The sequence below is a fragment of the Amblyomma mixtum genome, chromosome 3 (assembly GCF_055824585.1).
Source record: "Amblyomma mixtum isolate Tamu chromosome 3, ASM5582458v1, whole genome shotgun sequence".
Classification (NCBI taxonomy): domain Eukaryota; kingdom Metazoa; phylum Arthropoda; class Arachnida; order Ixodida; family Ixodidae; genus Amblyomma; species Amblyomma mixtum.
Genome location: NC_143014.1, coordinates 382618333 through 382690421, shown reverse-complemented (window position 1 = coordinate 382690421; position 72089 = coordinate 382618333). Strand labels below are relative to the sequence as shown.

Here is a 72089-nt window from a genome sequence, read left to right as displayed (position 1 = left end):
CTCAGTTCTTCCGCAAACAGGAGCAGGGACAACGGGCAAGCTTGTTTCAGGGAGCACCGTATGCGGACTGTTTGTGAAAGAGGGCGATTCTCAATAAAACACGAGGAACAGTTTTTGTGGCAAAGGCGCATCCCAGTCGGAAGACTTTAACCAGGATTGACGTGGTTTACAAGATAATAAAGAAACGGATAACACATGTAATCAAATGCCTTTTCCAGGTCGATTTGCGCCTGTGTAATTGTTCGTGAGCCCCACTGGAATACTTCAACACGGTACGCACTGCATGTAAATTAAGCCGCATGTTTGGAGAGGTTCATTCACAGTAGGCATTGAAAGCTGTAGCCAATTTGAGAGAGCTCAAGCAAAAATCTTATAAACAAGGTGAGAAAATTCAGGGGCCCATTGCCTCTCCAAAGTGCTGCAAGGCGAAAGCTTTTCCTGACGCACTGTTTGGCGTTGACTGCAAGACTATTTGCGGTGTACTAGTGCTTTATTTGACTACACACTTTGACTGCTTCTCTAGCACGACTCTCTCTCTGCTTCGATGAGTTCGGTTGTATCCATGGCTGTGTTCGCAGTAATGAGGTATGTAATGTCGTGAGCCACGGATGCCTTGCGCCCACGTCATTTCGACCAACCGAAAAGTATGCCACCTCTGCTGGCAACCTTCTGTTGCCAACGGTGAGGCATGAAAGGCTTGCGCTTTAAAACGTGAGAGTTTCGTAGCCATATGCCTATCGCACTTCTTCCTTTTCGCCAGTGTCCGGTGTTAAGAGAATATGACTTGTGTCAAATGTATGTAGCAAAAATCGAACATCAATGCTCGTCTAAAGAAATTCACACTTTATTCACAAATATCACATTTTATACTCTCACCTTCGCGTTTACTGTTGACTGTGATGAATTTTTGCGGCACAAGTTTATCTGCGGCTGAGGAGCGCCATGGCACAAAATTGCTTTGTCTATTCAAGTTGGTGTCCCGACACATTTCGCGAACATTTCACCCCAGCCGTCGGTGGAAGGCTCGTCGGGAGTGTATGTGACGTGCACGGTGCGCCGCAGCGCTCTCACATCCGTATAAATAAGCGGTCGAAAAACTTCAAATATTGGCCAGCATGTAGTCGATTGCCTTCAATACGATCTCCACCTGATACGATCAGTTACCGAAGTTTTGACGAATTCTATCGGCTCATGTTCAAGACAGATACCGGTCGGGTGCTTCCAGACTGAAATTAAAATGTATATCAGGATAAGTAAACCATAACTAGCAGGCTTTAAAATCAGTGAACATTTAAAGCAGCGTCAAAGTGAAGGCAGACATGCGGAAATAAATGACAACTAATGATTCTAAAGTAATCACAAAAGACGCAAGTTTTGTCCGGAGAAGATTCAAAATCGACGCCTACCGCCACATTCAGCATCTGAATCTGCCTACTGCTTTGAAAAGGATGACCACCAGGGGCTACGCGGCAACATAGACTTCATCGCCAGCTTCAAGCTGAAGTAACTTTGATGCGATTCCCTTGAAGAAGCCACCAGGCTGGAATGGAATCACTTTCAGAGAATAGTTCTTTGAGAAAATTTGTTCTTGGTAATCTTTGAAAAAAAGTTCCGCTTGAGAGTGGCATGAAATAAGCAAAACAGTAGCGACTTTCTTGCTTGCGCGAAAATCGAGCACTGAAGGAAGGCATTCATTGCGTATAAAAGAAGAGTTTATTGCGGTGTGAGTTAGTGGCGCCGAAGTTGCATTATCGCCGCACCCCGAAGCTGGTTACGGTGAAGGCACTCAATTTCATCATCATCATTTATTGACCCTTAAAGGCCCCTGGGTGGTGGGGCATTACATAGGGGGGAGGCGTTACATAACAAAAATACACCAGGTCACAATCAGTGCTATATAAATGTACTGGCAGGATATAAAGAAAAAAATGTACATGAACCCATCACAGAGAGTGGCCAAACATTTATGAAACGGTAATTGAACACAAAAAGAATAATCAACATCAGGTTTTTAAGTGCGTCAGCAGCAATATGCGGAACTTACACGGATCTCGTTCGATGACAATGCACTCGGGTAATTAATTCCATTCTTCGATGGCAACGGGTTGAAAAGACTTGTTAAATGCGTTAGTGGAGCCGTGCACGCGTAGAATGCTCATGGAGTTAAAGAGACGGCGCGAAGTTCTGAGGGGCGGAAGCAAAACGGAGTCCCGAAGTGATGGAAAACAATGGTAAAGTTTGTGGAACAATAACAAACGGGCAATTTTCCGCCTGCGCACCAGAGGCTCTATGTCGAGAGACAATTTTATATTTGTAACGCTAGAGTGGGTGTGATAGTCGGATGAAATAAACCGGGCTGCACGGTTTTGAATAGCTTCTAGGGTGTCGATTAAGTAAGCTTGGTGTGGGTTCCAAATAGGAGAGGCATATTCTAGTTTAGTGCGGACGAAAGTAATGTAGGCTAGTTTTCGGATAGAAGGTGGGGAAGAACCAAGGTGCCGTCTGATAAACCCGAGTGATTTCGAAGCATCAGCTGCCAGTTTCGTAATGTGCTCGGACCACGTGAGGTTGTTGGTGATACTAATTCCTAGATACCGGTATGAAACGACTTTGGAAAGGGTGGTTGAGTTCAATGAATATGCGTAGTTGCCAGTGGTGCGCTTGCGTGTTACCTGCATGTAGTTAAACTTGAAACGGTGAGCTGCATTAGCCATGTGGAACACCATTCATCAATTCTGCTTAAGTCATTTTGAAGGATTAGCTGGTCTTTTTTAGTGGTTATGCGACCGTACAAGACGCAGTCGTCTGCGAAAAGACGAATGGTCGATGAGATGCCTGCAGGAAGGTCATTTATGAAAGTTAAAAATAGAAGTGGACCGAGCACCGAGCCCTGGGGGACACAGGACAAAACCTCACTTGCAGGCGACTGATCATCATCGATAATGGTGTATTGACAACGAGCGGTTATAAAACAACGCAGCCATGTTAAAACCAGGGGATCGAGGCATAAGTACGAAAGTTTGGCTAGAAGGCGCTGATGGGGTACACGATCAAAAGCTTTCGAGAAGTCCAGGTATATGACATCGGTCTGAAATGACGAATCTAAATTTAGGCTGAGATCGGTAGTGAAATGAAAAAGTTGGGTTTCGCATGAATAACCGGATCTGAAACCATGCTGATGGGGGGAAAAGAACCTGTTGTAATCTAGATGAGAGGCCACGTGCGAATATATAATGTGCTCTAGTAACTTGCAGGCAATGCATGTTAGAGAAATCGGACGGTAGTTAGAAGAATCGAACCGCTTACCTGCTTTAAAAACCGGAACTATTCGACTCATCTTCCAGTCATCTGGAATTGAACCTGTAGCAATCGATTGCTCGAATACTATTTGCAAAAACTGGCTTGAGATATCCTTAGGGCATTTCAGTATCTTTGAAGGTATATTATCAGGTCCTGGGGCGCTTGAAACCTTAAGCTTATCTATGAGATTTTCAATACCGTTGGCAGTGATAGTAACAGGCGGCATCTGAGAAAATGGAAGCTTTTGTAAGGGGGCGGGGGATATTTAAAGAAGGTTCCTTGGTAAAAACAGAAGAAAAGTAAGAGTTCATAACCGCACTGCGTTGGTCTGATGGAACCTCAGATCCATCATTATCAACTAATGAGATATTGCGTGATGACCTGTCACCTGGAGTTAGAAGTTTCCAGAATTTTTGGGGGTTGGAGTGAATGATGCTTACCAGATCTTGATGATAAAATTTCTTTTTTGATTCTCGAAGAAGTTTAGTGTATTCGCGAAGACACGAGAAATACCTTTTCCACTGTTGTGGGCAGCCCGAGTGCTTTGCTACACGGAAGAGGCGTTTCTTTCTCCTTGAAAGTTTTCTGAGTGCATTAGAAAACCATGGTCTGCTTGCGTCACCACGAATGCATACAAGGGGAACGTGTATATCGATAAGTGATAATAACTTTCTTTTGAAGAGCAACCAATCGGCCTTTTTCATTTTCCTGTGCTGCCACCTCCCGTACAACGCTGGAAGCTCACTGGAAGGGTACTGCGCGCCCAACCCGGCCGGACTCAGTGCCGCTGCGGAGCACGTTTTGTTGGAATCTGTCGACGATGGCGTGTCCTGGGCAGCACCTGGTATCTGGAGAATTTCTACGGCTGACTGATTGATGGCTGAGTGCGAAGTGCGAGGCAGGCTGCTGTGCCCACCAAAGGGCAAATTCTTCAGTATCTCCGATCATCCAGCATGCGATGCGATAGCCAGCTAAGCAAGGGCCGCCGCTTCAAAGATGAAGGCTACATTCGGAACGTAATGTTCAATGAAATATCCCCGATCATTTCCCATTTATTGGTGGTAGTGCTGTTTAGCTTTACCAAAACGTGCCGCAGCTTAGTTGCATGGAGGCCGGTCTGCATACAGTCGCGATATTGAATGTGCAAACTCGTATGTGCTTGCTGGTGTGCGAATCCAGTTTGCAGTGTTTTAATATAGGAACAGATGAAATGGCCACATTTTTGCCTCGAGTGTCCTCTATTTTTTCTTCAGTTCCACCCTCCGCCCGTCCGTAGGGATCCGTACGGATGTGCGTGCTGCAAAACTTTTGGAGGTAACTTAAATATACCCGATTCACTTTTTACCCTACCGGGTTACAAACCTAAATCCATTTTTGGTGACAAACTGGAAGCGTGTGAGGCTACCGCCGCAGTGCACCTTTGCTGGTTTCTTGAAAAGCAGTTGCCTGCGATGAGCGCACGCCATGGCATTATACGTGGATTTGAACGTCTGAGACATGGGCTCTGTGGAATGCTTCAGTGCAGGGCTCCGTAATAATATATGCAACTTGGACTTATTTCACGTGCATTGACATACACAGCACACTAGTGCTTTTGTATTTCGCCTCCACTGAAATGCGGCTGTCGTGGTGTGCATCCAAACCGCGATCTTGAGATCAGCGACGGGAAGTCTGGATGCCGTGGTGCCGAGGCCTTCCTGCCCCCGAATAAAAGATTTCGTGATAGACTGCATGCGCATTTAACCGCGGTAACTAGTCCGTACCTGTCACAAAGTGATTCCCGCTCAGTTTTGACGTTCTTGACGGTGCCCAAGGGCGGCCACGATCGTCAAGCCGGCGAACTGCTTTTATCCACGCTTCGCGTCGAAGGCGGTCCCGGGAAGCGTTCGCAGAGCGAAAAAATTCGACTTTGCTTCCCTTTACATATTGGGCATTAAAACCGTATGCAACGCATGTCGTAGGCATCGCCAAATGCGTCGTGCTGAGCGCCCGAAGGCTGCAGCAAAGCACCCCGCCGCTTAGGAAGCCGGTTTGTTTACACTTCCAGTATGTTTCGCGACACCGCCGCCAGGGGATGGGCGCATGCGCAGTCGCGTCGTGAAAAAGGCGCATTATCATTAACTGTTCTTGCTGCGGAGCACATACGGAAATGATTGAGGAAGTTGCCTAACTCTGAGATAATGCTTGCAATGTTGGCCTTGTTATAGTCACGAATATACTTGAGTGATGGTTGACGAGTAGAGACCGGCACAGATAAGTTGAACAATAAGGTGCAATGATCACTGAAGCCAGCAATGCAAGATAATGACTGGATAGAATCGGGGTTAGAAGCAAGAACAAGGTCAAGAGTATTGTTGAGTCGTGTTGGTACGTCCACTTGTTGAGAAAGGTTGAAAGTAAGCACTATATCAAAAAACTGCTTCGATTGGGCGCTATGTGCAGATAAGTCCGGCCAGTTAATATCAGGGAAGTTGAAGTCGCCACAAATTAAGTGACTTGCATGGGAAAAACGGGCCTTGAGGTCCAGTAGTATTGAATACAGTTCGTCAAGAAATGAAGTGTCGCAGTCAGGAGGACGGTAGCATGCAATTAATATGATTGTACTAGAAGGAAGCGATAACTTAATAGCAACAATTTCATGATTGCTGGTTGATAAAAGAGAGAAAGATGGCACATTCGATTTCACTAAAACAAAAACACCCCCCCCCCCCTCCGGCCCACTCTGTCACGCCTGTAGACCGTAAATGATGATGCATCATGCAGAAGCTCGTCGTTCGAACCATCCGACGTTAGCCACGACTCAGTAAGTATAGCTATATCTGTACCGCTATCGTTTAGGAAGGCATCTACAGCGTCTTTCTTGGGCAGATAGCTGCGAATGTTGGCTAGTAGGACGGCTAATGTCTGACAAGTCGGTGCGAAGTGACGCACGCGTGGGGGCTGTGGCGGGGGGCGTGGAGGCGGCCTGGAAGCGGGCGGCAATGGCTATAATCGCACTTCCTCGACAGAATTCGTGTTTGCGTTGTGTCTAAAGTGCCTATCATTCATAACAAGCTTGTCGAATCTGATCTTGAAGTTGGAGCTTCTTCCTTGGGCGTAATTGTAAAGCATTTTCCTGGCTGCTCGCACACTTGCAGAATGTGAGGATCTGTGGGATTGCAGGTCTTATTTTACGCAAATACAAAAGTACAAACAATAAACGAGGCGGCTTTTATAGGAAAGGATACCAATTTCAATACGAGAGTGAAAAAAAGGAAAGGAACAAGAGAGCAAGGCAACAACGCACGGGAAAAACACACGGGGGAACAGAACAAAGTGCTTACGAAAAATACAGGAAAAAGAAAGTCAAAGAGGAAAGTCACACTACTTGTCTCTTATTCGAGCAACGAGCGGGGAGGACTGGCTGGGTGTCGGGCACTCAGGGAGTCTCTGGGTGTTCCAGTGTCGATGCAACGCTACCGCAGCGTCAGCGTCTGTGGGCTCCCAGCACGGTTCCCAGGTCTGGTATCCCGGAAAGGCCACGTAGGCACCAGAGGCGGCCTGTGTGGAGCAGCTGACGGATGGACGGAGAAGAGTGGCGCCTGGGCCTGGTGGTTGAGGCTCTCGACGGTGGATGTCCAGGTCTGGTGGCCCAAGCCCGGAACTCGGGGAGCCAGCAGAACTCGTCCACGTCCGTCGCCCACCGCGCTCTTCTCTTCTCTGCCCCGTAATCCTCTTCTACCTGTCCCAGCGTTCCCCTCCGCACGCGCTCCTCGTGCTTTTTCTTCTTCTCCTCACGAACGACGCTGGGTGGCGCTATCTCCTTACAGAAGGCCCCCTCTTCGTAAGTTTTTTCCAAGGGAAAGAACTCAACTGCAGGAGAGCGACCCCAGACGCGTTCGACGATCGCACCACAGAACACCACACCACAGCGCGCACACTACACGCCACACATAACACGATGGTCGTCAATGCTCGAAGCGTCCACAGACATTCGCACACACAGCACAGAGAGTATATGAAATGTCAACGTAAAGCGTCCATAGAGGGCGAAGAAACACGGAAGGCACCAAAAGTAGATAGCCGACACTCAAAAGCAAACATGAGCAAACAAAGACAATGCCAACAAGAACAGGTGTGGGCTACATTCTTCCGTATTTCATTCTTCACATCAAACCACTTCACCGTCCCGAGAACTCTTTCAGCTAGTACTTCCGTTTTCCTTTGTGAAGCCGGTTTCTCCAAACCGACCTCGGTCTCCACCATGATTTTAAATGCTCCCCTCCTACGATGTTATTCACTCTGTTCTCCCTTGCCTTCGACACAGTCCGCTGACACATATCACACGATCTGACATAACTCTTAATGTCAGCCTGTACACCGGGCCAGTAAAACTCACTGAGCACCCTAGCTATTGTTTGCCGTATTCCTTGATGGCCGGATAATGCACCCTTATGCGCCAACATAAGGACTTGCGTGCGTAAGCCCTTCGGTACCACCGCTTGCTCAACGACTTGGCCGGGACACACTTGGTATGTCCGGAAAAGAACACCGTCATCGGTATCAAAAGAGTGGGCGGTCTGTCCCTTGCCACGAAATATTTGCCCCAACTTCCTGCGACACACCTCTAAGGTCGGGTCTTCTTCCTGTTTGAGGCGAAACTCCGACCGTGACAAGTGGAGTGTGTTAAGAGCGGGGCTTTTGCTACTCTCTGAAACCTTTGCTGTCACCGTAAGGGAAGGAACATTGACCGAACTCGTCATGGCAAGGGAAACTGCCTGATCAGTTAGAACTGGCGGGTCGACCGAGAATGGAGGTTTAGCGCCAGGGACATTGCCGATTATGATGTCGTACAGGGGTGTAGACAAGCACCGCGCGATGGCCCTACCCGAGAAGTATGGTGAAGAAATCACCACCTCCGCTTCCGGAACTTCTACACTTGTCCCATTGGCCAAAAACAACGTAGCCTTTTTCCCGCTAAGTGCCGCTGCCGGTACAAGGGACTCACGCACAACAATGCTGTTGCTGCCTGTATCCCGTAATACCGAGCCAGGCTGGCCGAACACCTCGCCGTGCCCCACGGGCATAGCAGTTTCCACAGGGCTGGAAGGGCAGACCATCTCCCCCAACTGGCCCTCTATGCGCGTTACCTTCGCAGGGTTATCGGGACGTGAATACCGAGGTGTCATGCAACATGCGGACGCCTGACGGTCTTTTGGTCTCTTAGCTCTGCATGACTGGGCATCATGTCCTACCTTGGGACACCAGGTGCAATACAATTGCTTCGGCTTCGTCCGACAATCCGACGCCTTGTGCCCAGTCTTCTCGCAAAGAAAACACCGAAGGCGCGATTGTGAACCCGAAACCTCGTCCTTGACGTATGCTCCCCCTGCTCTTTAAAGAACAGCAAGTTATTTTGCCGCTGTGCTTCGAGAAAATGATCAGCAGCCTCCTCCAGCTTGCAAACTGTCTTGCCCTCCCGCTCACGTAAGAAAAGGGCTAAACGGGAATGACAGTTGTTAAGGAATTGTTCGCTAACGACCATCTCACGAACTACCTCAAAAGTGCGGCCTTCTCCCCGCATCTCGACCCAACGGTCAAAGAAACTAAACAACCTGGCAGCATATTGCGAGGCCGTTTCACCATCCTGGGGCTTGCTCTGGCGAAACTTCTCTCGGTACCCTTCCGCGGTGAACCTAAACCTCTGAAGCACGGCAAGCTTCGCTTTGTCATAGTCCACGGAATCCTCAGGCGAGAGCCGACCGAAGACCCTAAGTGCTTCGCCGCCAAGGCACAAGCTCAACGCCGTTGCCCACTTTTCTTTTGGCCAGCCCTGCCCCATGGCCACATGCTCAAACCTCTTTAAGTAGGCATCGAGGTCATCCCGTGCCTCATTAAACTGTGGTATGAGGCTGTGCGGGTTAATGGAGCTAGCCGGTGCGACGCTACGCTCTCCACGGTCACTCAGAGGATTTGCGCCACCCTCCATGAGCCTTATTTGTAGCTGCAAGTTCCGCGCCTCTAACTCCAATTTCTGTTTCTCCGTCTCTAAATTCCGTGCCTCTAATTCCAATTTCTGCTTCGCAGCTTCACGCTCCGTCTCTAAATTCCGTGCCTCTAACTCCAATTTCTGCTTCGCAGCTTCACGCTCCGCGGCTCTCTCTTCCCGTGCCTTACGAAGTTCGTCCTCCACCCACGCTCGGAACTCCGCGCCGCACAAGCCCATGCGCTCGCCTAAAGCAACCAAATCTGACGCGCTCATACTGTGCCTAAATTAACACACCAGGCAAAGAAATAAAGACCGACCTCGTCCTGTCGTAGTGGACGCCAAATTTGTGAGGATCTGTGGGATTGCAGGTCTTATTTTACGCAAATACAAAAGTACAAACAATAAACGAGGCGGCTTTTATAGGAAAGGATACCAATTTTAATACGAGAGTGAAAAAAAGGAAAGGAACAAGAGAGCAAGGCAACAACGCACGGGAAAAACACACGGGGGAACAGAACAAAGTGCTTACGAAAAATACAGGAAAAAGAAAGTCAAAGAGGAAAGTCACACTACTTGTCTCTTATTCGAGCAACGAGCGGGGAGGAATGGCTGGGTGTCGGGCAGTCAGGGAGTCTCTGGGTGTTCCAATGTCGATGCAACGCTACCGCAGCGTCAGCGTCTGTGGGCTCTCAGCCCGGTTCCCAGGTCTGGTATCCCGGAAAGGCCACGTAGGCACCAGAGGCGGCCTGTGTGGAGCAGCTGACGGATGGACGGAGAAGAGTGGCGCCTGGGCCTGGTGGTTGAGGCTCTCGACGATGGATGTCCAGGTCTGGTGGCCCGGACGTCTGCGGCTGAGGCCCAGGCCCGGAAGTCGGGGAGCCAGCAGAACTCGTCCACGTCCGTCGCCCACCGCGCTCTTCTCTTCTCTGCCCCGTAATCCTCCTCTACCTGTCCCAGCGTTCCCCTCCGCACGCGCTCCTCGTGCTTTTTCTTCTTCTCCTCACGAACGACGCAGGGTGGCGCTATCTCCTTACACAGAATAATCATCACGAAGAGCATAGGACGAATCTTTGAGCTTCGGTCCCGCAGACAGAATCCTTGATTTCTCCTTGAAACGCGTGAATTTTACAATTATTGGGCGATTCTTTCCTGGCTGGAAGCGCCCTAGTCTGTGTGCCCGTTCTATATCATCAGGATTCACGGTAAGGCAGCTGAGTTGCGTTGGGACGTTAAACCCCATAAACCAAACCAATTTCTTGTTAGAATGGGTGTTAACGCTCTGTTTCTCAGCAGAAGGACACACAGTCGAGCCCGCTGGTAACAAGCCTGATGGTTGCGCGAATTGCATTCACTGTATGCGAAGTTCTTAGTAAGTGGACTTCCCACATTGCTGTCAGAAATAAATGTAAAACTGGTGTTCCTTTTCTAAAATGTGTAATATGTGTGCGGCTTGTTCATGGCAAACCCTCGTTCACTTCAGCTTTGTAGTGCAACCAGAGTTGTTCATTGTAATGTGATGTGATTTAAAGGTGATGACATCAGGCTTTAATTATTGGGATTCCATTGCTGTAATGCAGTTTTTCACGAGGGTTGGAAGGAATACATAGCTGACCAAAGGGTTCCTCTATCGTGCACAGTTATTTTTGTTGCAAAATAAGCAACTGGTGTGTCTGGAAAATTTGTAGTCCTTTTTGGCCCAAACGATTGCAATGACGTGCACGTTGTGCGAGACTGTTCCTGAGACGCAATGCCATGGTTCAAGAACTTTTTCGTGGTAGTCCTGCCCTTTTATAATAAGCAAGTCATCATTATAATTGCAGCTGTTGTAAGAGGGTACGACTGTGTGTATCATCTTTGCCAAAGTAGTCAGGCAGACTGGTTTGCTTTTGAGTGCCCCCGTCAAACTCTGAATCTCTGTAATATAAGCACAAACCTTGTCCTCACCTTTTGAGTCTTTTTGATATTTAAGGGGGGACGAGTCTCTTAAAACTAACTTTTTTATTTATGGCTAGAATCTCATGAAATTTTGCACACAGATGCGTGTTTCTCTTCTGATTCCAAATATGTAATCATAATTGAGCTGGTGGTCTTAGATCTTACAAAGTCTAGAATGTAATTAGGTAATTTCTTACGCAGCTTTAGTGAACTCTCTCTCTGCATTTTGTTGCTTTTAGTTACATGAATTGATAGCCAGAGAGTTCCCATACCTGATGACATTCTTCGTTTTTCTCTAAAGGCAAGTCGTCCTGATATAATAGTCGAGAGTAAAAGGTCGCAGTATTTCACACAGCAACTCGTTAAGCTAGTTGTAAATTGCTAGCTATATGTGGCTTAAACAAAAAAAGTAAGAATATCATCGGGTATGGGAACCCTATGGCTATCAATTCATGTAACTAAAAGCAACAAAATGCAATGAGAAAGTTCATTAAAGCTGCGTAAGAAATTACCTAATTACACTCTAGAATTTAAGATAACTTTTGATCTAAGACCACAAGCTCAATTATGACTACATTTTTGAAATCAGACAATGCAATGAGAAAGTTCATTAAAGCTGCGTAAGAAATTACCTAATTACACTCTAAAATTTAAGATAACTTTTGATCTAAGACCACAAGCTCAATTATGACTACATTTTTGAAATCAGAAGAGAAACACACATCGGTGTGCAAAATTTCATCAGGTTCGAGCCACAAATAAAAAGGTCAGTTTTAAGACCTTCGTCCCCCCTTAAGGGTGGCATAAAGGCTCTGCTATACGAGCGAGAAGCAAACCATGCTGTTTGGTTACATTTGACAAAGACTGTACATCCCACCGGTGATGCGATGGGTTCAAGCTCTCCCCTGGCCTGGTGCTCGGCTTCTTTGGAGGGAAGTGTTTCGGAAATGGGTTTTTGAGCGTATGTTAAGTAGATGAAAAATGCTATGTGCCACGATGTTCCTTGTCCACAGACGATATATTGCATCTTAAAAAACATCATCATCTTTATCAACAGAGACTAAACATGTTCAAAACTCTCAAGGGCACGTCCAGCCTGCCTTGGTTGGACCTAACGGTGAAGAGCAGCTCGGTCTACCAAATTCTAAATGAGGTCCTGACCCATATCATTGTGCACTCTATTCACTCACAGGCTAGTGTGATCAAACAGCTGAGTAGCCTGTGAGTGAATGAGTGCACCATCAGTGAACGAGTGTCAGTGCATTGCAGTGGCAGTCGTCATGTGTAACGTCACCACTGCTAATAAATTCATAGAACAGCTAGTGCTGATCACTCGGACTCTGAGGGTAATTTGCACCTGATATTTTTGATGCTGTCATGCTGTGATTATGGTGTTCGGCTGTTCATCACAAGGTTATGGGTTTGGTCTCAGGTGCAGCAGCTGTGTTTTGGTGGATGCGCCATACAAAAGTTTCTGTCTGCTGTGTAATGTCAGCGCATGTTTGGCGTAAACTAATGTACAGCCCTCCACTGTGGTGCCCTTCTTAGCCTGAGTTGTTTCGAGAATGAAATATATTAGATAGGTGAATAAAAAATAGGAATGTTAATATTGTGAAGGCTGCTACTTGGCACTGCTCAATTTAGTTTATGCCAGCAATTAGCTGTAGTGTACTTATACCACAGTTAAGTCACTGTGCTTGAAAATCACATTAGTACATTTAGCACATTAACACATTTCACTCTAAGACTTGATAAGCAAATAAGCAAGTCATCTAATGAACACTGTTTTATTAACTGCAAGGATGCAATTTTGTTTTTGGATGTGGTGCAGATTGCCATTACGCTATAATCATAGCTGCATGAGCATCATTATTCTAGCCTACCCAATGACATTTACTCTTTTCCTATTACCTACACATGCCTTGACATTGTTCCCTGCAGCGGCGCTCTGCTACTACCTCAAGTCAAAGGGCTGCACGGGGGAGGAGGCGGCAAAGCGGCACAAAATGCTTGGCCGCTACCTTGCACAGAAGTGTGCTGACTTGCGTCGTTGAGGTGAGTTTTGGCCTGAAGCAACCGGTGTAATATATGAGTTAAAAGCTAAAGCAAAGTACTGTGCCACAAACTAAAGTTTTGAAAAAATGCATTGGTTACGACCGATATCAGTCGTAAATTAAACTGGCCGCTTAATTTCACATTAAGTCTGCTAAATCTGCTGGCAATCCCAAGCACAAGGGTAAAAAAATCATAACTCAAAGCTGCAAAAAGCACTGTGGAGTCTGCAGCTTTTAAATTTTCTAAAACCCTAACCTGCAGTGAAGTCAAAACAAAAATGTGCACAAAATGAAACGTAAGAAACAACAGTGGACAACTGCGCAATGTAATTCATTTAAAGAACAATGTTTTACTCTCGGAAATTAAGCCAATGCAGACTATTCCCAGCACTCATTGTAAAACGAGCTGTTTGTTGCACTGCAGTTTCAGCACAAAATCTTGAAAATGTTATGCTTTTGGGCTCGTCGCAGTAGCAGGTAATGAGATGCTTTACCAAGCCAGGATACCCACTCACTGAACAAATGTATATGGCAGCTGGGTGTACATGTTCGTCCGTCCCGATTAGTTCTGTGCAGCTAATGCAGTTAACGTAAGAAAAATACAGTAGAACCTCGTTAATTCGAAGTCCGTCGGACCGCGAAAAATCATCGAATTAACCAGGTTTTCGAATTACCAAAAATCGACGAAAAATGAGAAATAAACGTACGAAACATGGCTGCATCAACACTGCACCTTTATTTTGCCTGAAAAACGGTCACTTGAAGTAGTCATCGATGCACGACTGCTTGGCGCGGTAGTTACGTTCTCGGTGCGCGGGCGAGAGCCGGTTGTGGTCGGATACGTCAGATCGGCGACGCGACGCCAGGTGCTCCGATGCGACTACTACTTGTGGCTACGGGAGGGGAGGGGGGCGCTCGCTCTTCTGCCACCCTTTGATTAGGGGCACTGCTTGGAGCGGAGCTCCGACGCGAGCGCAGAACGTTCTTCGTTCGACACGCCGCCTGGGAGAGGAGGCGAGTGGCCTCACACCTCCAGACGGCTGAATGTCATCGTGTTTGAGTCGAAGCGAAGTACGCTTGGCCACCTGTTCGGGCCGCCCCACAGATACGCGCAGGAGCCGTACGCTACAACTGTAGGGAGGGAAATGGGAATCGGCCCGGCGTCGGGAAGTTGCGTCGGCACCACATCCCACCGCTGCGGTGCGGGGTCGAAGATGAACACGTGGACCAAGTTCCATGCCATCTGGCAACTGTCGAACGAGTAGACCTAGCCGTTGACGCGTACTGCCGTGCGGGTGACATGCTCTGGAACACCGTTTAGCCGCACCGTCCACATCCTGCAGACACACCTGCTTCTGTAAGAAACAAGGGCCGGTCATTCCAGCGATGGTGGCGGCGTCATACGGCTTTTTTCTGAGGCAGCGATATGGTGATCGGTATTCGCAGCGTGAGCGGACGTATTGCGTCGTTAGGGTGACTATTTCTGTTAGATTTTGAATATGTTTGTCATTTTATGACAATCACACGAATGAATGTTCGAATCAGGACATGTACTCTTGCAGCTACCAAGATTAAAAGCGCTAAAAGCCGTTATAAGGTGCACATAAGTGGTCAGGAGGGCTCTTCCGCCATTACGGGTTTGTTTCGGACCGAATTACTTTTTTGACGCCACGATATATGTGGTTAACGCTTTCCAATCGAGAATTTTGTTTAGTTGATCGTTCATGCCAGTCGCATTGATAGGGATTGAATATCTGGCGGTTTTAAAACGAAACGTGAAATATATATTGCTTAAATCCCGCGGTACTTTTTTCTTTCGTTTCGGCCACATTTTGTTGCTGCCTTATCGTCTAGCAGGTGCTTGGTATAGGTGTCATGCAGCTCTGGTCTATTCACATCGCGAGCAACAACCACTTTGTTCAACCTTGCCGCGATGGTGAAAATGTGGTGTGAATCGTTGGCATCTCACAGAGTGATTTCCTGCTCTGGCAAGAAATGCCTAAGGGGGCTGACTACCTGCGGCTGTTTCTGGTAAAATAGAAAGTTGTGATTTGGTCACTGTGCCTTCTATGTATACCTCTAAATACGTGGTTATGACGAAAGGAAGTTGTGTTATATCTTTCTCACATATCTCGGTGGAAGCCCCAAGTGCACCGTGAGGGAAGGGAGGAATTCGGGAGTGAAAGAAGAAAGAGAGAAGAAGGGGTCGTAGTGGAGGGCTCCCGATTAATTTTTACCACCCGAGGACCTTTAACGTGCATTTACATCGCACAGCATACGGGCTCCTTTTGTGTTTTCTCCTCAACGAAGCGCAGGCCGCCGCGGCTCGGTTCGAACCCGGTTACTCCTGCTGAGTGGCCGATCACGCTAACCTCTGAGCCACGGCGGCGGGTATCGACCGGTTGTGGGAAACGTGTTCCGAGCGGAGCGCCGCGGGTGGCAGTTGTTGAAGAGGCGATTTGCAACGCACAGCGCGAAAGTGTGTTGGAGTTTAACACGAGACGTAATCGGTGGCGGTGATAGCATCGCGCCCTCGTGCAGTGGCCAGCGAAGCTGACCTGTCTGCTCCGCCGCGGGTTTGAAACGCCCTCGTGGCAATATTAATCAATTGAAATCATGCGGAGTAATGGTGTCCGATCAATTACGTTGGTTTTACCCTTCCGGTACTGTGTGAATTGACAATGAAATAGACGCTTGATTTGCAAACACCGCTCGCCTCTCTTTTTTGAACTACTGGGCCTAATTTCTTTAGTTATTGAGCAGCAGACAGAAGAACGTTAACACTGTATCTGACTGCCTGCTATCGGCTTGATGGCGCTGTTTTAACGCGACAGCGTCAAAGGATCCGGTGTCCACGCCGGCGTTTTGATCGAGAAATCATGGGCATGGGTCTGGCAGGTGGTTCCCAGAGAGCAGCCTAGGAGGCGGATGGGCCGCCTTGGTCACGTGTCCTTGCCACGTCATCACAACCTTCCCACCGTATAGTGATCAAACTGCTCACTGTGGCATTTAAATAAATGATTGGTAGCTCGGGAAGCGCAACCTGGGTCCCACAAGGCCCATCGCTTAACCCCCGCACCACTGGGACAGGAGGGTTATGAGGACTCCCAGGGATCTATCAGTGTAAAATAGTGAATGCCCTTCTGCATATATGGGAATCAACCCGTCATGCTATCTCGTCGTACTCTTAAAGCTAAGCTTAAGTGTCCCCTCCAATTTTTTTTTTTTTGCGCAACAGCATGAAAGGTCCCGTTCGTCCAGCAACCCAGCGTCAGGATCGTTGACACTGGAAAATCCTGATTGGTCGAGAAGATAGTGGAGTAGGAAAGCAATCTTGCTGATGTTAAAAAGAAACTGTGGTCAGTCGAAATCGAAACCGCCACTGAGGAACGTGCGTTAAGTGGGAAATATAGAGGCCTTGTACGAGTACCACCAACCCCCCAGCAGGCAAATTACTTAGAGGACCACACAGGCAATGAGGGTCACTAAATATCGTCAATAAATAATGTGGAAGATGATGTGCAATAAAACAGTTTTGATTTCAACTATTGTGTCGATGTCTGTGAAACGGTGCGACAGGGGACACCCTAGCGACCGTACGGACCATTTAACGCTATCACGTCGTACTCTTACAGGGAACTGAAGCTTCCCACTTTTTTCTTGTCAAGTAAGAATCTTTAATCACGTCGAAATCGCCATCCTGCATTAAAACTAACGAAGCAGTTACCACCAGTAACGGGAATTGCAGCGTCAAATTGGCTTGCCCGCAAAGCTGAGGACTCGCGTCTACGTCATTCTGCACAGATGTTGGGGGCGCAAGCATTTCTGTACCTCGGGACGTGAGCGATCTTGTCGTGTAGCGCGTTTGATGTCACCTTTCCTCGCGCGTTGATCTCCGTTTCCAACGGCCGCATGCTCGCGGGCTTTGGCCTCCTGATGTCAAGCGTCCCAAGCCCTTACCTGCCTCCTGGCTGCATCTAAGGCGGTCTAATAGGGATCTTCGCATTGCTTTGTGATATCAGCTGCACGTCTATATAGGTCTTCGCAGACTTTGAGGTCGCCTTCGCAATCTTACGAACACCGTAAATCTTGTGTGTATGCAGGGCCTAAAGTTGCGTGGCTTATGAAGCAATTCCACAAGGTGTTTGCAGTCAAGAGGCTAAATATTCCTAGCGCTTCACGATATCACATCGAACGATGCACTAGTCTGTAGCGAAGAAAAATGTGTCTTGGTGTCACAACCGCCTGCGCCACCCAGTGCGTGGTGCCCTTCCTCCCCTCCTCGTGTTCCCCTTTCTCCGCAACACTTTTTACTCGCTTTCCCTCTATCTTCGTCGCGTAAGCCCAGGAACAGATGCTGTATCGTCATAACAGCAAAGGGTGCGTTAGAAGCTTTCTCACTGAAATCAACACAGGCTTGCGAAAAAAAAAAGAAAAACGGTTAACAAACCTTTTCTTACCCAGTGCTTGCCCGACAGCAGGGAGGAAAAACTAACGCCCGCTTTCATTTCTGAGAAGATTGGTTACCACTGCACGATGTGGACTGTGCGGCTACACCGGGTTCCAGAACTCGTAAAACGACATGGCTGTCTCCACCAAAGGGAAGGTCTACTCGTTCGACCCCTTCTACAACTGCCGCGATGACAGCGATGAAATCTTAGGCAGCCGATTCGGCGTATGCATTTTCCACCCCGCAGCGTGCATGTGCGGTGTGCTGCTGACCGAGTTGCACTCCCAAGGCGGGCCCATTAGCTGCATCGACCACAGTATTGCCGCCTACGGCCACTGCGTCTACATGTGAAGGAGCTCCTCGGACATAAGGTCGCAGATTGGTGGCTAATACCGGTTGTATACCCTTGCTATGACATGGAGCCGCCCGGAAATGTGCGGCCAAATGCCGACACTGAGCATCTTCTCTGCTTGTGTGCTGTGTCAACGGATGTACATCTTTGATTTCTTGGACCCGGAATCCTCACACCGTGTATATTATCTTGACCTTGAGAACCTGACGTGGCATAGCGCTCCCACCAGTGCAGAGGCCCCTGCTAGCCGCTGCTTCCACACGGCGTCCGCAGTCGAAACACGATTGTATGTTTGGGGTGGCAAGGCGTTCAACATAGAGGTTGACCGCCTCGCCCAAAGAAGTCTCTGTTAGCCTACGATAGCGCCCACTCCAAATTAGTAAAACGAGGAATAGTTTCTCTTTTCATTAGGTCGGCCCTAGAAAAATCTTGTCCACACAAGATGAGTGAAAGCTTTCAGTATCAGATCGGAAGAGTTATGTCAGCAGGTTACCCATCGCAACTGGTCACCAGCGTGTCTGAAAGCCTCCTTCAAAAAAATGAAGAAACCGGGCTACAAGCGTGACATTGGAAACAAACCTGTGCAGGTCACACCTTACCTGCATGGGTTTTCGCACAATTTGAAAAAAGTGGCTTCTAGGCAGGAAGTGCCGCTGATTTTTTCAGCCCCCTGCAAACTGGCAAGTTTATGTCCGATGGTATCAGGAAACCGGGTCAAAAAGGCCTGTACTGTCAAATATCAAACAGTGTTCGCAAAATGCACCACTACTGTGGTAAACGAGATCCTTTTGACATGTCGCAGAGTGTATGTGGGGCAAACGGGACAGTGATTCAATGAGCGTGCTCGACAGCACAATGTGATCCTAAAAAGCAAGACGGGAAGCAACCTAGCTATGCATTGTGGCAGGTGTAAAGATTGTTGTCCGAAATTTAACGAAACCAGGTTTCTAGCCAGGGCAAAAGAAAAAATAGAAAGAGAAATAATTGAGGCTTTTTATATTCATCAAAGAAAGGACAACTGCGTTAGCACGCCTTCTGTTCTCCTCACCAGAAACGAACTAGATTTTTTGGACAGTTTCGTTTAGGTGCCCTTTCGAAAGTACGCTTGCTTCCTTCAAGAGATTTTATGATTGTTAAGATCTTAGCGTTGGTTGTTATCCTTATTCATAATCTTTCAACCTGTGCTGTCATTCACACTCGCAAGTGTTATCAACCCTGCTTTTTGTAATAGTGACCTCCTTATGACTTGTGCTGTTATCACTCGTCCATCACCGCAGTTGTTTTCAGTTTTTTGGCTACGTACACTCACCCTCATGCAGCTCAGGTGCTATAAAAGAGCGCCTGGTTACGTTTTCCTGTTATTAAATTTGAATGTTGCGCCTCTTTCCTGTTCTATGTTTCCTTCCTGTTTCGTCTTTTTTTTGGCGTACGACATTCTTTCAAAACATAGAGGTCATCGACTTTTCAACTATTACTGTTAGCCTCGATCTCTGTTGAGAGGTGTTTAGCTCACCGCGAGTAATATCCTGTCAATATTTAGAACTTCGTACACAAAGTTGCCCTCGGCGCAGTGGCGTAACAAATTGTGGCTATTTTGGCGGGTTACTCGTAATGGATCTGTTGCTTTGCCTGCGGGCTATTGGAAAGCGCGCTTATTTTGGCGCGGTGTGAGCAAAATTTACAAGAGAATAAAGGAAAGGATAACTCACGGGATCAAATGCCCTTGACAGGCCGAATTGTGCCAGTGCAGTGGTTCGTGTGCGCCACTGCAATATCTCAACACCTTACGCATTCGTCTTAAATTAAGCAACATGTTTGAAGAGGTCCAATCAAAGCAGGTATTGCAAGCTGTAGCCAACTTGAGAGAGCTGAAGCGAAAATCTTACAAGCAAGGTGAGAAAACGTGAGAGCTTCGCAGCCATCTGCCAATCGCAGTTTTTCCTTTTCATGAGTGCCTGGTATTAAGAGATTAGGACTTCTATCAAATGAATGCAGCAAAAATCGAACATCAATACTGGGGTTAAAATTTCGAATTGGACAAGTGATAAAACAGATTCAAATGTCTTGTATTACCCCGGGGCAGGCCCCGGGGTTTTACAAAGCGGCAATCGACCAAATTCGCCGTCTACTTCACCCAAGGTTAAAGAACCACTTATTATCGTGCACACATTTTCAGGAAGCACCATTATCATAGACACAAAGCGCGCTATTTGAGAATCAGGCCACGGTACCATCAGGGTAATCAGATACTATTACGCCCCTGAGCGCTCTGCGTAAATAACATGAACAATGGTATGAAGATGTAATAACTGAAGGACAACCAGCGTAAAGGTGAACAGCGAGGGAACAAGACATGCTAGGACAACAAAGTCGCCAGAATGGAAAAGAACAGCTAATACGAGTACACGCAAAGGTGTGGGAATGAAACATAATATGCCAAAATAGATAAAGGAAATGATAGAGGTAACTGATGTGAGGGGGCTAAGGCCTCGTCAGGCTTCCAAGCTTTTAGCCTTACGCCACCCGCAGGGATTCATCTGTATTGTTTCCTGCAAATAAAAAGCCAATTCGATTCAATTCAAAAAACAACAAGCAACCGGAGTGCAGGCGATTGGGAAAGAGTAAAACATGATATACGGGATGTGAAAATGGAAACAAGCATGACGAGAGGCTAACAACAAAAAGCACGTGGATGGGCACAAAGAAGAAACACGGCAAAGGAATAAAAACATGGCCTGAAATGGTTACAGACAAGCAAGGCGAAAACAGCGCGTGAAAAGTAGCGAAAACGTTTACAATCGGCTTGCCAGAAAAGCGATTTCTTTCTGCAGGAGCGAAATAGACGGCGTGCCGACACACTTGTCACTGGGTCTAGTACTGTCAAACGCTTTTGCGACCACCTTTTTTCTATTGTGTTTAGTTAACAAAATGTCATGTTTTCAAATACAGGTTTGCAAGGAACCTTTTCTTACCCTCACTCTTACCTTTAAATCGCTTACAACGGTGTCATAAATGGCCTCCTGGACTATTCTGTATTTGCAGCCTGTGTTCGCATGCCCCTTCACTAAAACATATACCACTCTGTTCAATGTAGAGCTGTCGGAATTGAGGGTAAGTTTCTGCACGACTCTTGAAACACACTCGTGAAATTCTTATCGTGTTTCTTGGAACACTGTGGTCTATTCCTCTTTACATTAATCGTCAAACGGGCACATACTGCGAAGTATACACAGCGGAGAGAAAACAATCTTGACCGCTTAACAGATCACCACTTCTTTTGATGTTACGTGAAACGCGATGAATGTAGCGCATAAACTCCACCGCTTCTTTCTTGGCAGTCTCTTCGCGCTGTAGTTGCTGATTTCATCTCTTTTTCTTTTTTTATGATCAGAATTTTTTTTCCAGGGCGTTTCTGGCGTGTTTTCTTTTTTTTATTCTGTTTTTCCTTTTCGCCCATACAAACGCTTTATGTTCTTACCTTCCCATCTTCCTTGCTTCCATTTTCACATGTCATATAATGTTTCAGACCTCCATCGCCTCCTTTACTCGGCTTGACTGTTTCGTTTTTTTTTTACCTAAAAGGCCCCGGTTGTGGGGCATTACATGAGGGATGGGCGGATTACATGCAGATTATATCCAGATTATACCCCGGACCAGGACGAATTTTTCTTTAACTACGAAGTTTCTGAGAAAGCTGTATAGCTTTCCTTTGTAGCCGTATGGCTGCGCTCGGGTGGATGCCAATGAGTAATTACTCCCTTATTACAAATCTACTCCACCTTTGGGGATTCCCCTAAACATTTGACCAACAGATTATGTAAAGATTACAGAGGACATAAAGATTACAGGATACATAAAGATTACAGGATACATAAAGATTACAGGATACATAAAGATTACTGATTACATAAGGATGGCCTCAATCTTTTTCTTGAAGTCGATGCAGTTGACAATGAGTACGGCTTCCGGCGGCAGATCGTTCCAGTCCCGATATGATATGACAAAAAAGAACGTGAATGAGATGTAGTTCTTGCAGCGGGTGGATATACGGCCTTGATGTGGTTGTTGCGGCTAGAAGGACCATGAGCTGTTGATATGATAGATGATCTTAAAGGCGAATGATAGAACTTCTGGAATAGGCATAGTCGAGATATTTTTCTTCTAGTTTCAAGGTCAGGCAAGGTAGCTCTGGATTTCCCATTCGCCATCCGCATAGGCTATCACATTTTATTCTTTCATCTTCGCCTTCACTCTCGATTCTGGTGAATTTTTATGGCACTAGGTCATCTGTGGCTAAATAGCCCCATGGCACAAAGTTGCTTTGCCTATTCAAGCTGGTGTCACGGACACATTTTCCCAACATTTCGCACCAGCCATCGTGGGATGGCTTGTCGAGAATGTATTTGGCGTGCGCAGTGCACTGCAGCGCTCTCGCATCAGTGTAAATAAGCTGTCCGGAAACTTGAAATACTGGCCAGGATGCCATCGATTACCTTCAATACGATCTCCACCTGATACGATCAGTTACACAAGCTTTGAAGAATTCAAGCGGCTAATGTTGACGACATAGATACCGATCGGATGCTTTCAGATTGAAATTATAATGTATATAGGGAAAAAGAGGACCATAACTAGCAGGCTATAAAAGAAGTGATCCTTTAAAGCAGCGTCAAAGTGAATGCAGACATGCGGAAATAAGTGATAACTGCTTGGCTTTCTAAAGTCGTCGCAAAAGAAGCAAGTTGTTTCCGGAAAAGAGCTGGAATCGACTCCTACCGCCACATATCTCTATCTACTATCTCCTTTGAAAATGATGACCAGCAGTGGCAACGCGAAAACCTAGAATTTATCACGAGCTTGAAGCCAAAGTGACGATAATGCGACTTGCTTGAAGAAACGACCGGGCTGCAGGTGAATCGATTTCAGTGAATAACTGTTCTTTCGGAAAATTTGTTTCCTTTATTATTTACGAAAACGTGGCGGCCTCGAGCGACAAGAATGTAAACAAAACACTAGCGACTATCTTGCTTGCGCGAAAATAGAGTACTGAAGGAAGACGTTTTTTCCGCGTAAAAGAAGTGCTTATTTCTGCGTCAAGTAGCTGCGCCGAAGTGTCATCATCACCGTACCACCAATCTGGTTTCGCCGAAGGCACTCAATTTCCTTGAGATTAGGCATCTACCACCGACTACGATCGGTGTGAACAGATAGCCTCCACCTCTTCTCTAATGAAGCGTGGCAAGGGGCGTAGATCCAGCCGCGCGTCAATCACTGCAAGTAAGCACAGGTTCTGCAGTGTCGGTGCCAAGTGCAACACGTGGAGATCCGTCAGCGCCCTTCGCTCCTCAGCAACCTGCCTCTCATCCTGGTTGGGTGCCGGCCCAAAGCCGCCGAAGATAAACACTCTTTCACCCATCACTGAGAAGCCATGCCAGTACCTGGGAGATGGTGGTGAGCCATAGGTCTTGACTTCGGTCCAACGCGACGTCACGGAGTCGTACTTGTGCATATCTGCCAAGTACGTCTTCATCACATCGCTGTACCCTCCGAAAATGTACAGCTCTTCGTTGAACACGAAGGCTGAATGTCCTCGCCGATACACAGGGGGGACGCCTTCAAGCTCTGGGCGCACCCAAAAAGAGGTGGTCGTTTCAAAATAGTATAGGATGAGGGAAGGGTCTGGTGGGCTGCCGCCGAACACATACATGCGGGTCCCGTTGGCAGACGCAGGTTGGCAGGCACGTCGAACCGGAGCCTCTCCGCTGGTGGGGACACGATGCCACTCCAGGGTATCCAAGTCAAGGACTCGCATATATGGCGAACGAACCCAGTCACTTAACATATATTTGCGGTGACCCACAACACAAGCTGTGCTGCCGTAAATCGATGGCGACCCCTCACCGGCCACCTCCGGGCGGCTGCATGTCATGGTGCTTGTGTCGAAGCGGTAAAGGACACCCGGGGCTAGCCAGCTGGGCGGGCCGCCCCACAGATACGCGAAGTGGCCGTACGCTACAACTGTCTGGAAGGAAATGTTAATCAGCCCGCCGTCGGGAAGTAGCGTCTGCACCATATCCCACCGGTGCGATGCGGGGTCGAAGATGAACACGTGGACCAAGTTCCATGCCGTGTGGGAACTGTCGAACGAGTAGACCTTGCTGTTGATGCGTACAGCCGTGTGGGTGGCATGCTCCGGAACGTTTAGCCACACCGTCCACATCCTGCAGAGACAGTTCCTTCTGTAAGAAACAAGGGCCGGTCATTCCAGCGATGGTGGCGGTCTCATGCGGCTTTTTTCTGAGGCAGCGATATGGCGACCTCTATTCGCGCCGTGAGCGGACGTAGTGCATCGACGGGTGACTATTTCTGTTAGATTTTGGAACGTTCTTGTCATTTTTTGACACTCACACGAATGAATGTTCGAAAAAGAACATGTACTGTTGCCCTCACCAAGATAAAAGCGCTTTTCGTGCATAGCGTGCAATTTCATGCATACCGGAATAGCGGTTGCAGAGTGCGCATGCGCAGAACGCTAACGGGGAAACAGCGTTAGCGTACGCACGCAATTTTCAGAAGTTAACATTGCGGTAGTTGCGGCTTTTGCGCCCTTAGTGCAAAAATATGTCGGCGTACTTCCAAGCGAGAGCAGCAGAGTTATCGAGAAGCAGAAAGGAGAACGTTAACACTGTACCTGGCTGCCTTGTTTCGACTGGACTGCGCTGTTTTAAAGCGAGAGCGTTAAAGGCCCCGTTCTCCACAAAATTTTGTGCCGGCGTTGTCGGCGTCGGTGTTGTGAGCGAAAAATCAGTGGCATGGCTTTGGCAGGCGGTCCCCAGAGAGTAACCTAGAAGGAAGGTGGGCCACCTGGGTCACGGGACCTTGCTGCGCCATCACAACCTGTTCAGTGGATAGTGAGGAAACTGCCCACCGTGGCAAGTAAATAAAGGTTCGGTCGCTCGGGAAGAGTAACCTGGGTCCCACAAGGCCCACCACCGGGAGCACCTGCCATCCCAGGGCAGTGGCCCATGGCTTAACCGTTGCAACACTGCGACAGGAGGGGTACGAGGACTCGCAGAGATCTGTCAATGTAAAATAGAGAATGGTCGTCTGCATACATCCAAATTAACGTATCAGGCTATGGTGTCGTAACCCTAAGGCGCAGCTTAAGTGCACCCCTCTAATTTTTTTTTAACGCGGCAGCATTAAAGGTGCCGTCCGGCCGGAAGACCAGCGTCAGCGTCATTGTGGCTGGAAAATCCTGATTGGTCGAGATGGTACTGGAGTAGAAAAGCAATTTTGCTCATATGAAAAAAAGGCGGCCAGTCGGGACGGAAACCACCACTGAGGAGCGTGCGTTAAGTAGGATATACAGCGGCCTTTTAAGAGTACCTCACACCGCACAGCAGGCGGTTACATTACAGGACCACTTAATTAATTAGTGTCACTGATTAGCGTCACTTTATAATATGGACGAAAATGTGCAATAAAACCGTTTTGTTTGCAACAAGTGTGTCTATATCTGAGTGACGGTGCGCCAAGGGACCCCCCAGCAACCGTAGGAACCACTATCGCTCCATACTCTTACATGAGCTTAAGTTTGGCAATTTTTTTTTCTTATCAAGTAAGAATCCTTAATCACGTCGAAATTGCACTCCTGCACTAAAACTGACGTAGCTGTTACCACTAGTAACAGGAATTGCAGCGACAGATTGGGTTACCCGCAGAGCTGAGGACTCGCGTCTACGTCATTCTGGCCAGATGTTGGGGCGCAAGCATTTTAGACCTCGGGACGTGAGCGATCTTGTCGTGTAGCGCGTTTGATGTCGCCTTTCCTAGCGCGTTGATATCCTTTTCCAACGGCCGCATGTTCGCAGACTTTGGGCTCCCCCTGACGTCATGCGTCCCAAGCCGGAACCTGCCTCCTGGCTGCATCTACGGCTGTCTAATGGGGATGTTCGCATTTCCTTGTGACCTCAGCTTCCCGTCTATGTAGGTTTTCGCAGACTGGATCAGCGCTTGTGTTCGCAATCTAACGAGCATCGCAGATATTGTGTGTGCGCAGGGCCTACAGCTCCGTGGCTGATGAAGCAATCACACAAGGCGTTTGCAGTCAAGAGATTAAATATTCCTAGAGCTTCACGCCATCACATGTAATGAAGTACTAGACTTTAGCGAAGAAAAATATCGGAGTAACATGCGCCTGCGCCACCCAGTGCGTAGCTACCTCCATGCCCTCCTCGTCTCCCCCTCTCCTTGCGCAACCCTTCTTACACGCTGTCCCTCTCTCTCTCTTCTTTGTGTAAACCGAGGAACAGTTGCTATATATCGTCATAATAGCAAAGGGTTCTTTAGAAGCTTTCACACCAAAACCAAGAAAAGCTCGAAAAAAGAAAAAAAACAACGCCTACCAGATCTGTTCTTTCGCAGTGCTTGCCCGATAGCAGTAAGGAAAAACTACCGCCCGGTTTCATTTCTGAGAAGATCGGTCATCACTGCACGATGTGGACTGTGCGGCTAAACGGCGTTCTAGAACACCTCAACAACATAGCTGTCACCATCAAAGGGAAGGTCTACTCGTTCGGCCTGCCCTACAGCTACCACGATGACAGCGACGAAATCTTAGGCAGCCGCTTAGGCGTATACATTTTCCACCCCGTGTCGTGTAGATGGGGTGTGCTGCTGACGGAGCTGCAACCTCAAATTTGGCTCATTAAGTTTATCGACCAGAGCGTTGTCGGCTACGTCCCCTGCGTCTACATGTGGGGGAGCTCCTCGGACGTAAGGTGATGGATTGGCGGCATATTCCGGTTCGATACCCTCGCTGTGACATGGAGCCGCCCAGAGATGCGCGGCCAAGTACCGACACTAAGCATCTTCATTTCTTCTTGCTTGCTGGGTCAACGGATGTACAGCCGCCGTCAAAAGTAAATGGAAGGCAAGTTTGTGAAAAAAATTTAATTTCTTTAAACCTAAAGCATAATGGTGCATGTTTGTTGGTGCATAGTGCAATTCGCACAGTCACAATTAGTCTGCACATATGTACTGAAGGGTGCATGAATTGAGTGGGCAATGATTAAATTTTTTCGTTAATATTGCCTTCCATTTACTTTTTACGGGGACTGTACATCTTTGATGGCTTCGACCGCGAATACTCGGACCGTGTATGTTTTATCGACTTGGAGAGCCTGACGTGGCATCGCGTTCCTACCAGTGGAGAGCTCCCCGCTATGCGCTACTACCACACGGTGTCAGCAGTCGGTACCCGAATGTATGTTTGCGGTAGCCAGGTGTTCGACGGAGAAGGCAACGACGAGTGCCATACTTCCTTGTATTATTTCGAAACAATCACCTTGATCTGGGTGCGCCCAAGAATGGAAGGTGTGCACCTAACCTGCCGCAATTATCACTGTGCCTTTGTGTATCACGAAGAGCTATGCATTTTTGGTGGCTGCAACATACAGCTGGGCGCCAGCTTTCCAGACAAGCATAAGTATGACATCGTAGAAGTCGTGTTGGATCGAAGTGACACCACATGGGCTACTCCGATCGCCTAGGCGCTCGGCCGGCTGCAGTGCAGTGCAAGACGAGGACACAAGAGACGAGAGACGAAGAGTGTTATGGGAGAAAGCGTGTTAAATTTCGGTGGCTTCGGCTCTGCACCACACCATCCACACGGATAGCACAGAGGCAACGCTTCTGAAGAGGAAAAGGTGCTGAATGACCTGCACGTGTTGCACTTAGCACCGACACTGAAGAACTTGTGTCTCCTCGCTATCATCGATGCTGGTCTTGATGTAGGCGCATTACCGATAGCTATTAGAAACGAGAACAACGCTATCTCTTCTGGCTCATCATAGACAGCGTACTCGCGCTGCAACTGATACAAATTTCGCGCCTTCAGCAGAGCCACAGATGGCAGTGAGCCGACGACAGTAGTGACTTCTGTGCCCCTACTTAGGTAGGTAACAATATCGTTGTTATTTTTTTCCTTTTCTCAGAAACACCTTAACGGGACAGTGAGGAGAGCTCTATTTATATTTTTTATAGCAAAATGCGATAGTTCGGCATTTCATGGCTTTGTTGTCACTTGGCCGGCAGCGAAAGATGCATTTATTTCTAAGAAATTTGGATTCGAAGTTGAAAAAGTTTTTCCCGCCACTCTGATTGAAACTTGGGACTCTCTTATGACGATACAGGACTAAGTGATGTGAAACATGACGTGACCATGGCGTAACGCAGACTCCGTGATTTCTGGTCGCCAGCGGTGCGGCCTAGCAGCAGCCGAAACAAAAAGCTACCGCCGGCCGCGCGTTGAAGGCATCTATCGGCTATTGCGGCCGTCGCTTCGTTTACGTTTGCACCGGCGTTTTGCCAGCGTTACGATGGATCCCGCTCTCGAAGTCGTCAACGAAGTTCTCGAAAATAGATACCTTTAGCATACCGTGCACCTTGTTACCGTTAGCGGCATACCGGGAGCCCGCCTACCGCCAGTGAGCAGGCGCTGATTGGTTCTGATGCTGCAGGCGCGCGCGTAGCTGCCGGGTGCGTGGCGCCATCTGGCGACGTCAAGCAGATTTGCGCGTGCATTGGCTGCGCCTCAGTGATTCGTGGCTTGTCGTATCCTAGTGCTGCTAGAACTATTGGTTCTAGCAACACTGTTTTGTCCTATGACGTCATCACGCTTGTACTTGCGAGTTTGGCCTGTGGCGGCGATACCTGTATTTTGGTTCTTGCTCTTTTCTTCGTTACAAGAGCTTTGTTGTCAGTATGAGTGGCGTTTTTGTAATCAGGAGCTGGTATTCTATCGATACAAGCCAACTTCAATTTCTCCTCAGTGTCCCTTTAAAAACCGAGCTTCCGCGGCGGGCCGGCATTGGCCCGCTATCGCCTAGGAGCGCCCTGCCCTGAGATTTGCGCTTCACCCTCGGCCGCCAGCAGAAGCGGGACCAGAAGACTTTGTGCTAATCACGCGGAATCGTCCGTCGTCCGTCAGATGGCGCTGCCGGCTCTCGCGGAATTCGTCAGGGCGAAGGAACTTCTTCACCCGCTGCCGCGACGCGGCTGACTAGCTACGCCCGATCAAAACGCACGACAGAATTTTTTGTCGCGTATCTGTCGCGCGACAAAATTTTGTGTCGCGCGACAAGCTCTCTTGTAGTGCATTGTGTCGTGCGACAGGGGCTCGTGTCGTGGGTTCTTTCTCGCGACAAAAGTGTTTGTAGTGGGTTCTGTCGCACGACAGTCATCATTCCTGTATTTTGTAGTGTGCAGAAGGTGCCTGTCGCAGGATTTGTCGCGCGACAGGTTTCTGTCGTAGGTGCTGTCGTGCTTCAGGGAGGGTCGTGCCGCGCGACAGGGCCTGCGTGCCTCGACAGAGTTGCCTGTCGCGGGTTCAGTCGCGCGACACTACAGCCTGTCGAGGTATCTGTCTTGCGACAGATACCTGTCGTGGGTCTGTCTTGCGACAGATACCTGTCGTGGGTTCTGTCTTGGGACAAATATCTGTCGTGGGTTCTGTCTTGGGACAAATATCTGTGGAGGCAAGTGTCGTGTTAGAGGTTGCAGTCGATGGTAATTGTGGTTTTCTACAGAAATCTCGAATTTCTGTAGCGCCATCGTGGGATAGTGATAGGCGGACATTCACCAATTTCGTGTTAAATCGCTTGCACTTTGGCGAGCCACGAAGACGATGCGACTTGCTTTGATCGATTGGCGACGATCATCGAGGGAATTAAATGAAGTGTTAATTCACAAACGCGACTCGAGTTTGCAACTCGCTTCCCTACCTAGCTACCGGCCGCACGAAAATTGGCGGGGATGAGAGGCGCCGCTCGCAATCAATCTTCCCTTCAGTTCGCACATGACAGTGTGAGCGAAAGAAGACCATGCTCAAGAGAAAGCATATGCACCAGCGAGAATGCTAGCGGTGCCTGTGAATGAGGCAGTGCTTGCGCATGCTGCGAGCCACGCGAGCGTCTTCATTCCATCCGGCGCGAGCATGACGAATAGCGCTACTGAAGGTCAGTGTACTCGTGGCTGCTGTGACCTGTGCGTCTCGCAACATACTGTACCCACTACCACATGCGGAGAAAAGGCTAAGGTCACATATACGCGTCGCTTAACGTCACGTAATGAGAGTAACCTGATGGCGAAAAAGCTGGAAGATTACTCGCAGTAATCGTCCTGCTATCACAAAGGCAGCATGTATGTTACGCACGCATGACCTGTTGCCTGTATAAATGATCAAGGCGACTCCCATATCAAGTTTCCACGTTTCAGTTTTTAGCCGCGCATGCTGCAAGATCATCATAAAATATGAAAAAATATATATATATTCTTACGTACGACTTCGTTCATTGCTTCCATTGAAAATTTCATGACAGTGACACAACCATCTCGCTAAATATAGAGACAGCGTACGAATCCTAAGGCCTAGTACAGCCATGAGCGTGTTTGAACACGGACGCCTAGAAAGGGCGCGCGCGTGGACCGTTGCGTCGCGCCTGCGCTGTAATTTCCCGGAGGAGCAAGAACCCGAATATTTGCCAGTCGACGTGGCGTTACCCCGCGACGCCAAGGATTGGGTGGCGAGTTCTGCGACATGAAGTCGCGCCGCAAGAATTCGGTCAGTGAGTGACTTCCCCATGAGGATGTATTAGTTCGGGGCTCCCCCTCCGTGACCAAGGGGCTTAATTAACTCGCGCGAACTCTGTGACTCCCTACTGTAAACGTGCGTTTAATGTCCATTCACACTCGCAATAGCAAAGGTCATGCGGCCAGCAGTCGCTTGCGATCGGGCAGCAGCTCCACGACACTTCCTCACACCTACAAGAGTGACCTGCAGCTCGCCTGCTCGTTTGATTCTCACGTGAAATGAGAAGTCTTGGGACTGACGTCAGTCGATCGCGCGCTTTGGTTCAGTCTCCTGCGCCCTCGCGCCTCGTCCTCTAGAGTGTTCTGGTCCCTCACGCTCGGTCCACTAAAGTGTTCTGGTCCCTCGCTATTAACAGTGTGCTACGACAACCTGAGCGAAGAGTAGAATGTCGGGGCGGTTTTGACGTGCGCCACTGCCATGCAAGCGTAAGGGCGCTCTTCTCGGGACCGGCCTGCCAGCCTGGAAGCCGGCGTCAGAAAAATTCACTGGTATTGTTTGTTCACGTCTATTTACTAAGCTCTGGGATAGAGTATCGTTAGCCAATATCGAGTTGTTGGTAGAAGCGGTAACAGCAAAACAAATTTTCTCCCACAGCCGCTTCTGCTGCCCATTGCAGCTCGCCTGGCTTCTGCTAGCTCTGCTCCTGAAGGGGTCGCGGAAACCGAGCTTATTTCACTATGACGCGGGGCTCACAGTAAAATGGTGGCGAGGGTAGCACCTCAGTGCTAGCCAGTTCCGAATCGCACTCAGCTTAGGCGTCGATGTGCAATCGGCTAAGCTTAGGGACGACAAGGGTAGCTAGAGAGCAGCGCGCAGTTCGTCGGCCGGCGCGCCCGCGGGCGGCGTCGTTGCCGAAAGCTCGGCTCGCTCAATGATTGGCTCAGTAGCTCGCGAACTGAGCAGGCAAGGCTGGAAAATCGAGCAGCGAGCGTCTGTCCTGCGACTGAGCGAGACTTTATTCTCACGTTTGCATGCAGCATAGGTGAACAAATTTAGCACACATATATGCATCGAATATCTGCTGCCTTACAGCGTTTATTAAACTCGTCCTCGACGTCACCGTTAGCGCGGAAACCGCGCATATCTTTATTTCACTACGAGACATGGTTCACAGTACAACGTACAGTGAAGAGAGTAGCACCTCAGCGCTAGCCAGTTCGAAAGCACTCTCAGCTCTGGCATCGATATGAAACCTGCCAGGCTTAGCGACGAATACGACATCCAGGGAGCAGTGCAAACTTGTCGCCCGGCGCGCTCGCGGGCAGTGTCATTTCTGAAAGCTCAGCTCCCGCAATGCTCAGCAGCCAGCGACTTGGGCTCGCAAGGCTGGAAAACTGAGCAGCTAGCGGCTGGACTGCGACTGAGCCCACGTTTGCAGCACAGGTAAACAACTTTTAGCTCACATACAGTAAAAGCTCGTTAATTCGACACTGATGGGACCGCGAAAAATTGTCGAATTATCCGAATGTCGAATTTTCGAATGAACAACAAAAAACAATGTTTGCCGCAACAGGACGTATACCTTTATTTGGCAAGGAAATCTGTAATCACCGTCTGCTTTTTCGAGCGAATTTGAGCGACTACGATAGCTCTAACAGCTGCCAGGTGCTCCGCGGCACACGCGCCGTCAGGGATTTGTTCACAGAAGTCCTCCCGCACAGACAAGGCTTCTGCGGCTCCTTTCACCGTGCACTTCGGCATTTGGGACAACTGCTCACAATCGTAAATCGTCGTCGTTGTCAGCGCCTGTCACTTTAATTATTTCATCCTCGGTCAGCTGACAGGACACAAAGGCGAGGCGCGCAGGCCCTGCGCGCTACCCACCCGAAAGCAGCGCGGGGAGGAGGTGGGGAGGAGGTGAAGGGAGCGCGGCTCCCCGCTTATCTGTTTTTTCAGCCAGCGTTCGCGGGGACGGCGTTGTTGCTGGGACGCGCGTCTTATCTTTTCTCTTTATCTTTCCTCTGATCTTTTAACTCTCCTCTATCTGCACATGGCAGCGGTGGTGGCTCGGCTGAGCCAGTAGGCAATCCCTTGCAATTTCCTTTCACCCTTCTCTGAGTCGCAACAAAACAGCAACAACAAGCAGCGCAGTAAACACGCTGACAAAGCGCGCATTTACCAAAAAAGGCGCCGTAAATAACCGCGATCGTAGCGACTGCTGCGACACAACAAAGCACAAAAAAAAGACGCCAGCCGCTTCGGCCGCCGCTAACTCGCTTCCTCGGATGGATGGATGGATGATAATATGACCATACGGATGGCCTATCAGCCGTACAGTAGCGCCGCTCATGGCAGTTTTTTTTTTCTTTTTGCTCTCGGCAAACCGGCTTGGCGGGCTGCGGAGTGAAGTCGAATTAACCGACGCACGGCAAAATTTGTTCGAATTAACGAGAGTTTCGCCCCATAGACTCCTATGTATAATTGTAGGGACCTCGCGCGCGCGTCGAATTATCCGATTTTCCGAATTAACGGGGGTCGAATTAACGAGCTTTCACTGTATACGCTTGGGAAACCGGCTTCGTTGCGGCCACCTTAAGGTGATTCTTACGCTCGTCATCGAGGCCATCGTCACCGCTCGTGACGCACTGGCTGAGAACTACAATTCGAGTGCGTGCTAAAACAAGCTGCTCGTATTTCGCGGAACAATCTGAACTCGAAAACACAGTTGCTTCTATCGGCTTCCATGTGGGCTCTTGCTCAATTGTGAAAGTACACGCGAGCAAGATGCGGCGAGTGCGAGCCGCTGTTGCATATCAGCTAAAGTGTGACGCAACTATCGGCGTAGTTTCGCAAAGCAGTTGATATCAAAGTTATCCGCTTGTACGGGTCACAGTTAAGCCCTCAGTTTCGTGTAAATCTCCGTCGAGCATGCCCGCGTCAGTCAAAGTAATGCATCGCAGCTGCTCTCAGTCCTACCGCTCACGTCCAACATATCCTTGATATGCACCAGCTTGAGGTACGGTGCATTTCTTTGCCCGTTTTGTCGCAATTAAGAGATTTTAGCTGGCAGCAAACGAAATTTCATTCCGTCAACAGCGTCGTCTGCGCCGTCGTCTGCTCCATCGTCTGCTAGAACATCCGGGGCACCCTGGGTGATGGGATCACAGGATCGCAGCTTCTACAAAAGTATTTAAAAGCGCTTTAGTGTTCGCACTTAATAAAAAAATAAATTTAAAACAATTGAAATATTTTTCTTCTGAACATAGTTCAAATATTAGTAGTAAAAAAGCGCATTTGAGTTGCAGTTTTTCAACGACGCAAAAACAAGGGCAAAGCCGCTGACGCCGGCGCCATGTCAGTGCGTGCGTTGCCTCACGTTTTGTGTTATTTGGATTTTCATGGCATTGTTTGAGTGCTTGTGCGGCGGACATGTGTGAAGAACAGAAGTGTGTTTTGGAAGCCAACGACGAGTATTACGCCCAGTCAACATCGGTGAGTTTGGACGGGCAAAGCCGTGAAGAAAGGCAGCGCTACGACGTCTTGTCATCTGGAAAGGCAATGAAGACGACGGCGCGGTTTTACTAAGCCTGGATGAGCTGCATGATTGGTGAGTACCGTCACCGCTTCTCTATTACTGATCTGTATTCACACGCGTTATTAGTGTGCGGCTATATAGGGATGGCAGTGGAGGCAGTCTGCGTGCGGTTGCCTCAGCTATAATGCGTTGCCTGAAAAGAACGGACGTATAGCCTGCGTGACAAGTCTTGCTTCATAGTCTGCGTTTAGTACTCAGGTGCCGTGGTAAATAAAAATGCCACCAGAGATCACAGCAGAGTTATGCGGTCGCTTGCTAGCGCTGCGAAAAACTACAATGTTTACTACATTCAACTGGCATGGATTTGTACTGCGTAGAAGACGACGATCAGTGCCGCGGGTGAGAGCGCTTTTGCGTGGACAGCTGAGAACAGGCGAGGGAACTGACAACGGGTGATTTTGCTCGCGGCTGGTACCCATCGGATGGATTTGTGCTATTTAGAAGATTATTATGAGCGGCAGTGCTGCGCGATGAAGCACTCGCGCTAGGCGAACTGCGAACAGACGACGGATGGTTTTGCTCGGTGTTGGTGCTCATCGGATCAGTGCTTACTTCTTAATATTCGTCATGCAAATTATTTTGAAGACAGTGATCGCATGTGGAAGGCTGGCGCATATGTACTAGTCATTTGTAAACTTTTTATCTGTGCTTCCCCATTGGAACAGAATTTGGCAATATTATGTCAGTTAGGTCGTTCTTGTGTCTTCCCTGAACTGTAGGCGTCCATGCTTCCTCTCCTTCAGGGCACTGAACTGTTGGGGATGCAACTGCACACTTATTTGGGATTTCAAGCTTTTTGCTGTATGCCTCGCTTATGCGGCCCGCTTTCAGGTCGTTCGCAATTGGTGATGGTTTGTTATTCATTTTCACTTTCTCTTATTTATTCTTGGTTGACTGCCGGCAGCAGTTCTCCGCGCTCGGAACTGTTCCCAGGCACGGAACCCTACCCACAGACCTCCCTGCACCTCACTCACCAGTGTTCTTCGGTATTTTTTTTTTGCTCTTGCCCCTACTTGCATTACCACTCGACAAATGTTTTGCTGTTTTTATTTGTGTGGAATTTGTTAAATGCACTACTAATTTTCGTATCATGCTCAGTTGTGACGTGAGATATCGGGCTCCTTGGTATTGAATGCATGTCTTTTGCATTTTCTCTTCTCATTTATGCAAGGTAAACTGGTCGACTGGGTGCTATGTTCAATTTAAGAATACATTAGACGCTGGTGCAAGGCACCCTAATAGTAATTAACTAAAGCCTGCGCATGCTATATTCGAATAGTTGGGCTCTTTTCATCATGCATAAGAATAAAGCGGTATTCCAGCCAGCTCATCTTTCAATGTGGTTATGACAGTCATGTAAATGTACTCAAAGAATGTGTATGGGTGTTTCACATACAATCTCCTTATTTATTTTGTCATGGGCCACCTCATTGCTTTTTGTGTTCCTATATTAATACCTCATTTTAGTTTCTGAAGCAGTCGACAGTTTGTTTTGTCGTCATTCATGACATTGTCACTGGCACTGACAGCTGTTGGTTGGGACGTATTTATCTGCAGTTGCCAGCTGCCAGCATCTGCTGGGCCATGCGTGCTTCCTGCCTTCAGCTGTGCCATCCCTCCAAGCCATTCATGGTAATTATCTTTTTCAGTTACGCATACCTTACCTGCCTGTTTTGAAGAATATTTTCAACATAGGCTCACTGCTGTGTTTAAAAATGCATGCAGAACTCTACATGCACTTTACAGCAGTACCTCAGCTTATTACATGAACTGCAAATTTGTACGAAATATAGCCGCACATGTAGCTCTTGACACTGCGCTGTTATTATAAAGTTGAGCCTGCTTCAGGTGCAGTGACTATTCCACACCTGTTGCCTTTTATGCATGTGTGTCCTCTAAAAGGGCCAAAATGTTCGTTTATCTTTTAAAAACGTTGTGCTGTACAATAATACTTTAATGGTATTTAGTGCTTGTACATTGAAATGTCAGTCAGTAAAGTAACATTGTATGATGACACCAAATCTTGTGTGGCATAGCATCCTTGCAGCGTACTTGGCAAGCTCCTGTCAGCGCAGATGTATTGCTGGTTTATTGCTGTGGCATGTGGTTATACTGTACAGTTTGTACCTCTACGTTCTTGACAGTATCCTTGAAAAATTTTAAATTGGTTTTTGAGCCAAGGAAGTGACAGAGTAACTGTCTCACATCTTGATAGGCACCTGAACAATGATGCAAGGGAAGGGATAAAGGAGGGAGTTAAAGAAGAAAAGAGGTGCCGTAGCAGAGGGCTGCAGAATAATTTTGGCCACCTGGGGATCTTTATCCTGCACTGACATCAAACAGCATGCAGTTTAGCCTGTGTTCACTTGGGCCTGCATAAAAAAAAACGAGCAGACCTTCTTAGAACTAACATTTCATTGCACCAGCTACTTTGTAGCTTTGACTGCAGTGACCTGAAATCAACTGTTGTTTACTTTGCACAACCCACATACCCTGAACAAGATGTGATGATGCTAGACGAGGTGACCCTCTCTGCATAGCAGCAGGTTGGTTCAGGAAATGCGAAGACTCATGGAGAACCGCTCAGTTATATTTGATTTCATGTTATTGTAGTATTAATGGTCAGTTGTAGTATAAGTGATGAATTCTTGCAAATGATTGAGGACATCAATACTCAGTGTGAAAATGAGAGCTAAATCAATACTTAATAATCAGGAAAGAGGCCTTTTTATGAAATGCAGTAAGGTACTGGAAGTCGAAACAGAATACACCTCGGCCAGGTCATGCACAGATATAGAGCATTTGAAAGAAATGGTTGGGAGAATAAGAAAGGGGTTTATTGCCTTAGGCATGCACTCAGAAGTTACGAGCAGCACCTTGCAGTATGCTCAAAAAGAAATTTTAAACTGCTTTGCCTTTGCTAAGCTGTCGGGAAAAGTGGGGTACTTTACAAAGGGCTTAAAATTGAGAACAGTGCGGTGAACCACTCAGGAAAATCATAGGGTTAATGATAAGAGATTGGGAGAGAACTGAGTTGGTTGGAAATAAATGCGAATTAAAATCTGAGCGGGAATCATAAATGGACATAGGCAGGACATACATTTTTTAAAGAAGCTGGCTATCCTTTTGGATAGTGGAGCGGTTACTCACAGCAGGAAATTGTGCTGTTCTTGCTTTCATTTTATGGACATATGCTTTGTGTCTTACATCTCTTGGCCTGCCATAGGCAGCATATGCTCATAATAAATTTTTACCTGTCTAATTATGTGGCACAGGGAGAATTGAACTATATAACCTCATCAATGCACACCCTCTCTGAAGTGAACTTTGTCAGCCCCGTCAGTCACCACATTGATGCATGTCACCCCAAATGGGAGCCGTCATGGTGGCTGAGTGGTTATTGTGCTTGGCTGCTGACCCGGAAGAGGCAGGTTCGATTCCAGCCAGTTTTGATTCCAGCTGTACTAGTCTCATTTCAATGGAGACGAAATGCTAGAGGCCCAGGTACCGTGTGATGTCAGCACACCTAAAGAATTTTCCAGTCCTCTACAATAGCGCCCTGTATAGCCTGCGCCGCTTTGTGGCATTAAACCCTTTAAAACCAAGTAAAGTAATGAATACATCATTTCCAAAAATTGTTTAAATTTATTATTTTCTAAACGTTAACAATTTTCTGCACCTGTTTTCCTTCGTCTTTCCCTCTTATTTCCTCCCTCATGCTGAGTAACAGGTCAGTGATTTTAAGTAAATATTTTGTTCATTTCATTAGCAAAGTTTCTCTGTCTCTCTCTATTGCTTTGCTTTTTGTATCTGCAGTATAGTATTATGCAGAAATATGTCAAGATTAGATCCAAGAGATATGGTCTAGATTTTAAGTTCTATAGTCAACCACACATTACTTATTACGCTATCAAGGCTTTTTTTTGGCATGTGCTACCTGGTACAGAACTGATGTGGCCTACAGCGGTAAATATTGTTTGAATGTGCATAAATTGAATAGGAAGGCAAATTTCCCATTTGACTATGTAAATAGATTGGGCAATCATGTGCTCACAAAGCTCATAAACTTTTCTGTTTCCAAAACTTTCTGTAAAAGGCACTGACTCACTGAAATACACTACAGTTACTTTTGCCTAATCCTGATATTATTTACTGAAGATTGGTTTGAGGGAAAGTCCACTGAGCTCGAATGAGTGCACGGCAGCTTGTCTTTGTCCAAAGTATTTGGAGAATAATGAATTTTGTTACCTGGCAGAGATAAAGCAAGGATGGCAGTGTTTTGTAATGTCCACAGGGCATTCTTCCAAAGCCCAGTATGCATGTAATTCCTTCATTTTGTGCAACATAAAATGTCTTCCCTTTACACTCATGGTTGAAACAAAATGCTATTTGAATACTTCACCACTCAAAAAATGAAGGCCATTGTGCTGCTCTACAAAATATCAGGCTGCAGCGGTTGTTGCGAGGCAAATTCACCAGGTTGTCATCATCATCAGTCTAACACCCAATGCAGGGCAGAGGCCTCTCCCATGTCTCTCCAATTAACCCTGTCCTTCGCCAGTTGTGGCCACCGTATCCCCACAAACTTCTTAATCTCATCCGCCCGCCTAACTTTCTGCTGCCCCCTGCTACGTTTGCCTTCTCTTGGAATCCACTCTATCACTCTTAAGGACCACTGGTTATCTTGCCTTTGCATTACATCTCCTGCCCAAGCCCATTTCTTCCAAATAACCCACGTTTTTTTCACACCTATTTGTCAGGCTCCGCGTTTTTTTCTCACCTATTCGTCAAGCTGCAAGCCACTTGCACGCCCTACAAACCTATTTAAAGTACATTATCCAGCATTGTTGGCATGGAGTGTGTAGTGCTAAAACAAAAAATAATACAACAGCTGATGATCTGCTAGAGCAACAGAATTCCAAGAGTTTGAGAAGGGCAGTGGGAGAACTAGCAAGGCGGGATAGCGAAATTCGACAAGCAGTGGACAGGGATCCTGCAACTTGTAGAGGACAGGCAAATTGGAGACTTGTGGAAGGGGCTGTAGTCTTGAGTGCGCCTAGCCGGCCTTGTGATGCATTGTATAGGGCCCTTTGTTTTTGAGTAAAACTGGTTTCTCCTGATTGTTGCATTCCAGAAAGATTCATCAAGATTGGGTTAAACCCAAGTTTCACGTGCAAATGTGCCTGTAAGAAAGTGTAGATTGATAATGCATGAAGCTAAAGAACCACTGGAGAGTAGTGGATACGTCTCGTATTTCTTCGTAGCTATATTGTTTAAACAGTGCTGGCTATTTTAATTCCTTTTTAATGCTTATTGCTTGTCGAGTTGCATAAAATTTTAGGATAAATTGAAAACTGGAGGTAGGTTTAATTACAATAATTATACCCGTATTTCTGAAGCTCTGTTCGAAGAGAGGTCCACATTTTGTGTGCATGCTTTGAATTTGATTATTTTCACACTGCAAAATGGAGGACAGGTCTGCTGTGAGAGTTTTTTTGCAATGAAGCGAGAGCAAGTGGTGCGGAATGCTTGTTACTGTGTCGCCCTGCCAATATTTCTAGAACCCCTGGGACCACTGAGCTTGTGAGTATCTATGACTCAAAAGGTCGGAGCTGATTGCCCATTCCGTGGTTGTCTGTATTAACCGGTGCAAGGCCAAGGGCTCATAGCTAACAAGCATATGACACCATAGAACTAGATGCAGTCAGGCTGGGACTGTGCAGTATGTCAGTGTTAACGAGGTCGTGATAAACGAGGTTTACTCTGCGAAGCTAGTGTGAAATAATAATTGTTCTTATGGAAAATATCGTTTTTTCTTAGTCATTGCAGCAATACAAGCATATCAAATCTGATATCTCTCACTCATCCCTCTATGTTTCAGTTTCAAGGGACCAAGAGTTGCGTGGAAGTCGTGCAAGCCACAAAGTTGCGTGCGGCTTGAGCCAGCAATCAGGAGCAGGCTGGGAATTTGCGAATTGCCAGTGGTATTCGCTCAGTCAAGCAGGCTTTACTGTAAGTACAGTGTTTTCGCCATAGCATTTCTTTGAAAAGTACGCATTGAGCTTGAATAGGACAAGCTGTCGGTCTAGTTGGTCTGATCCTTTGTGGTTGACAGAGCTTAGAAACACAGACTGGGGTCAGAAAGAAAAAATGTGAGGGCACAGGTGCTGACTACAGATTTATTCCAGAATCACCGAAACACTGCATATATAACCAAAACACAGGCGCCAACAGGTGGCAATTTTATGCACTCGTGGCAACAATAAGTGATATGGCCAATAGTGGGAAAACAACACAAACTAGAAACAGAAACCAAGACTATAGAGCAGGGAAGGATGAAACCATAACAAGGTTAAAGGAATAGTTTTAAGCAAGTCATTTTTAAGACCACCAGCACGTGAAACAGTGGAACGGTTTGACCAAAATTTTCAAGTACTGGTCTGATAACACGGAACTAAAACACTACACGCAAACACAGATCAAGGGCAGTGAAATAAAAGTAAAATGGCAAGAAAAAACATGCCGTGAAAAGAAAATGGTGATTGGGCAAGCAAACAAGAATTGGTCTACAAAGGTGAAGTGAGCTAAAAAACTGAAAGAATAAAAGGGGAATAAATGCACATGAGCAACAAAGGTGAAGCCAAGAATTAACATGGCTACAGGAGGAAGATGAGCTACTGTAAAAACGAGAGATAAAATATCAATAAATGAAATGAAATTTAAGCGCACACGAAAAACGCACACAAGAGGAGATACACACAGGACAGGCGCTAACTTCATCTGATTTATTCGCAGGTAAGAGAGCGAAAATATATACATAAAACGAGGCATGCGCAGTAAAGAAACAGATCGTCATATCACAATGCGTGCTCAAGGTATCTGTATTCTGCCTGCAAAAGATTAACTGATGTATCACTCACACAGTCATGCCCCCTCTTCCTGATGTGAAATGCTTCTAATAATTCACGTGCCGTCTTATCACCGCTCCTGCCAAGAATCTTTATCTCCTTCAGCCGCGGCTCGGCTCTGCAGTTCGCACAATGGTCAGCCAAATGTGTCCCTCCACCCCTTAATGCCCGCAAATGTTCCCCCGCCCGGTCATTGACACACCGCCCAGTCTGGCCTATGTAAGCCCTACCGCAGGTCAAAGGTATCTCGTAAACGACACCGGAACAGCAGTCGACATACTTCTTTGAGTGCTTCTTCCTGCAGCCACTGTTCTTTTTCGTGCATGAAATGCGTGAGCAAAGGTAGGCAAGTTTCTTCGGTGCGGAGAACACCACAGGAACGCCGTGTCGGCTTGCCACCTTCTTCACATGATGGGCAACCTTGTGGATATACGGAACCACTACTGGTTTAAACGAGTTCCTTTCTAGTACGTTCGCTTTGGCGAACATGACCTGCTTGGTTTTTCGAAGAAGGGCCTCGGCCACAGAAACAATGACCGCGCAGGGGAACCCAGCCATAAGTAGCCGGCGTACTTGCTTATTAAAGCTACACTGCATAGCACGCGGGCACGACTTCGAGAGAGCAGACCCCAGGCATAGGCCGGCAATAGACCTCTTAACTGTTTTGGAATGAGCGGAATCAAAAGGCAAAAGCTCTTTCTGTGCCCTCGGAGCGTACTCCCAACAAACATGATCAACTCCTATAGTAAAATTGACATCTAAAAACTGCAACGAACCTTGTAAAGGGAGTTCGTGCGTAAATCTCAATCCCCTCCCGTTCTGCTGAAAGCTCTCCAGGATGCTGCCAACTGCTTCGGTGTAAGAAATGTTGTTTAGTTTTTTCAAAACAATAAGAAAATCGTCTACGTACCTAAAAACTTTCAGCACTCCCTTCCCATTAAAGCTTTGCTCAAGGGCGCGGTCAATAAAAGCTAAAAACAGGTTACAAAGCACAGGGGCTACGCAGGACCCAATGCAGATCCCTTGTCTCTGACGATAAAATTTATTCTCAAAAGAGATAAAAGTGACACCTAAATAAAACTCAAGAACGCGCATAAAATTGTCCACTGTAAGACCGCATGAGTTCTGGAACTCCACCTCTCCGCTTTCTTCTATCGCGCTCCTAACATCACCGAACAAAACATCGTGGGGCACAGAATAAAACAGATCTTCCACATCTACCGAGAACATATACCCAACTGCAGAATTACCCTCGAGAAACTGTACAACCTGCAGCGAGTTTTTTACAGTAAAGGGGTCATGGACCTGTAGAGAGCCTAGGTGTTTCTGCAGGTACCTACTGAGGACGTGCCTATGTACCTATGTCGGCGCGGTCATTGTTTCTGTGGCCGAGGCCCTTCTTCGAAAAACCAAGCAGGTCATGTTCGCCAAAGCGAACGTACTAGAAAGGAACTCGTTTAAACCAGTAGTGGTTCCGTATATCCACAAGGTTGCCCATCATGTGAAGAAGGTGGCAAGCCGACACGGCGTTCCTGTGGTGTTCTCCGCACCGAAGAAACTTGCCCACCTTTGCTCACGCATTTCGTGCACGGAAAAGAAGAGTGGCTGCAGGAAGAAGCACTCAAAGAAGTATGTCGACTGCTGTTCCGGTGTCGTTTACGAGATACCTTTGACCTGCGGTAGGGCTTACATAGGCCAGACTGGGCGGTGTGTCAATGACCGGGCGGGGGAACATTTGCGGGCATTAAGGGGTGGAGGGACACATTTGGCTGACCATTGTGCGAACTGCAGAGCCGAGCCGCAGCTGAAGGAGATAAAGATTCTTGGCAGGAGCGGTGATAAGACGGCACGTGAATTATTAGAAGCATTTCACATCAGGAAGAGGGGGCATGACTGTGTGAGTGATACATCAGTTAATCTTTTGCAGGCAGAATACAGATACCTTGAGCACGCATTGTGATATGACGATCTGTTTCTTTACTGCGCATGCCTCGTTTTATGTATATATTTTCGCTCTCTTACCTGCGAATAAATCAGATGAAGTTAGCGCCTGTCCTGTGTGTATCTCCTCTTGTGTGCGTTTTTCGTGTGCGCTTAAATTTCATTTCATTTATAGCTATGCACCATCTAGCCCAAACAGAAGTTTTGTTAAATTATAAAATATCAAAATGTGAAATTCAATTAGTATTAAAGATAAAAGCAAACAAAAACGCGAAAATAGAGGAGTTGGCAGAAAAGTCAAGGCATGCAAGATGTTTTTAAAACCAGGGCTAGGTCAAACATCCTGAAGAAAGGCAATCTTTTTTTCTGAGGGTGTTCTTGCCCATTAATCCTCGAGCCTCAGAATCCCGGCTGCTCCCACCAGTTCATGTCGGCTTATTCTGGTGCTTTTTTAACACAATGGCACTTTTTCGAACATGGGTGGCATGGCTTTTTTCGGTCACAGTTTTGGCAATGGACTTGCAGATTTAGGACGTGCTTGTAGGCCAGTTGGTTGGAAATCGTTAGAAAAACCGCAAAACAGAATGGGACAAAGGCAGGCAAAACACAAGGCGGTACGACAACTGAACATTTATTGAAGAAATGAGTGCTCATATGGATCAGTTGCGCATGTAATCTGCAAACAATCATTGCAAAAACAACCTAGGGAGGGAAACAAATTCCAATTCTTTCTGAAAAATGGACACAGAAGGCGTGCTATCCCACCTATCTGGCTTCGACCTCAGGATGGCAACAGCCTTGAGAATTTCTTTCCAACTGGCCCTTTATTCATCCAATAATAACGTGCAGTTCAGTCTAGGTTAACAGTCTTTACAACTGGGACAGTGGACAGGCAGGCAAGGTCGTCCGGGCCTACCCAAGGAATGCTAATACTCTTGCAAGGGAGTGTTTCACCATCTACCAATTTGGCCGGTATAAAATCGACCACAGCTGAGAGGAATCGTGTACACCACCCCCGTTGCACATGGCATGAGGCATTCAAAAAGTACCGCCAACGGGCATGTTGTACGAGATTCCCCTCACCTGTGGCCAGTTTTATATCGTCCAAAGTGGTAGATGTTTACACATTTGTTTGCAAGAGTATGCGTGTTCCTTGAGTAGACCCGGAGGCATTTGCCGTCCCACTCACTGTCTCATTGTAGACTGCTATCCCAAACTGAACTGCACACAGATTATTGGATGAAGAAAGAAGCAGTTGGAAAGAGAAATTGTCGAGGCTGTTGCCATCTTGAGGTCAGAGCCAGATAAGTGTGTCAGCACGCCTACTGTGTTCATTTTTCAGGAAAATTAGCGTTTCTGTCTGTGTTTCCCCCGGTTGTTTTTGTTTCGTTTTTGAGCAGGTGATTGTCATATTTGCTCAGCTCTATGGTTGCCATTGAATTTTTTTGCCTCTTTACGATTGTTTGCAGATTACACACGTGACTTGTCTATATAAGCACTGCTATTCAATAAATTTTCAGTTGTCAGTACGGCCTTGTGTTGTCACCTGCCTCTGTGCGATAGTTTTGTGGTTTTGCTCTTTCCGACTGGCAGATTCCCGAGAAATGTACCCGATAAATCAATCTTATGCTCCCTTATCCTTTCTTTGATGCCAATGTATACCTTGCCGCAAGACAAAAGGATTGATTAAATGCCTTCCGCGCATGGCGCTAAGGGTTTTCTGTGCTGCGTGGTGCAGCGTCTTTTTTTTTCATTAAGGATTCCGCAACTGCAATAGGTGCTAGGGGGTCAGAGAAGGCAATGTCTACTCCTGCTTTCTCTCCGATTTTCTTAAGGTTCTGTGAAATTTACCTTTAGAAAATTCGAGAGATAGAGTAGATGCTTTTTTTGCTGCCCCCCCCCCCCCCCCCCCATCACCTATCACACCTCTCTAGGATCGTCAATGAAAAAGAAAAAAGAAACAGGCTGCACCGCATTGCACAGAAACCCTTAATGGCATGCACAAGAAGTGCTTTCTCAATCCCTTTTTCTTGCTGCAAGGTATACATTGGCATCAATGGAAGGCTAAGAGAGCATTACACTGATTTATCGGGTACATCTCTTAGGTACCTACAAGTGCACTGCTGATAATGGGACGCAAAAAAGCCATGCTGCCCAAAGTTCGAGAAAGCCACTGTGTTAATAGAGCCCCGTAATAAGCTGACGCAATGCAATGGTGGAAGCCGCAGAGATTTTCAGGCTCCGGGGTGAATGTAAAGAACACGCTTGGTTTCACTCGGAGGATTGCCTTTCTTTGTGGACGTACTTGATCTAGCCCTGGTTCTACATGTGTGTTACATGCCTTGCCTCTTCTGCCAACTTCCCTCTTTTGGTGTTTTTCCTTGATTTTTGCCTTCATACTGGTTATTGAATTTCACTTTTTTATATTTTATCTCTCGGCTTCACTGTACGTCATCTTCCACTTTTAACCATCTTAATTGTTGGCTTCACCTTTGTGGCTCATGCGCGTTTTTATTCCCCTTTTATCCTTTTAATTTTTAGCACACTTCACCTTCGCTTGTTGCTTAATTCTCGTTTGCTTACCCAATCGCCATTTTGCTTCTATTGCGTGTTTTTTCTTGCCATTTCTCCTTCATTTTTTTTTTCACTGGGCTTGGTCTGTGTTTGTGTATAAGGTTTTTTAGTTCCATTTTATCAGACCAGTTCTTAAATATTCTTTCGGTCAAACCTATCCACTGTTGGCAGTCTTTTAAAAATGACTTGCTTATAAATTTTTCTCTCACCTTGTTCTGGTTTTATCCTGTGCTGTGTCCTCTGGTTTTTGCTTCTAGCTTTTGTTGTTTTTCCACTACTTCTCATACCACTTCTTGTTAGCACGAGTGCATAAATCGCTGCGTGTTGGTGCCTGTGGTGTGGGTATTTATGCAGTATGTCGGCAGTTCTGGGAAAAGTTTTAAGTTCAGTGCCTGTGCCATCATCTTTTTTGTTTCTGTCCCTTGTCTGTATGTCTGAGTGCTGTCAACCACAATCGGTGCATTGAGCTGACTGCTCTGCAGCTACCCATGTGTATGCAATGAAGTGGCTTCAAGAATAATGTACACAAAAAAATTGATTCCTTAAAATTTCTGGCATGTTTTTTAGGAAAACATTTGGCATTTAAAGGGCTAAGAGTGCTCTGAAAATCTAAAAATTATGTGCTTCTTGGGGCCTTTCCTCAAATTTCACATCACCTTGTAGCGTGATGCAAGACGTTCAAGTTGTTACCCACAGTTTACTTTTTTGTTGCCCACTTATTGGCTGCCACCTTCTTTGGGAGGCAGTGTCATGGGGTTTGGGAGACAATCTGATTCCTGTGTGTTGGCTGAAGCTGTCTAAGCTTTTGGATGTGGGGAGCAGGTTCACGGTGCCAACTTTTGGCTGTAACTACAGTTTGGCCATGACTGTTAGTCCTTTTCTGTGATGCAGTGTCATTTATGTAATGCATAATTTGATGATGAAGCAGTCTCAGGGGTTGCGGTGCTCAGCTGTTGACTTCAAAGACACAGGATCGATCCTGGCCGCGGCAGTCGCATTCTGATGGAGACAAAATGCTGGAAGCTTGTGTACTGTGCGATGTCAGTGCACGTGAAAGAACCCCATGTGGATGAAATTATCAGAGCCCTTCACTATGGCATCCCTCATAGCCTGAGTCACTTGGGACATTAAACCCCATAAATCCAAACCCATTTTGGTACTTCTCAGCTTCGCCGCTGGCCTGCAGCCTCCCACAAGTTGACGAACGGCAGTTTTTACACCATTCGTAAATGCCTACATAGACGCTACATCATTGGTGGCAAAGGTTGCCAGATGTGCAAGCGTTTCCGGTAGTTTTTCTCTGTTGCTTTCGTCAGGCAGCTTGCAAAAGATGTTTTACTAGGCTAATAAACGGTGAGGTTCTTTGTGTTCTTAAGGTGGTGCAGCGTGATAAAACAGACACATAATAGCCATGCCATGCTTTTTTGTAGCCAAAGGCAATTTTTCGCCTTATTCTCATCATCATTTGCCTTTCATGCTTCCTCGAGGGACGGCAGTTGGAAGAAGGTCTCTAGAGCAGCTCCTTGTCTGAAGAAATGCCGAGTGGCATTCTTCAATCCTAACTGCCCATCAAATGGAAGAGCAGTTGTTTTCTCCACTCCACAGAGTGGAGACGGAGTATCGAGTTGAGGCGCACTTCTGAATTCGGCGGTTAGCCTTTCATAGGCAGCAGATATGCGCAATAAACTTTATTTGCTGTTAATCTTCCAGTTAAACACCAAATCCTCCTCATTCCTCATCAGTGCACACACTGTGTAAGGAACTTTGTCACTCCATTTGTCACCACTTTGATGTATGCCATCCCTAATTCAGGGGCTGTATAATTTTTGAAATTTTGTTGAAATTGCTTGAAAACCTTTGCAATTTCCTGCACCTCTCTTTTTCCCCCAAGTCCCAAACCTACGCAGAGTGCAAGTGGGTTTTTAAACTCCAGCTAAATTTTGTTATTCATCAAAGGGCTTTTCTCTCTACTGCTTTGCTGGATGTATCTGAAGTATAATATTATGCACCAGTGTGTGAAGCTTTGCTCCCAGAGCTATTAGCCCGAGGTAGTAATTTTAGAGCATTGCGTTGCGTTCTCAGCCTGGTTGCGTTTTGAGCCTGAGTTGTGCTGATTCCACGGATAGAACCCAAGTTGGCAGCCTCCAATGCAGCAGTGTATCCCAGTAGTTGCCATGGGAGCCGAGGTGGTTAGATAATGGAATAAAATAATAGCAGGTGGCAGTGTGATGCTCGAGCACCACAGCTCGAAACTAAACTATATCGATCAGTATATGTATATCTGTCTGGCAGGCATTAAAGTCTGGCTGCTTAGTCACGACATTCCTGTAAAATTAGTGGGTGAACCGTTTGGCATGAATGTACCAGATGGTGTCATACGATTCAGCCTGTCGTGCAGCATAAACTTACTAGTTAAGTTAGAGCCTTTCTTGCAGCACGGATTCGAACTGACAACCTATGTTAGGTGTATTAATGCTCATTATTCGATCTGCTCATTTTTTATATTCAACCACACTAACATTACTTATTACCCCATCTGTGCAGATTCCTTCTGGCACTATTTGAAGTTGAAGGGTTGCTCGGCTGAGGATCTCCAAAAGTACCACAAGAAGGTGACGCGCTACCTGGCACAGAAGTGCTGTGGCCTGCGGCGGTAAATATCTGTTCAAGCCAATAGTCTCTTGTTATATGCATGAATAGATTGGGTAAGCTCATGTGCTTACAAAACTCGTAACTTGACTGTATTTCCTAACTGTCTGTATGGTACACTTAGGCACTGGAATAACCTGCAAATCGCACTGGAATTTGCCTACTATAGTGAGATACTGCTTTACCCAAGTTCTGCTTAAGGATAGTCTGCTACTGAGATGACGCACAGAAGATTATATTTATGAACCAGACTGTTAACAGCACTTATGGACCACATTAGCAGACTGTTCTGAGACCGCACACAGCCAGGCTTTTCAGCGTGGAAGAGGCGGCTTTAGACAAGGCAGGCGAGCGCTCTGTTGCTGCACATTAAGTAGCTGTCGGATGAATCACGAAAAAATATGAACGACGCGCCAGGAATATGACTACTACAACCCTTCGGAGATGTGCAGTGCACAGTATACGGCCATGCCAGCGACATGTCTTTCTGTTCAAACTTTCTCTAAAACCGCTGTCACTACGCAGAAGCAGGTTGCAGTATCTGTACTAAGAATCTCTTAGTGAAGCAGCGCAACGGCACAAGGCCAAGGGAAGAAGGGGACAAAAACAGCGCTGAACTACAACAAATGTTTATTCCGGATGCTAACAGCATATATATACTCTTTTGCACCTTAGAAAAAACAAAGAAACAGAGAGCAGCAGAAAGTATCAATCCCAGTCATTATGCGCATGCAGCTGTATCGCGTGTACATCGATCATTTGAAATCGGGAAGTTGTGCTCTTTCACCGAGATGGCAACGGAAGGAGTGCTGATACAATTCGCACCCAGCTTCATGATCTCAGATGCCTCAATAATCTCTCGTGTAAGCTTATCCTTGTGTTTGGTAACAACTTGGCTGTTTTTGAATTCTGGGTAACATGAACAGTCACGACAGTGAGTACCTATGTGGCGGGCCGCGTTCTTGACATTGTTTGCGTGCTCTTCAAGTTTTTCATTAAGACACCGGCCAGTTTGGCCGATGTATGACCCACCACACTTCAACGGGACTGAGTACACCACGTTGTCTTGGCATGGCACATACTTCATCCTGTGGTTTTTCTTGCAATTATGACCAGATTCCGATCTTTTATCCGGGCGATTAACTCTCGCACACAAGCCACTCAGTCTGACAGGAGCCGAAAAAACATCTACTCCTGCCTTTTTGCCTATTCTCTTCAAATTGTGGGACACAACATGAACATAAGGTATTACTGCCAGATTTTTTTGCTTGGAATGGGGGACAGCTTTGCCCTCCTTCAGCTTTTTCAATATCCCTTCTGCTACTGATGCCAGAATATGAAGGGGGTATTTTGCGTCTGTTAGCCTATCAACCTGATTGGAGAAACTAAATTCAAACTTGTGTGGGCAGGATTTTTGCATGGCATTTTGAAAGCATGACGCCACAATGCCTCTTTTAACAAGCTTCGAATGGGCTGAGCTATATGGAAGTAAGGGCTTTTTACCCCTAGGATCAAATGCCCAGCATACATGGAAATCAGTAAAATATAAGGTCAGATCAAGGAACTTAAAGCGATCATTCACAGCCACTTCATGCGTAATTTCCAGCGGCGAAAGCACTTCACAGAATATCGCGCACAGGTCATTCACTTCCGCAGCGAAGCTAGCCGGGTCACAATCTAGTAAAATTAGGTAATCATCTACATATCGGAACACTCTTGCAACTGTTGAGCTCATGAGTGATTGTTCGAGTGCCCTGTCAAGCTTAGCAAGGAACATGTCACTTAGCAATGGAGCGATGCAAGATCCTATGCAGATCCCATTCTTTTGAATAAAAACAGTTCAAAAGAATGGGATCTGCATAGGATCTTGCATCGCTCCATTGCTAAGTGACATGTTCCTTGCTAAGCTTGACAGGGCACTCGAACAATCACTCATGAGCTCAACAGTTGCAAGAGTGTTCCGATATGTAGATGATTACCTAATTTTACTAGATTGTGACCCGGCTAGCTTCGCTGCGGAAGTGAATGACCTGTGCGCGATATTCTGTGAAGTGCTTTCGCCGCTGGAAATTACGCATGAAGTGGCTGTGAATGATCGCTTTAAGTTCCTTGATCTGACCTTATATTTTACTGATTTCCATGTATGCTGGGCATTTGATCCTAGGGGTAAAAAGCCCTTACTTCCATACAGCTCAGCCCATTCGAAGCTTGTTAAAAGAGGCATTGTGGCGTCATGCTTTCAAAATGCCATGCAAAAATCCTGCCCACACAAGTTTGAATTTAGTTTCTCCAATCAGGTTGATAGGCTAACAGACGCAAAATACCCCCTTCATATTCTGGCATCAGTAGCAGAAGGGATATTGAAAAAGCTGAAGGAGGGCAAAGCTGTCCCCCATTCCAAGCAAAAAAATCTGGCAGTAATACCTTATGTTCATGTTGTGTCCCACAATTTGAAGAGAATAGGCAAAAAGGCAGGAGTAGATGTTGTTTTTTCGGCTCCTGTCAGACTGAGTGGCTTGTGTGCGAGAGTTAATCGCCCGGATAAAAGATCGGAATCTGGTCATAATTGCAAGAAAAACCACAGGATGAAGTATGTGCCATGCCAAGACAACGTGGTGTACTCAGTCCCGTTGAAGTGTGGTGGGTCATACATCGGCCAAACTGGCCGGTGTCTTAATGAAAAACTTGAAGAGCACGCAAACAATGTCAAGAACGCGGCCCGCCACATAGGTACTCACTGTCGTGACTGTTCATGTTACCCAGAATTCAAAAACAGCCAAGTTGTTACCAAACACAAGGATAAGCTTACACGAGAGATTATTGAGGCATCTGAGATCATGAAGCTGGGTGTGAATTGTATCAGCACTCCTTCCGTTGCCATCTCGGTGAAAGAGCACAACTTCCTGATTTCAAATGATCGATGTACACGCGATACAGCTGCATGCGCACAATGACTGGGATTGATACTTTCTGCTGCTCTCTGTTTCTTTGTTTTTTCTAAGGTGCAAAAGAGTATATATATGCTGTTAGCATCCGGAATAAACATTTGTTGTCAGTTCAGCGCTGTTTGTCCCCTTCTTCCCTTGGCCTTGTGCCGTTGCGCTGCTTCACTAAGATATGTCAGACCAACTCGCCCACCAGTTCATGTTGTACTAAGAATTCGTATCTTAAAGGAAAAAAGAAAGCGCAATGTCCACCTTTGGCACGATTTCTGCAGTGATGTGCGTTCTGCCGGCTGACAGTACACCGCTTGCTTGGTGTTGTAGGCCTAACATGTGCTTTACTCAAGGTGTAGCGAGAAGCGCTTTTGAACTAGCCACCAGCGATCACAGAAATGTCTACTCTTTTTACCGCCTCTACAATAACTTTATGGTGGTATGAACGTGCAGTTTTTATTCCCGCAACGTCTTCGTAAGTGAAGCGCGCGGAAAAACGGGCCAGGCGGACCGCCTCGCACTGATAGATGCGGGTTGCATGCACGGACTCATTCTGAGCCGTTGGCAGAACAGTCATTACAGGCCATGATGCACTTGGTCACACGTTGCATGCACGTCTGCATCTTGATTTCTATCTGGAAACAGCTTGGTTGACGTCACTTCTGTCAGTAAAGTGCTCTGCATGCCAATGTCTCTCCCATTCCGGACGGTTCCCGCCAGCCATCGTATGAAGCGGCGTGTGCATATTCTTCAGTTGTATAATTGAGGCTTTAATGCATTATTCCTATGGGTTTACGTCGGGCCCGTGCCAATTTGATGTTAAATGTGGATCGTTGCATGAAAGGGGAATGCATAATCAAGATTCCACTGTATGACTTTTGTAACATTTGCATGCATTTGTTGTGTATGCATACTATATATATCACTGTTCTTTTTCTTCACCTAGGACAGTCTGAACAAGAGAGACCTGCTGAAGAAAAATTCTGTATATATGTAAATAAATAGTCGATTTGCTCCAAGTGAGGCGTTTTTATACCTGGCTGTACTGCAGGAATGCATCGAATGTTCAGAGTCAGACTGCTGCTCTGTAGCTGCATATTAATTGACAAATAAAGCGTACTTGGTAATGACTACAGGAATACAACACACTACACAAATGCACTACAGAAGGCAGACTACAGAGATACGACACTACAGAAGACAGACTACAGAAATACTACACTACAGAAAGACTACAGAAATACTACACTACAGAAGACAGACTACAGAAATACTACACTACAGAAGACAGACTACAGACTACAGAGGACAGACTACAGAAATACTACATGCCCAAAATACGACAGACTACAGAAGTTTTCTGTCGTAAATTCCTGTAGTGCGTTTTGACTGGGCGGCCACGACAGTAAACATGTAAGTGCCCCCCCCCCCAAAAAAAAAAAAAAACCTCGACAGATTAGAGCAAAATTTGCTTTCTCGCTTTTTTTTTATCGCTCAAAAGGAAAAAACCCGCCAATATTTCCAATCGTAGTTACCTGCAGAGTCCCACATCATTACGCGCTGCAAACATTCTTCTAAATGAGTTGTTTGGAAGTGTGCTCAGCAGCTGGAGTGGTCCACATGGTGGCAAGGTCTTCGCAATATATAAACGCCGTCGTTGGTCATATGTCCGCAACTCCGAATTGACTTATCTTCTGTTTCGACAACAGATGCCGACGACGGCGCAGGTTTTTCTTAGACACGAGCTCCTTAAAGCTGTCCTTTAAGGAGCTGAACTCAGTTTTTACGTTATCGTGTTAAAACTGAGTTCGTTCACAGCAACTGCTATTGATGTTCTTTGCTACTCTACTGGAGTGGTATAAATCTCCCACTGCTTTTTGAGACTTTCTTCATGTTGGTTAAGCGGCACTTCCTTTCTTCCGTTCCGGGTGGCTTGCTAAATCTTCGTCCTATGGCGCTTCAGAGCGCATTTATGGGCGCATTTTTTTGGCTTCAGGTGACCGTGTTCTCTTGCGTTTCTACTGACTCGCCGGACGTATGGAAGTTGACGAAGACGACGATATGCAAAGCACAGCGCGGAATATCGTGGTAAAACGCTGCGGCGATGGCCGAATCGCCTTTTTTCAGGTGCATGTTTTCTTCTTTGTAATGATGCATCATTATTACACATGGATTACCACACGGTATTCTCCTACGACCACTAAATAATTTATAGTCGAATTTCTTTCTCGTGCTGTTTCGGCTTCAACAGCCGATCGATTGATTGCGACGTCAAAAAGTGATTTTTGATCACGTGAGGCATGAAAAAAATTGCAATATAATCTCTGATTCTACATTCATTGTCATAACGGCTCTTGTGGAAGGCTTGTTTTAGCACTGTAAGGAATTGAAGCCACGATGCAGTGATTATATCGAGTTTTATCCTTGTCTGTCGTGACATAAAACCACTCTCCGACCTCGCAGTCATCGTTCGGCTGTTGAAACCGAAACAGCAAGACAGAAAAATTTGGGTATAAATTATTCAGCGGTCGTAGGCGAATATAACACATGCTGATTCATGCAAAGTAGCGTCTTCCGTGTCACTGTAGAGAAGAAAACGTGGCATCCAAATTAGGTATCTGTACTCCTTTAACCAGTGGAAAATGAAGCTGATATGTTCGCGCTCTGCGGATTCGAATCCCGCTGTAGACTATAAGCATGGTGAATTTTCCAATTCCACTTCCAGCCAACGTTAATGGAACTAAACTCAGTTGCCAAACCCAGAGCGGTTTCGCGGCGCCGCCAGCACTGGCTGCTTTGAGTGGCGCTGCGGTCGTACCAGGCTTCAGCCGGTCCGATCAGTTGCTGTACTCCTAGTACTGTGCGCGCATGTCGTAGAGTGCTTTCGCGACGCGATTGCTGATGTGATCGTTGTCTTTGTACTGCGTGCGCTTGATTGCAGAGTTTCAGGGGCTGTATCTGCCATGCCGACGTGCTGTGTGCCGGGCTGCACGAGCGGTTACAAAATCGACAAGACTGCGAGGCATTTTTTCGCGGCTCCTCGTGACGCGGATCTCCGTGCGGCATCGAGCCATTCCCCTTGTTGACAGAAAACTCTCCGACAAATCACGTGTGTGCGATCTTCATTTCCATTTTGAAAGGAGCGTGTTTATAAGAGTCTTTTCACCAAAGTAGCATATTAGACATCTACTTTAAAGGTGGAGATCAGATCATCGCAAGGCTCATAGCAAGTTCACTTACCAGCTTATCTAAACGCGAATGTCTGGCAGGCATTGGTGCAGTGTGTTTTAAACATAAATTAGCAATAGCTTCAGAGCGCAAAGTCCCGCATTTATGGCACTCAAAAGCAGACCACAAGTACCTACGATTTCTGTGGCGCAGTTTTCCAAAATAAGCAGATTTTACGCACAGCGTTCACTTCGTGAATGACTCCGCGCGCTGCTCACAACCCGAGCTGCGAAGGCAGTGAACTTCCTCGGGTTCCTGAGTCATCATTTTCTCTTTCCTTACAACAGAAAGGATGCCTGACGCCAACTCCAGACAAGAAATTTCAGTATTTTGAGTTTACCCGTCTCCTTTTATTGTTCCTAGCGTGCGCTACCGTTCCAACAATATTTTTCCATCCTTCACGCAGTGCACTACAGCTGGACACAAATACAGAGATACTTTTACATTTTATTCACAACACATTTTGCGCGCGCATCCCTCGACGAGGCTCCACTTACCCCTCTCGATTTTTGCTTCTTCCCCATTAATAACATGGCTGCACGTCTTCAGTATGTCTTCTTCGTGAAAATTAAGATCGCACACGCGTGATTTGTCGGAGAGTTTTCTGTCAACACGGGGAATGGCTCGATCCCATGCCGCACGGAGATACGCGTCACGAGGAGCCGCGAAAAAATGCCTCGCAGTCTTGTTTCGGTAACCGCTCGTGCAGCCCGGCACACAGCACGTCGGCATGGCAGATACAGCACCTGAAGCTCTGCATGCAAGCGCACGTAGCCCAAAGACAACGATCACAGCAGCAATCGCGTCGCGAAAGCACTCTACGACATGCGCGCACAGTAGCAGGCAGACATTTGCGTTTATATAAGCTGGTAAGTGAACTTACGATTAGCGTTGCGATGATCTGATCTCCACCTTTAAAGTAGATGTCTAATATGCTACTCTGGTGAAGAAACTCTTATAACCACGCTACTTTCAAAAATCATGACCGCCCGCCAATTCGGCCAACGGCGGCATTGGCTAGGCAGCGATTATCTATCACTCGAGTTGCTGCAGCAAAGATTTGTGGCATACTGGCCGCACAGGGTTCAGAACTGACTGGTGTCTTTACGATAAACATCGGCAAGTGCGATATTTGGGACGCCAGTTACTCAACATTCCCGAAGGCTGCGTGCTACGACGCTGGGCGGCCGGGCCTGCGGCGTCTGCTAGCGGCGGCCAGCGGGAGCCTGTTTCGACGGCAGCGCCCCCTCGCGCTAAAATTTGCGGGCCGCTTCAGCCGCATGGAGAAGGCGGAGAGTTTGGCAACTTAGTTTAGTTCCATTAACGTTGCTTCCAGCTATGAGGCTGCGCACGGACTATGGCGAACGGAGTTTACGCAAATGGGGGCTATAATGCTAACGCAAGGAAACAATTTTTCTGACGCAAACGGGGTTTTACGCAGCCGTAGACGTGCGCTTCGATCCGGCACCGCGATTTTCAAGATATTTTCAAGAATCGAAACCCATGAGAACGGGTAGTTTGAGAATGTTCGACAAGAATTTCGACGTCAAGTTGGCGTCATGTTCGCCATCACGTACGCCGTGGTTCCCGGGTGATCTTCGCCTGAACCTGCCAAGAACGAGATCTAAAAATCTGGCACTGGCTTAGCTCAGCTAGGCCAAGATACACGTAGCGAAAGCAGTTTCGTCTACTGACATTTCGGTAGAGACTTGAGCTGTTTGACGGTGTCTCTTCGCGAGACGTTCCTCTCGTTCTTCGGACGTATCGGTCTCCAGCTTAGCCTTTCGCGCCTCGTTTTCACGCTGTCGGCCGGCCTTCTACCACGCGACGACTATTGGATCGGAATGCTCAATTTCACGCAGCCTGTAACGCTGCCGTGACCAGCGCGGCCGCTCACCTTCATCCATGGAGCGCGTCTGAGGAGCGAGCGCATCGCTTCCGGCGTGATTCTGCGCATGCGCAGTGAGCTGGTTGCCATGGTAACGGCGCACGCGCAGTAGTGACTTTTGGCAGGCACTCCGAAATGCGCTTCTGCTAGTCTAGTGTAGCTTTCGCAGCCAAAGTGTTTCGTGCCTCAAAGCAGCTTCGAATCACACGTCTACATATAACTTTTTTTTTCTCGAATGCGTGCATTTAATTGAAGATTTAATGAGACAGAATGTTTATGAACAAATCAGAGTTCATTTGCAGCGCGCACTAAAGCAAATGGCGACGACCTCAGTTGTGGCAAGAAAGATACACTGCGCTGCAACCACAGGAAAATGAAGACGGCGACACTGGCCAGGCAGCTCCCGCTTCTTAATTTTTGTGAGCAGCAAGGGCGCCTGAGGCAGGTACTTACCTCTAGCGCGAATACTTTCGGTTGCGGCCGGCTTCACATAGTACCACAACACGTTTAAGAAAGCGGCTTATCTGTGTTGGAATAGGCAGGCGTTCCCGGCAAGAAAAATTTTCTCCATTCACGTTGACTACAGACGCCGCATGATGCGCTCTGCAGTTCTGCAGTGCAGTCTGCCTACTGAGGTTATAAGGCGAAAGCCTTTAGTGCCTCATACTGTCGTGACCAAGACGTGTTAGCAAATATGTCCGCGTTTCAGATTGGTCGAAATGGTCGTGACGTCACTGCGAGCGAATTTCAAACGGGCCCAATTGTACTTTGGCTAGTAACGATGCGACCAATTAAAGGGATGGTATAGTGATGCTCCAAGAAAGTGGGACTGAGTTTAGTTAATTAACCAATTAGCCTAATTAACCTTCCTAATAGTACCGGATAAATAAATAAAACCGAGTAGGAAATTGGTCCAGTTGGAGAATCGAACCAGGGTCTCCGGAGTGCGCTAACCACTCCGCCATGCCAGCTTTTTTTTTTTCTTTATTGCCTGTCTTTGGCTCATGACATTGCACAACGAAAATACACATAACGCTATATACATACGACACTGTCGTGGTCAGCCAGCACGAGACTGGCTTCGTCAGCTTAAAATTCCCGCAACATACACAACGGCTCTAGTCTTGAGAGCCACTCGGGAGGCTCCGCAGCTGCTTTTTGGATGGCAAGAAACCAGTCCATGCTTTCCCGAAAATAAATTCGGGCCGGTTGTGCGTCTTTGTCACAATGGTAGCCTGCCATTCTGGAGCGCCATATACAGTGGAGGCCCAAGAGCATTATGAGATCAAAAGGTGCCCCATCCTCATTATCAGTGCTTAAATAGTGAATTCCGTGCGCGTCAAGTGGTAGCTCTTTCTTTATGGTCCTTTGTAACACGTCCCAAAAATAAGCCCCTTCCCAGCAGTGCAAAAAAACATGGTCTATTGTTTCAGGCTGTTTACAAATTAAGCAGTTCGATCCCCACGGTAAAAAGAAATCCTTTCCCTCTAGAAACTTTTTAACTGGTAACGTCCCGGTATGTAACTTAAAAAATAAAGTCTTTACTCCTGGTGGCACCTGCATTTTCTTCACCCTTTTTAAAACATCCCCTCCCGGGCCTCCACTGTACAAGGCCCTGTACATGGGCTCTGGGAAAACAATATCACAAAGATCATTGTACGTCTTTTTCCTTTTGCTTTTCCACAAATAATCGGTGGAAAAACGTGCCGAAAGAAACCGAACGCTTGCTACAATCTCTTTGTAGTAATCAAAAGTTCCACCAGAGAGCTCTTCTGTGGATACCACAAACTCCGGCAGCAATCGCCGCAGCTTCACTTGGCACACGGTGCGCAAGAACGGGTCTGTGACGTCGCGAAAAAACAAAAAACGGTTCACCAGCTGCCTTAAAAAGAGGTGCCTTAGCCCTAGCCCCCCATCTTTTACCCTCCGGAACAGGTTCGTTCTGCTACAACGTTCCCATTCGGACGCCCATATGAAAACTGCAAAAATCCTGTGTAGCTTCTGAACGTTCACACGCGAGCAATGCAAAACCTGCATCACATACCAGAGTTTGCTAATAAAAAAAAGATTGCAGACGGTAGCTCTGGCGAAAATTGAAAGGCTGGTGCCTTTCCATTTCCCAGCTCGGTCACGTGCGTCTTTAGTTTGCTCTTTCCAATAGTCCACGCTATCGCGATAAGCATCGAGCGGAACGCCCAAATACTTGCCCGGGGTCGTCGCCCACGGTACGTTGGCGAAATGGTCCGTGTGGGATGGCCACCATCCATGCCAGAGGCCAAGGCACTTGGACCAGTTAACCCCGCTACCTGTGACTTCGCTGAACGCGCGTACACACCCGACAGCTTCACTTATGCTCCCCTGATCAACCGTAAATACTGCAACGTCATCTGCATAGGCCAGCAGCTTAACTTCAGCTGCTTGTAACCTAAAGCCATTAATACTATTGTTTTCTATGATTTTCATGCACAGCGTTTCGATGTAAATACAAAACAAGAGAGGGCTGAGGGGGCAGCCCTGACGCACCGAACGCTGCACGCTAATGGGGGCCCCCAAACTCTTGTTAACAATCAGTCTCGTCGTGCAGTTTCGATACGCCAGGGCTACACCCTTACGGATAACTGAACCGACGTTCACATGGTCTAAAACGGTATACAAAATTTCATGAGAAACTCCGCCATGCCAGCTCGATGGTTTGGAATGAACAATGGCGCGTCTAGTGAATACGGTGTCTTCGTACACCCCCATCTTCCTCCTTTCCCATTACGGAGAGGTCCAGGTGTCCACAGAGATATGCGAGACAAGTAGATACATTTCCTTCCCTCAAAAACCAATTTACCGTCGAGCAAGGCGAAGAGCCGAATGGGCGATGGCGTTTTGTGGTCTCCCTGGCAGCGTTGCAATACGCTGTCACGTTCCTCTCTTACAGGCGAGACTAAACGTATTAACCACACATCAGTGACACAAGCAGCAACACTGCGCTTAAGGCTTTCGCCTCACCGCACTTTAGGTCAACAAAGTGCCCTCCTGAATTTTTTATTCCTTCAAAGAGTCCATACGTACAGTGCAGATGCGACACAAATTAAATTCCACATAGCACAGTCCCGAACTATTGTTACCTTATGAAGGTTTTTTATGTCTACCGAGAAAAGCTTGGTAAGTTGGGATTCGGATGCTAGGTAGTTGACCTTCCGAAAAAGATCAGCTTTATTCTGAGACGATTCATGAATTTCAAGGTTTTACGCCAGCAATACTCTCCAAGGCTATAAAGCGTTAGCGTTGAGATTCCCTTTCTGCAGAAAATTCGGCCTCGGAGTTGAGCGATAAAGCAGGTGTCCCACATGTAACCTAGGTCACGTGACTTATAATAATAATGTTTATTCTGCCACCATGCAGTAAATGATGGAAGGGTGCCCATCGTAAAAGCTCTCTTCTGACAGCTTGACTACGCCACGGGCACCCGGTCTTAACACTTGGCGGCATACAGTGGTGGCTAACAACATGAGATAATACACTATACAACATATAAAACAGAACAAACGCCAAAGAAAAAAACGAAAGGAATACTGGTAGTTACACAGTTCTCAGTGAAGATAAAACAAAAAACAAAGCTAGAGCCAACGTCATGCGACATCATGAACACCTGCCCGCCGCGGCAGGTGGCAGTAAAATTATTGATTGTTGCGAGAGGCTGCTCGAGGAGAGCAATCTGGACAGGAGTGGGAAACTTCCATACACACAATCGTCCAGCAAATACAGACGTCAGCGCCAGTTCCATCCATATATCGTCTGCAGGGACGCAAACTGTAGCGTCGTGCCGTCATCATGAATGCGGTATCGAGCAGAAAAAGCTTCATCCTCGAGCGGGATTCAAACCGCTGCCCGCGAAAAAGAGGAGCTTCGTATCACGGTTCCTCAGGCAATGCCGCTACAGTCGCAGTCTTATAACGCGGTACGTGTCTACGCAGAAACCGTTCAAATGTTAAACATCAGTTCACCTTCAGTCGCCAGGTGCGCTGCAGTAGATGAAACCGAAACTAACTGGAGCTTCTCACCTCTTGCCAGGGTCTTACAAGCCCCATCGGTTGCTGTGTTTGAAAGAGGCGCCTGTCGCAGCAGTGGCGAATCCCCGCGATCTGTGAACGTAAAGTAGGGAATTACCATGTTCGCTACGTGATACGCAGGGGACCCCACACGGCTAAAGGCACCCAAGAACGTTATCGGGTCATACTATTAAGGCGGTGCTCTTAAGTGTGCCCTCACGTTTTACCTACCGTCTTATCTTGACAACTTTCACAATGGTGCGGTCTGCTTCAACCTTCTCAACCCTCTCTTTGAATACTGCAGTCCCAGTTGACTCTTGTTTTATCTTTAATAAATAAATGTCACATTGATCGAGCAGGTGTTGAACAGGCTATTCTACCTTGACGACCATATCCATGAAAGGTAGAATAACTATCTCGTTAATTTCGGCTATCCCAATAAGCTCGCTCCTGCTTCTGTCAGAACACTTTTAAGCTCGGCTTCTTTTTCTTGTGCAAAGTCGGAAAATTTTTTCCCCTCGTAGCTTATAACATCATATGTTTGGCGCTTCCAATTTTTGAAGCGAAAAGCTTCACTACGAGGGTAGGAGTAGAGTTTCGCGCATGCCGTAAGCCACGACCGAGTAACGTCACGCGCAGCGTTCGACGCAGCCGCGCACTACTGCGCATGTGCGCCGCCTTCTCACCGCCGCTACTACTGCGCGCGCTCCTCTCCTACCTGCCGTTTGGCCTTCCGTTGCAGCCTCGTGTTGCCCGCGTCGCAGCCGGCAACCCTCCTCTCCGCATTGCTGCGGGCAGTTTTAACCGCGCCGATTTCCGTCTCCTCCTCCGCCTCCGTGCAGGCAGTGTGTGGACGGCCGTCAAACCAAGCACAACTGAAGCTTTTCGCTTGTGCATCCAGGCTTAACCAGAGCTAAGCCACTGCCTAATTTATTCCTCTTCCCATCTAAAGCGTTAAAAAGTGACATAGTCATGGCAATTCCGGGGCTAAGCTAAGATCAGTAACCGCATTCGCAGCTTCTGAAAAACAGTATTCTTCGGAAGCACCTCGTTACAAATTAAAAACATGTCGGAATATTACATAGAAGAAATGTATTCACAAACACAGCAACTCAGGAAGTAAGGCGGTTAGAGATATGCAGCAGCAGCAAGCACAGGGGCGATGATGTGCACAGAATTTTAATGAAAAAAGCTTACTCGGAAATCGTGCCAACCTGCATGACTTGGACGTCAGGATTAAACGCGTCGCCGCTCGTATCACCACCACCGTTGAGCTAATGTCACATATGTACACGTTCTTACGTACCGCACACTCAAAAAGAGCAGTGTCATGTGTTGCGACTTTTAACACTGCGCGTTAACAGCGGGGCTGATTTCCTTCCATAGGACAGCACATTCAGAGCGTCCTGACACGGCGCGGCTACCGGGCGACGGCAAGACAGAACTACAAGCCTGTCTTCTCGATGCATACAAAGGCTCAATGTTGTTGCGCCCCTGCTGGGCGCGCTGCTACACGCCGAAAGAAACGCCGTAGGGTAGTAAGGGATAAGCTCCAACCGCGTGTATGCCTGCAGCACCTCGCGACGCTTACAGACACTGAAGTTGGCCAACGCACAGCCCCATGCGGCTCTGTCCAAGGCGCTCCATCACGATGACGTGCAACACGAAATCGGCGATTAAGATTGTCCTGATTTGATGGTGTTGATCTCTTTTATAATCAGATCTGGTAAATCGCCCATATCCAGACCTGCATCGATGACAGCAAGCATACACAAGTTCTGCAGCGTCGGTGCTAAGTGCAACACGTGCAGGTCCGTCAGCTCCTCTTCCGCCTCAGAAATGTCCTCGAGGTGGTCTTCCTCCTCAAGGCTGGGTGGAGGCCCGAAGCCACCGAAGACCAACACCCTCTCTCCAAGCCGGGCGAGCGTCTAGCACACGGGCCTGATCCACTGGGCGTCACTTTAATCCAGCACGACTTTACAACGTTATACTTGTGCATATCTGCAAAGTAGGTGTTCAGCATTTCGTTGTAGCCACCTAAGATATACAGCTGTCTCTCGTACACAAAGGCACAGTGACACTCGCGCCCCTCCGGGGCGAAGCCTTGCACTTGTGGGCGCACCCACGTCGCAGTGGTCGTTTCCAGATAATGTAAGCAATTGTCATAAGGATCGTCGGGTCGTGAGAATTCTAGGTTGCCACCCCAAACGTATATGCGGGTTCCGATGGCGGTTGCCGTGTGGCAGTAGCGTCCGAGGGGGGCCTCTCCGCTGGTCGGGACACGATGCCACTCTAGGGTCTCCAGGTTCAGAAAACGTACAAAATTCGATGAATCTCTGTGCAATCCACCAAAAATGTACATCCGGTGACCAAGCACGCACGCCGAGTGGTTAACATCCGCTATGGGTACTTCGCCTCTTACCTCCGGACGGCTCCACATCATGGCATCGCTATCGAAGCGGTAGAGGCCGGTAACCTCTGTGCTGATGTGCTGTCCGCCCCATATGTAGACGCAGTGGCCGTGGGCTACAACGCTGCGGCCAATGACGTTAATCGGCTCAACTTCGGGAAGTGGCCGAGTCTGCATTCTATCCCACCGGGACGAGATGGGGTGGAAGGTGTACACGTCGACGATGTAGTCCGAGATTTCACCGCTGTCCGGGCAGCAGATTTCGGAACAGTCGAACGAGTAAGCCTTCCCTTCGAGGGTGACCGACGTTTCGTTGACGAGTTCTGGAATGCGGTTTAGCCGCGCCGTCCACATCGTTCGATGGCAACCAGTTCTTGCGAAAAAGATATCGGGCCGCTTTGTTCCTTTCCAGTCAACGGCAACGCAGTGAAATCAATCCTGGTGGTGGGCGTTACTTGCTCTTCGTCGTCCTTTGTTTCACAGTGCGACCTGCTGGTGCGCCGCCTGCCGGAATCACTGCGTGGCCGGTTATGTTCATAGCTGCACGCAAAGAAGAGAGGAGGAAGACGCGCTGCACAGTGGGCGGCGCATGCGCGTGCGAGCGCGAGACTTTTCGTCTTTACTATAGTGAACTAGAATACTTTCTAGTGGCGCGACCGGCGGCTGCTGGGGCCAGCTCGGGTGAAGCGAATTGACACTGACGGCCGGCAGGGGCGCTGCTGCGCCTTTTCCTAGCCTCCGGCGCGCGCGTTGGCAGGACATGGCAATGCGGTGTGTGGTTTAGCTCGCTTTGGGCGCGCGCTGTTACGCAGATAATTTCACTTCAGCGTTCGTATCTTGCTGTTAAGTAGTGATAGCAGTGAGCAGGAACTTTGTTGCACCAATGACAGGAAATTTGACGGAGCTATGGCGATAAGAAGAACTGATTCCCACTGTTTTGCGCCAGGCTGCCGCACCGGCTATCTGGGCTCGCCAAAAGCATCGTTGTTTGCCGCACCAATATATGTCGGATAGCTTCGGTTGAGTATCATTTCATTTGGTAAATTTAAGTCTTAATTAGCTGCCAATAAAAAGTTACTTGTGATTCGATATTGAACTTCATGCTGCAGTTTCAAGACATATATCGATGGATAGCTTATTTCGAGTACGATTGAAGTACGCTAATTGCAGGTCCTAATTAAGTTCCGTTAGTTAATTATGACTAAAACAAATTCGCGATACAGCGGCAACTCATATCGTTTAAAAGGTCTCAACGAGTAGAATCCAAAAACAAATGATAAACCACGCAAAACCGAGCTATCGCTCATCTATCTCGGTTGAACCATTAAACCACTGCCACTTTGTTGTTTAGCTAAATCTTGTATTAACGTAACACTTTGAATGGTTCTTAGCTGTACATGCATCTCATTGTAAGATTGCTCTTGCAGGACCGTTCATTCATGGTGTTATTCAAGTCATGACATCACGCTTTCCAGCTGAAGCATTGCCTCCTCTGCATCAGCCGAGAAGTTGAATTCTTCTCTGTCGTTTCTGTCAGAGTGGGAACGCCACACAAATGGGCATCGAGGCTTTCTAAGTCATTCCGCAGTAACTGGACTGCGTGTAACACTATGCAGTACCTTATCGCTGTTTAAGTAGTCAAGTAATGACAAGCAGGGTGAGCCAAGACCCCGTGGAACATCTTTCTGGCATCGTCAGGCAGTCATCAGGATGCAGCACTCATCCTACACTTCAGCAATTCATTGTTACAGTGAACTGTGTCAGCTTCAGCAACCTTGCGCACTCTGTGTCTAGAGGAAACTGCGAGCCCGCTGTTCTAAGTTCACTCTTGAATGCAGATGCTGGTGAGCAGGACAATTGCTCTGGGAGGGAGAAACTGATTGACATATTTCTCGATGCCGGAAACTTGAACGCAGCCGACGCACTGCTCACAAAAGCTGTGCCTGACCATTCTTCCGTTGTTGTGGCATCAAGCGACGGCAGGCTAACCTTTTAAATTGCTGGTTACGTCGCGCGAAAGTTCGTTGCTCAATTGGATGCCCTGAGCACGCTCAAACCATAGCTGCAGAAATAACTGCATTTTACCTCACAACTCGCCTGCATTTCTTCACGAAGAGCATTAACGGAGCGAGCGATAGCAGGCGTCTATGTTGTGTGTGTCCTTGTCCCGTTTTGCGCTAACTCACATACCGCGTCAAAGCGCCGCGTTAGCGCCCGTGTTGTGTGCGTCTTTCTCGGTACCTTGTCCCGTTTTGCGCTACCTCACATACCGCGCATCAAAGCACCTTAAATTGAATAGGTACTGAACAAGTCAATGGCAGGGAAGTTGTGGATTCTCGCAAACAAGTTTTTTTTTCTTATCATTTCTGCACTGAAGTCAGTTGCAAATAAAAGCTTCATATGGTGTTCGTGTGTACATACATCAATTTAATAATTATTACTAAATCAACAACACCACCAAAACTCACATCATAGCGGTAAATAGATCATATCTACAAGCGCATTGACTTCTCTAAACCATATATGAGCTCAAAATTCCGCATAAAATTTAGCTTAAACGGTTTGCTTCTGAAAGTGGGTGAGCAATAAATGACGGTGGGTACACACTCTAAATGGCATTGCTTTCGGGTTTTGATCTTCAAACCACAGTAATGGTCGCGCAAATAATCTGCTCCGCATGTGATGCTGACCGCTTGGCATTCTGCGATGGCGTTTCGCGCCACAAAATCACTCTGCAAGTTGGAGTTTGGTGAACGACGCGACAGTAGGAACGTTGTATCCTCGCTTAATTACGTGGTTTTCGGACACGCGTTTTAATCTTTAACAAGGCTAGTCATTGTAACTAACAGGTGGAGAACAGCAAGAAAGAATAAATGAGCGATTCTAATTAGTAAATGAGCTGAAAAACGCAAGATAACAGACGAACTTTACAACACTCCGCGAATTCCCGTGCCTAGGAAAAGTTGCGGTGGCGCCATCTGGTGGCGTCTGTCGGAAAATGGCTTGCCTGCGCCTCGCCGCTCGCGCCACTAGAGAGTATTCTAGTTCACTATAGTCTTTACCTTTACCTTTTTAAAAGAAGGTAACCATCGCAAAACACAGGACGAAGGAAGAAAACGACACACAGGCGCTGACTAGCAGCTCAAGTTTAATCCGCCAGGAGCGAAATATTTCTGCTTAGAAAGTTGTGTCAACCTGCCCGAGCTTCTGCCTTTACCTTTGTTGATAACACCGTTCGATGTGATGACGTCACGCGTCAGAAGTAGTTGGCCGATTCACTAATAAGCACCTCATCTGATTGCATCGCATGCCACATATATTGCGGGCCATGAACACGCTGAAGGCCTGTAGGAGGACGGAGATTTTAGACCGGAGGCGGAGAGACACCGAAGATCTAGCTCTTCGAGCGTAACAGGCCAGAAGAAAATACGAACATAGAACCTAGGCTTCCATTAGTGTGGGCGACAGGAGGTTAGCGCTCAGGCTGCTGCGCAGGAGCGGCAAGTCAGAGCCAGGAAACATGCAGCCATAGCAACAGGGGATCAAAGCACTCGGAAAACTGGACGCAAGCAAAAAATTGGCAGAGGCTTAGCTTGGTTAAGCCCGGAAGATTGCGAAAGCAAAGTACGAGCAAGTTTAGCGACTACAGTAGTGAAAGGCGAAAGCCCGAGTGCTCCACGGAACGTCGTAATTAGTTAAAGTGCAATTGAGGTGTCCACTAAACCACAGAGTTGGTAGTAAGGCGCCTTTCCTTTCCTCCAAATCAACGCAGTCTACAACGCTGTCTATGTCAGAGTGCATCAATGAACGCCACAACCGAGGTCAAGCGAAGGATCAAACGTGGATCCGCCGGGACGACGCTTCCCTGCCTCTCCTTTCATCACGCTCCATAGCTCGGCTTAAGCAGCTGTGACGGTGGCGGCATTTAAATGCAGGACGATGCAGAAGCGTACGCGGACATGACGAGACGCAGGCCTGGCAAGAATTTATATGCAGCGCGTTTGACGCGGGTTCGATCCCGGCCGCGGCGGTTGAATTTCTTTGGAGAAATTCTAGAGGCCCGTGTACTGTGCGATGTCAGTGCAAGTTAAAGAACCCCAGGTGGTCGAAATTTCCGGAGCCCTCCACTACGGCGTCTCTCATAGCCTTAGTCGTTTTTGGACGTTAAACCCCACAAACCAAACCAAACTATATGCAACGCGTTCGAAACTGTCTAAAGTGCGTACAGGCGAAAACGTTTCGCACCACTTTGCCTATGTGACACTGGTGACATCACCACTGAATTACGTCACACAAAATTGATGACGAAGTAATGACAATTTACTAATCAGTGACTAATTGCTGATTAATTATTAAATACTAATTAACTGCTAATTAATGACGCTTAAGCTTCGCCTTTAGGAGTGGAACGCGACAGTGTGTTGTAGCGCTGCCAGGCAATCCACGGAACGCCACCACCCGTTCGGCGCGATGCCTTGCCCTTCGAACGCAAGGCTTTTTGAGGAAAGGAAATGGCGCAGTAATTCTGTCATCTCGGTGGACACCGGAACCGCACCGTACAGGAAGGGAGGAACGCCATCACCCGTTCGGCGCGATGCCTTGCCCCTTTAGCGCAAGGCTTTTTGAGGAAAGGAAATGGCGCAGTAATTCTGTCATCTCGGTGGACACGCGAAGCGCACCGTACAGGAAGGGAGGAACGCCATCACCCGTTCGGCGCGATGCCTTGCCCTTTTAACGCAAGGCTTTTTGAGGAAAGGAAATGGCGCAGTAATTCTGCCATCTCGGTGGACACCGGAACCGCACCGTACAGGAAGGGAGGAACGCCATCACCCGTTCGGCGCGATGCCTTGCCCTTTTAACGCAAGGCTTTTTGAGGAAAGGAAATGGCGCAGTAATTCTGTCATCTCGGTGGACACGCGAAGCGCACCGTACAGGAAGGGAGGAACGCCATCACCCGTTCGGCGCGATGCCTTGCCCTTTTAACGCAAGGCTTTTTGAGGAAAGGAAATGGCGCAGTAATTCTGCCATCTCGGTGGACACCGGAACCGCACCGTACAGGAAGGGAGGAACGCCATCACCCGTTCGGCGCGATGCCTTGCCCTTTTAACGCAAGGCTTTTTGAGGAAATTAAATGGCGCAGTAATTCTGTCATCTCGGTGGACACCCGAACCGCACCGTACAGGAAGGGAGGAACGCCATCACCCGTTCGGCGCGATGCCTTGCCCTTTTAACGCAAGGCTTTTTGAGGAAAGGAAATGGCGCAGCAATTCTCTGCCATATCCGTGGACACCCGAACCGCACCGCGCAGGAAGGGAGGAATGCCACCGCCAGTTCGGCGCGAAACTACCGGCGCTTGTATGCCGGTCCTGTAGGAGGGCTTAGGGTGTCTCGTTAAATCTCGTACGCTGCCAGGATGCTCTCGTTTCAGTGCCCGGATGTTGGCTCTCGGTCTCGGCGTGACGTGACTACACTGCCGACAACGGAAGCTAAAAGCATTTCGTGCTTAATAAAAACTTAGTCGCGAGCCTCAAGCCATGCGTGCCGCAGAATCTGTCGCCGCAGTCGTCGTTAGGCGGCAACCGTTCACTCAGTTTGAATGCGGAAGAGCTGCAAGTGGGGCGCGTTGGTAAGGAGTCATACTCGAGGTGGGCGAACAAGACGATGGAACAACGCCGGCAGGTATTATGTGAATGTTCTTTTGGTGCCCCTGATAAACTAAAAAAATGTATGCCAAGTGGTTCAAGGGTGGCACTTGCTAACGACTTTTCAATCCAGTTATATCCGCCATGGTGGCTCAGCGTTTATTGTGAAATTCATAAGTGCAAGATGCCGGGCTAGTTGGTAGTCCATGATGAAAAAACAGCGCAAGGCTGCTTGTGCTCGGCTGCTGACCCGGAAGACGCGGGCTCAATCCCAGCCTCGGCGGACGAATTTCGGTGGAGGCGAAATGCTTGAGGCCCGTGTACTGATCGATGTCGGTGCGTGTTAAATAACAGGATCTGTATATCAGCCAGAAAGCCTGCTCTAAAAAAATCACGCCTGAAAGTGCATACAAATTTGCTAAATAACGACTCCTGTAGCCTTCTATCTTCCCATTTGCTCGAATGTGAGAAAGAAGCAAAGAAAAAACGCATGGCGCAAGTGAAAAAACAACAACAATAGGGTCCTTTCTAGCCAGCACGATCAGCGCGGGTGTGGGAGGACAGAGGCGTGTCAAATAATCAAAGCATTGAGGATGCGTGGAATCCACAACACAATGGCTCTGTCTGCTTAACAGGCGTTTTTCATGCATCGCACTTGTTAGCTTGGTATTGTTGTCCGTGAGTGTGAAGTTATGTCACTGTCCACCTGATTAGCGCATTCTGTTGTTAATCAGCGCTCGTATCGCCGGCTTATTTTCCTCCACGTTTTCGTCTTCTACGTACCGCTTTTTTCAAGTATTGCTGCACAGGGCCGTTTTTGGCGTCCACATCGAAATCTGAGTGTATATTCTGGTGATTTCGTATTTTATAATCGATTAATCACTGCGCGGAGCCTATCCCATCTGTCCTCAAGAAGTCACGCAAGCGCACAGCTCGAGCCTCGAAGTCTACTTGTCGTCTGCTTGCGGCCTTTGCAGAAACACTGGAGCAGACGTGTTTGTGCAAATGACACGCCGTCTGCAGAAACTCCGCCTTTGGAAAAAGGCATCAGTGAATGCTGTCCACGAGAAAAGGAAACAGCCGGGGAAACTGAGCACTACGGTTTCAGTTTTCTGTCAAGAACAACTACCAGCACTAAGTAACAAGGCAGAGGATATCAGCGCGTTAGGAAGTCGGTGTCGGTACGAGTGGCAGCGGTGAGGAAGCTGGACAAGTATAGTCACGTTTGTAGCAAAACATTGGTGTTTTGTTTGTTTATACTATATATCGACAAAGTACTTGCGAAAAGTAAATAAATTACATTACTAAGTACTATCCTAAAATCGCGCGAATGTACGTAAATCACACTACCAATTATTGGTTTAAAAAAATAATGAAAATAGAATAAATACTCCTGAAAACTAATTAACTAATTTAAAATTAATTGTGAAGTATAATGTGCAGCTTATCACATAATGAAACAAGCGGTAGACTCGATTAGCGGTCCGTTCGTTTCCCTTTACACAGCCAAGTATAAGTTCCTCTGCTCGCATCGTTGTTAACTTGTCGCTGAAGACTTGTCTCTATTTGGTTTATTAAGCAGTTAGCGTAGCGGCTGTCCATGTGTTTGTCTCTTCTTCGTGGACTTTCTAGTGTTCGCGATCGTCGTTCACCATACGATTTGTTCACAATCATACTTTTGTCACAGACATCAAAGCACAGTTTCCGTATTCTTGTCCTTGAAATTTTCCACATTGCAGTTTACGCATAAAATTTTACTCTAATCATTATCTCACTCATTGGGCTGTCTCTAGTTAAATCCACTGAATAGCTTCAAATTAAGCCAACATCAAACACGCACGCATCACTACATGTTAAACTTGTCGTTTAACGCATGGGCCGACCTTTAATTCGCATTACAAGTCAAATCAAATCAAATCAAATCAAAATTTATTTTCAACATTACAATGTTGATGGCTTCCGTGACAAAAAGCTGTGAGGACAGCTTGACTAGGTCAGGGAACCATTTTGGCAGCAGCGACTTCATATACACTTCAATAATTCAAATACAAATGAAATGTGCAACAGAATGCATACATTGTCTTACTGAGTACAATAGTTAAAATGCAAGTGAATATTGTAATGGAATACACGGACTTCATTCATCAACTTAACTACGCCACAAAAGAACAATGTGCCCTACAATAAAACTACGCAACAAACGAATAAAAATTAGTACCATAAAGCGTTTTACCCATGAGATCCCGATGAGAAGGCAAACACACACACACTCACTCTGTATGCCCAATTTCACAATTACCACTCAAAATCATATAACAGTCTTAGAAAATTGCCCAGAAACAAACATGCTGCGCAATGCGGTGCGCGTTAGGGCAATGGAACCAGAAAATTGTGTTTTAATCTTGTTTAATAGAAATGGTACGTTGTACGTTAATGTTTGCAGAAGATAATTAGTGCGTGGCCGCGGTACATACCATTCCTCAGACGCTCTGGTTCGATATGTGCGAGTTTGCAAAGTAAGAGTACACAGCTCCTTCAGGAACTGCTGGTAAGATACACTTGAGAAGTACAGCAGGTATAGTAGACGGTAATCGTAAATCTGTTGTATACTGACCAACTTGAACTGAGTAAAGAGGTCATGAGTGTGGTGAAAGTATGAAACATTAGCAATGCAACGAACAGCTTTCTTTTCGAGCCTATGTAGTATAGTTATGTTTTTTTTAGTAGTCGTGGCCCAAATTAACGTGCAGTAGTTAATGTGGGACCGAAAGACGGAGTGAAAAACTTGAAGTTTAATGTTAGTTGGAAAAATATCTCGAGATCGACGTATTAAGCCAACAGCGGAAGAGAGTTTTTTCACCAGTTGCTGTATATGCGCATCCCAAGTCATACGGTGCGATAGTACCACTCCTAAAACCTTGTGCTCTTTGACTATATCGATTGTAGAGCTGCCCAAGCGGAGCCCGCCAATCAAACTTACTGGTTTGTTTTTTGAAGCAAACAGAATGGCTTTTGATTTTTTAGGATTTATTCTTAAACAGTTTTTGCTCGACCAATCAAGCAATTTGCAGAGAGTTTCATTAGCGGTATGCAGTAGGTGAAAACTATTATCTGATGTGAAAAACAAGCTGGTATCATCAGCGTACAAAACAAACTTGACATGCTTATCAATACGAACCACATCGTTCACATAGATATTAAACAAAAACGGTCCCAAAACGCTGCCTTGAGGGACGCCGCATGGTATTTCTTTAAAGGACGACAGACTGCCATCGATAACTACAGACTGCATGCGTGTTGCAAGGTATGACTTTAAGAGTGAATGGGGTATGCCCCGAATGCCATAGTGATACAGTTTATTAAGGAGAACAGTATGGTTGAGGCAGTCGAAAGCTTTGCTATAATCTACAAACACCCCAAGCGTTAGTTTATTTGCATCCATGTTTTTGAGTATCAATTCCTTTTGAATCAAAAGGGCAGACTCGGTAGAGCACCCTTTTCTGAACCCATGCTGACATTCAGAAAGAAGTTTATGCTTGGTAAAAAAGGGGTCGAGACGAGACAGAATAACTTTTTCAAGACCTTTTGAAAACACTGGGAGAACTGACACTGGTCGGTAGTTGG

General features: G+C 47.2%; 1 protein-coding gene across 3 annotated transcripts; it reads left to right on the top strand.

Annotated features, from left to right (window-relative positions):
- Positions 1–31500: 31500 nt before the first annotated feature.
- On the top strand, positions 31501–52276 carry LOC149357046 (uncharacterized). 3 transcript variants are annotated; one of them, XM_089584428.1, is made up of 6 exons: positions 31501–34261; positions 35154–35235; positions 35807–35881; positions 40131–40261; positions 48217–48325; positions 52209–52276. In XM_089584428.1, the coding sequence occupies exons 1-6, from the start codon at positions 34246–34248 to the stop codon at positions 52252–52254; spliced, it is 459 nt and encodes a 152-aa protein (XP_089440554.1). In that variant the 5' UTR covers positions 31501–34245; the 3' UTR covers positions 52255–52276. The 3 variants fall into 3 exon arrangements, with proteins under 3 accessions (XP_089440554.1, XP_089440555.1, XP_089440556.1); XM_089584429.1 differs by having other exon boundaries at positions 31502–34261; positions 35157–35235; XM_089584430.1 differs by having other exon boundaries at positions 31502–34261; positions 52204–52276.
- Positions 52277–72089: the final 19813 nt, after the last annotated feature.

Excerpts from the sequence above, each read along its gene's own strand:
- LOC149357046 (XM_089584428.1), top strand. Across the intron at positions 35,236-35,806 it reads TCACTCACCAGTGTTCTTCG|TTGCCAGCTGCCAGCATCTG; the intron begins GTATTTTTTTTT and ends ATTTATCTGCAG. Across the intron at positions 35,882-40,130 it reads ATCCCTCCAAGCCATTCATG|TTTCAAGGGACCAAGAGTTG; the intron begins GTAATTATCTTT and ends TCTATGTTTCAG.